The 60,948-nt window shown below is 39.1% G+C and overlaps 1 protein-coding gene, 1 long non-coding RNA gene and 1 pseudogene across 2 annotated transcripts; 2 read left to right on the forward strand and 1 right to left on the reverse strand.

Annotated features, from left to right (window-relative positions):
• The first annotated feature begins 10,435 nt into the window (after nt 1-10,435).
• Nucleotides 10,436-21,659, forward strand: LOC113947904 (annotated as a pseudogene).
• A 17,617-nt stretch (nt 21,660-39,276) lies between these two features.
• Nucleotides 39,277-50,369, forward strand: IRAK1BP1 (interleukin 1 receptor associated kinase 1 binding protein 1). Its single transcript, XM_027645115.1, has 4 exons — nt 39,277-39,627; nt 44,801-44,866; nt 48,932-49,062; nt 50,048-50,369. Exons 1-4 carry the CDS (start codon nt 39,316-39,318, stop codon nt 50,316-50,318), a joined length of 780 nt encoding a protein of 259 aa, XP_027500916.1. The 5' UTR covers nt 39,277-39,315; the 3' UTR covers nt 50,319-50,369.
• Nucleotides 50,370-50,476: 107 nt separating this feature from the next.
• Nucleotides 50,477-60,541, reverse strand: LOC113947950. Its single transcript, XR_003527932.1, has 5 exons — nt 60,427-60,541; nt 58,860-59,027; nt 57,539-57,628; nt 52,753-52,863; nt 50,477-50,874 (listed from the first exon to the last, which is right to left on the reverse strand). It is a non-coding gene; the product is annotated as an uncharacterized LOC113947950 (long non-coding RNA).
• Between the last annotated feature and the right edge of the window lie 407 nt (nt 60,542-60,948).

Consider the following 60,948-nt stretch of genomic DNA (forward strand, 5'->3'; position numbering starts at 1 on the left):
AAACTTAATTCATAATAGAGAGGCCATGAGTCAAAGTATTCTTCAAAAACTTGGTCTTGAAATTTTTATAACATCTTGATAAATTATGTAGTTAATTTGGTTGTATTTTCTTTTAAAGTGACAGCAGTGGCTGTTTGAAGCTCTGAACATGCAGTAGCCATTTTCGTGAAGATGAAAGGAGGAGCATAGAGTACAACTCACCCATTTCAGAGAACGCTCTTCGTAGATGCAATCAAAGCCATCCAAGCCTTCTTTGTAGAGCAAGTGAGAAATTTTTCAGTTAATGATTCCTGTCTACCCAGTGGCTAATATTGACTTGATAAAAATTGCTATATGCTTTTCTTTGAGGAAAAATATGTTAAAATTTGTATATTCAAAGTATTTTGTTTTGAAATTTAAGCAAAATCACCATATATTTTTACCAGAGCTGTGTGCTCTAAAGATTTTTAATCACAAATATTTTTGAGATTTTATTTTTGCATCATAACCAAAAGAAACATTTCTAAAACTTGGATATACTCCCATTTATCTCTTTTTTTTTCTCCTCAGACAACCAAGTTTTGAATAGTTTGGTTCGATGGACATAAAAGTCACAGACAGAGAAAACTGGCAATGTGATGCTTTGACATGGTCCCATCTTTCTTCTCCAGAAGGAGTTTTCTGTAAAATAAATAAAATTCCAAAACACACGAAAACTATTCCATCTATTTTGATCTCTTGAAGTGTGCTTAAAAAGCTTGACTACAAGAACACCACATGAGAGAAGCCAAATATCTGAGGAAGAGATAAACTCTACTCATTAATAAGTTGCTGTGCAGGAGGAGACATTGTGCTCCTCTTGCAGAATCATTTCCATGTGCAGTGAATTGCAAACTTACCATTAATATCTTGAGACAGAAGAAAGTAATTACTGTAGCATTTTAAAGCCTCAAAACTTTATGATAATTGTAGTTATTAGATGTTATTGGTCCTAAGTCTGAGACCATGAAAGCTGAAAGTTTGCCCAGTTAGAACCAAAGAGATATGTCCCCATAACTCTGATATAGTACAGCTTTACTGCTACCTTTTTCCAAAGCACAAGTTAGGGACCTTATTAAAGGAAGCATGTAAATTCACAGCTAGGTTCACTTACTTATAAAGGAATAAAACAAGCCTTACTCTTTAACATATTCTGCTATTTGGAAGGCACTGGCAGCCAGTAGATTTTAATCTGAGTTTTTCAGAAAGATGATATCTACTTGATCTCTTTTGATACAGCTCTCAATGGAAATAGATGTTATGCCAACAAAATCACTTATTTTTATCTTCAAATGATGTCCCGAAAAAGACATGATGTTAAAGGTTTATTTCTTAACTGAGAGAGAGGAAAAAGTAAAAAAATAATAGGACTATTATTCCATAGTCAATCTGAGTCTATCTAACTTTTACCTTCCTCCCTGGTTTAAGACTTTCATTTCTACTGCCAGTAAATTTCAGAAGGTTTATTGTGGTTAGTGTTGGGTACCTCAGCCCTGTTATGGCTGGTTATCTCATTCTCTCAATCTGTTTGATACAACCTAATCAATTAGTAGTTATTTTCCCCACTTAGAACCACAGCCATAATTTCCCCTCTTATACATACATGAACAGACATAAAAATAAACAGCAAAGAAAACTCAGGTGACAAACTCCACATTACAGAGATCATAGTCAGAAGTCTTTTATGCAATAATCAGCAACAACAAAACCTAAAATAATCATAACTGACAGTGCAATAAATAAATAAACAAATAAAAGATTCCAACACAACAACACCACTCAGGGAGTAAAGAACAGTTCAGTGTTTCTCTCGGGAGAGAAAAATTAAATGCCTAGCTCTGTGAGCAGCAGAGATGATAAAACTTCATTTCCTGCAGATCTGTATCTCAAGTCTGTGCTCCCCTCTGGACACTCTGATGTCTAAGCAGCATGACTCCACATCAGCTTCCCCCCTGATGGGGCATGAACCTTCTGCCTCCTCTACCTGACCAACTATTTTCACAAAGCTCATAGGGGTTTATTATTTTTCTTATCTTTACATTTCTGACAAGCTCGGATTAAATCAGCTCACATGTCAAAATATTTGAGGCCAGTGTGTGCAGGACAACTGATCACCAAACAGACCAATGCAGCACGTTTTCATAATTCCTCTTTGCTCAGAAAAAAAACAAGCTAAAATAAAACCTGTTTGAACCAAAAGTTGGACACACCTATTATTTTCAGGGATAAATAGGGTAGAGGGGAAAGAGACAAACAGTGAAGTGGAATGACACATGAAATTATCAAAAAAGGATTCAAAGAGAGAGATAGAGGTTTGATAGAGATTTGGGGAAAAAAAAAAAAAGAGGAAAAAGCCCTACATCTGATGGGGGAAAAAAAAAAAAAAACAACCTGTTGCCATGAGAAAATCAGTTCTTTGGAAATGACAGCAGGACTCTGCTTTCCAGCAGCCTAAAAGAAAAACTCTCCAGCCTCCACCCCACAAACGGTCTGAATCACATTTGCTGAGAGTGAGAAAAGGAATCACAGGCACAATAGGTGCTGCTTATGCCCAAGCTATTCTGTCACTCATTTGTTGGCACAATTTCCTCTAAATGATTCTCAGAAAACTTCTGAAGCTCACTAAGGAGAAAAAAAATGGAGAAGAGGCAATGGCACGTGCCATTTAAATAGCATCTCTCTTTCTTTAAGCTATTCCATGAAAGAAGAGACCAAGAGAGCTGTCTGCTTTTACTTACCAATAAACTGAGTAAAGAAAGTAACAAACAACTTTTATGAACAGACATTCCTTTGGGGTAATGGATTTTCTCTACAGGATATGCCCCATCCCTGGAAGTGTTCAAAGCCAGGTTGAACTGGGCTTTGAGCAACCTGGTCTAATGGAAGATGTCCTTGTCCATGGCAAGGGGATTGGAACTGGGTGATCTTTAAAGTTCCTTCCAACCCAAACTATTCTATGATTCTATGATACAACTGTGGTTGAATGCTACCACTGCTCACAGTGCAGGTAGAAGTGTTTCCTCCCTGGGCTGCTGTGGTTCAGAGTTTCTCTCTGGCTATTCTACTGTTCTTAACTGCATTTGTTTCACTTGAATCAGAACAAAGGGGAAGACTGTGGAGGACTGGGAAGTGACTAACTCAAATCTAGCTTGTGTTAGTGCCCAACTTTTGGCCTGTATTAAATTAATCTACCTACATAACAGTTAATAATTAAGATCAATCTCATCTAGTTGGGTGTTTAAATAACATGTAAATCAGAGCACTAGTTAGAAAAGGGCCAAACTAGTGCCAAAATCTGTATCACGTTAAGCTTTCATCAGACTGAGTTTTAAGGCACAGATCTAGACTGGTGTCACTGATATTTTGGAGCAGATGACTAATTCTCTTGGTATGCCATGCCCAAATGTAGAAGCCCTATTTCCACTTGGACAGAAATGTTGAATTTGGTCTCTCCTCTCATGGAGGGAGAGTGTAAGAAAAGGCCCGCAGTTTCACTGTGATTGCTGTGGTGACAAAAAAGGCGTCCATAAATCCTTCCTTCAGCAGCATGAACAGACATAGGTAAAGATATAACAGGCTAGACATGAGCCCAAGTGGATCTACTGCCTTTACCCACTGAAAGGAAAGAATGTGGTACTTATAAGCTGTGTCCTCAATGATAGGTAGGCACCTGCCTTGTACCAGCCTCAGCAAGCTACACAGATATTTACCTATATGACTGTCTCTAAAGCTGTAGAGACAAGATCCTGTAAATGAGATAAAAACACAAACCCTATTTAAAACAAACAAACAAACCAACTACCTTGACACTAAAGCCAAAATTTTACCAGGGATTTGAAGACTGAACTCAATCAACCTCTCTTCTCAAGATACCTAGTAAAAACAGTGACATCTGGTTCTTTCAGCATTTATCTACTCTGAAAGAGTTTTTTACAGACCAAAGAAATCAGGCTTAACTTGGTCTCTCTCCTAAAATACTTCAAAAGCTTTGCCCTGGATCAAGGCTTGGTGATCTGCTGCAGGACTTACACCACCTCAGTCCTCTGCTTGCCAGGACTGGCAGCACCAGCCTCCTCAGGTCACTCCTGTGACTGCAGCGTGCCTCATGTAATCCTGAAAAACACTGCCAGGACATGCTGAGCAGGGAAATCATACTGCACAGCCCTGACTCATTTATACACAACAGCTTTCCAGAAAACATGAGGCAACTATTGGAAGAGTGAGCCCTCGTGGGATTGAGTATATGGCATATCTCTCAAGCTTTACTTTCATCCTACTCTTGATGCTGTGGAGCTCTGCATTTCATCAGAAAAAAATGCTTATTAATGATTCCACTCTAGGAACTCCAACTGATTTAAAGTAGAAAATGTACCCTTTGAAAAAGATCTGATGGGAATCTTCTCTTTCAAATCTCTCCTCAAGACCTACCTCTGCTGCAACATCTATCAGCCAAATAGTGATCCTTACGTGTTAACAGCAGTCAGGGACAACTCACACCTCTTATTAAAGGTGTTTTGCAATGATTCATAAACACCATGCTAGGCCCACAGATAATTTATATCATCTTGTGGTATCATTCTCACCTTCTTTCTTTCCTTACTACCTCCTTCATCTTTAAACTTATTTGTTGTATTTTTTACAGAAACCTGTCCTCCTCTGGCATTGGAGCACCACAAGATGCCAGTCAGATCCACTCAACCTGAAGTTCTGCATTGATATCTGTGGCGGTGTCTACTTACAGGCATGCATAAATGCTCACAGGCAAGTCTGCATGTATATATTCATGTGCATATATACATATAGGAATACATGAATATATGTATATTCACTTGCCTGTGCTTCCATACATGAAATTATTCACACTTTGTTTACATTTTTAAGTCTTCGAAATCAAAAGTAAACAAGCCAAAATTCTTTTAAATAAATTTTTAGTATCCGATGAGGAGAATATTTTAGTTTTAAGAAGTAATATTAATTAGATCCCTTAAATATAAGTAATTACATTATTTGAGAATCAAGTAAGAGTTTACATCTGTCAGACAAACCCTCTTTAAGCAAAATGTTCAAACACAAAACTTTTAATACTTTTCTTTCCCTTGATAGTCATATAAAATAAAAAACTGTGTCATCATTCTAAGTGAAATTTTAAGAGTTACAGAATCACTGCTTCTTTTACTACCTCTATATACACAGTAGAATTGCTTACTATATGAAAGACTTTTGCAACAAAGTAATAGGTAAAGCATTACAAGATAAGCTAAAAATGGGTTTAGTCTGTTAGTGCTAGGGACACGGGTTGTTTATTGCTAAGGATGACAGCCAGCTTTCTTTGAAATCAGTTAGAGCTTTACTACCATGACTTCATCCAGACCACTGTGCTGGGACACAGACTAGGTCTCTGATTTTCTGGCTTGATTACCTCAACCAGTAACACTGGTGCATGAAAAACATAAACAATAATGAAATGTCAGCTCATTATCACATTTGGGCCAGAAATCTTTCAGTGTTCTGTCAAGTTCACATGAGCAGGTACCGATGGATTCTGGCCTCTTTTATACAGGTGACTCCAGTAAAGCTCCTAGTTCACTCACCAATGCAATGCACTGTTCCACAGGCTGCTCCCTACACAGAGCCTATTGCAGTCTAGACTACAAACTTCTCCATTTGAATGTCCAACTTCCCATGCTTCCTTAAGAGCCTGTCACAGACTTTTACCCAGTGTGTGAACGTAAAGGACAGGGCAGCACTGTACAGTCCCATTAAGATCAGGCAGCTGCTTGATAGATTCCTGGTCACAGTTTTGGACACAGCACTGCTTTCCCTCCCCACCTGAACGTTATTTAAAGGTTTCACATCCAGCTGAATGCTACATCGGTGGCAGATTATTTAACAAAAGCAGCCAAGTAGAGCTGAAGAGTATGGTCTGGGGGTTACAAGAGAGGTTTAGAAAGTCTTTGGAACTGCCCATTCCCAACCCCATACATGATAGAGCAGCCTTACTGCTCACCCCTTCCAAAGCCACCCTGGCACCCAGGGACTTCACCCACCCATAGGACTTCAGGCCACAAACCGCAACCAGGAGGGAGATAAAAGTCTGATGTAGTGCTTTGATCCTATATGAAATTCTCCTCAACAAAACTGAATTCCATAATACCTGAAAAAACCCACAACTGAGCTCACACTGTCCACACAGCATGAAGCTGTCACCTGCAGGAGAGGTCTCTCTTCACTGCTGCCCTTCAGATTCCCAAATAGCATTTCCCTTTTCAGGTAACAAGGAGCACTCTCAAAATTCACCATTATCGCAGTCCAGATAAGAGAATATCAAGGTCAGAGACAGCCAGTTTGTGAAGCTATTATGCTAAACAAAACACTGTACTATAAGTTAGAATATTATAGTAAAAACTTTTCTGCTGGAAAGCCTTTCAACATCTTACTGTGTCTCAGGACCAATTTGAAGGTGAGGATTACTCATCACCTTCGGTAAATCAGGCAAACAAATCAGATGTACACAGTAAAATGGCTTTTTTATTAGAAGATTTCAGTTGTCACTTAGACTGAGCAGCTGCTCAGAGGATGGTAGTAGCTGCTGTGGCTGAGACATTGTCATCCTCAGCTCCTGTTTCAAGCCATTTGTGGGATTCTAGAAACCAGTATCAAAAGTACATGGCAGAAATCATTGCAATATGGTCAAAGATAAATAAAAAATGGAACAGCTGCACCAAGATGATTACTTAAAATATACAAAAGCTATAGAAATCAGGTGTCAGGGAGAAGGTGTTAGGTGTTCTGGGAAGAACATTGCAAAAGCTGCACAAAGAAAGGTCAAGGCTTACTTCTTTTTACTGTCTTTATTCTAGTTGTCTACTTGCTTCATGGACCATAGAGTTTGCAGCCGAATCTTCTGGCTAAGTTGTGGATTTTCTTTAAAAAGTGTCTCATCTCCCTGAGTAAAATCTGAGCTGGCACCTTGGACACCTGAATCATAAGCCACTCACATGCCCCTTTCTGTCTCTAGTGACCCAGGAACGAAATTTAAACCCATAAACAACTTACTACCTTTGTTGAACTGCAGACCAAGTTTTCACACACACACTAAACATTTTGCATAGTAGGAGAGTTCAAATACTCTGTTACAGTATAGTAGAAAAGCTCCTGAACATAATTTAAACAAGCTTATTAAGTCAGACTTGACATGCCTCCAGAACAACATAAATCTAGTGACATTCCAAAATATGTCCTGAAAAATCACCACAATCAACAGAAGTTACTTCAAAATAACATTATCTGTGCATTTAGGTTGTAACTCTATCCAGATTGAGTTAGGTCCTATTGAATATAATGGCATAGACTCACTTTCTTTACTGTCTCCTGGAGTTTGTTTTTTTTAATAATCTACAGAAAGGGACAGATGTTAATGTCTTTCTAACTAGCAGGCTTTCCATATATCCGTATGCCCATAATTCATCAGCAGCACAGCCTAAATATTGCTTTTACTGTCAAAAAAATCCATAAATAAATAAACTGTCCTTATTCTATGAACAAAGTCATCTGACTGTGTCAGCTTCCATTTCTTCACACCATCAGAAGAAAGAAGAACCACGTCCTGGTCACTCAAAAAGAAAACAAACCCCATGGATTCTCCTTCCTTAGAGAGGAATTCAAGAGGGCATAGGCATTCATGAGTCATACAAACTCCTACCTAGGTCTCTCTCTATTATCTTGCAGTTAAGTCCATGTTCACAGACTGCATCTGCCTGTCAAAGGAGTAAGGCATAGGAAAAGGATATATATAAATTATACTCATGTATAATTTAAAAAATATGTGCAATGCTGCGCTGCAACCAAGGACATGGGAAGAGCATTGCAGTGCTCCCAGGCACATCTTGCCACAGAGGTGCTGAATGGCAAGCCGGGGCTGAGTTCCCCAAAGCCCCTGAAACTGGGACAGGGATGAACACAAAGTGTCCTGAACAAGACCTTGGGGTTTACCACTCACTATCCTGGCTATCCTTTGTGTAGGTTATTGCACAAGGTATTCATTTGAGGGGAAAAAAAAAAATCTATCAACTTGCAAAAACTGATTAAAGAAATCTAAAGGAAATTGAAGCTTACATCTGGAGTCTCTGTGAAAAAAAAAGCAATAAATTCCTACCATTTGGTGCAATGCAGTGTATTCCAAGGGCAAGAACTTTTGTTCTTCAGAATTATTTTTATAATGTCACCTCTGCCAGGAATGATTTAAGAGCTTTCAGATAAGGGAATGAATTTCATCAGAGAGATCACCTGAAGTCTCCCTTTAGCTTCTTGATGAATAAAATACCCTCCTCAGCCCTCTTCAGCACCTCTTTGTTACATTCAGAAGTGGGACTTTAAAGCAAAGGAAATTGTGTCTCAGTGTAAAAGACATCTTTAAAAAATCAAGGTAGTAAACATAAGTGTACTGAGTAGGGATGAGCTTATTGGCTACGCTTTAAGCAGCTTTAAAACTATCTTAAACCAAGTATATTCAATCTAATCCTCTGAATAGCTGTTACCACATAGCACCACTGCCTGCTGCAAGGAAAACAAATAGTACCTTATATTTTCAGAAAGTGAAGGCTGTTGTAACATTTCAGGTGTCTTACATGTAGGATTGCTACTTGCCATTGTCAAAGGCTAATTGCCATTCCTACTTGCATGTAGGAATCCTCTCTCTTTAACTTATATTTCTTCCAATGCTAGATACAACAGAGTATCATTTAAAAACATAAATAAAGCTTCAATGCAAATCTCCCTCTCTGTATAGGGGAGTATCCGCTGAGTCTCACCCACCAGGCACTTCCTTCTCCAGCATCTATCAGTTCTTAGTAAATGTAAATGAAAAAGCAAAGGAGTACTGGAGCTGGGAAATCATTTGCAATTCACTCCTTCATCCAACACAAGCAGCTGGTAAAAAAGAATGTCAGTGGGATCTTCCCCCATTGTAATCCTTCTGCATATCTACAATAAGAAAAAGGAATCCTAAATATTGCACACTCCCAGTCATTAGCCACCCAAAACAGCACTGTGCTGGGTGGCCAGGATCTGGGCTTGCATAAGTCCCTTGGATGAAGGGGATGAACCTGAAGCATCTTACATAAGTTCCTTCAGTTCATCTCTAGATATTCTGCATGTAGCTTGTTTTGAATATTCTTTTCTATTCTACCAGGATTTTTTCACTCAGAGATGCTCGATTTGGAAAGATATTTTGTACAAATTTCCATAACCTCCATAGTATTCATAGTCATCCTACTTCTTATAAACAAACAGCAGAGGAGCAACATTGTTGCATTAACCTCTGATAAGGAAGACCCCAGCTCACACAGCATATACATTTCCTAAAAGCTTATGTTGAAGAAAGGAATTCAGATTGTCCCAAGTTAGGGGAATACTGGTTTGAACACTGGAGAAATGGAGATTCATCTTATAAGGGGACAAAATTACTTATTCAGCTTAAAAAAAGCAAAGATGTCACATCCAGACAGAGGGTACAACTGTGCTACAAACACTTCAAGGAGAAAACACATGAGAAGAACTTTCCAAATTCACAGACAGTGTTGGCATATGAAGAAAATGGTTACTAAGAAATGATATTTCCAGCCATCTGGAGTCCAAAGTTCTGGAACAGTTTTCCAGAAAAAAAATGTACTAGGAACAAAACAAAAAACCCCAATCAGTTTTCAAAATAGGGCTGGATGTGTTTGCAAAAGAGGATTATTCGGCATTGTTTCTTACAAGAATATCCACCTCAGTACTCTACCTGCTGTTCCCAAGCTAAGGATAACCTACAGACATTTCTAGGGACTCAGAGCATCCAAAGGCTGTTCAAATAAACCATTGGTCACTTCAGCTTTCTATGAGGTACAATAAAATATTATATGCAAACAGTGCAACATACTCAGGAAAATATGTATCTGGAATACTTAAGCATGAAGAAGCAGACAAAATGAAAGCTTTAAATGCTCATTTAGGGAAAAGAGCTATCTACAGCGCACAGCATATTGAAGGGCAAGGAATGCAATTAGTGCTCGCTGCTGTATTTCAGGAGCGCATGATCATTTCTTCCTAGCATGTAATTTACATATTAATACTGGAAATGCCATTTGTTTGTTCCTTGCATTATAACTCTTTGATAAGCACATGTCATTAATGCATACAAATAAGGAGCTTCCACCTGTCTGACAGGAAGTACAGCTAGAAGTTATTTACAGAGGAGTCCATGTCAGTCTGTTTCATACCATAATGAATCACCTGCCTCATTAGTGGACACCTTTCCTTCCTCCACACCAAGCAGACAGAGAAAGATCCTGGTAGCAGAACTTGTTCCGCTCACTGCATGCCAGATAGTAATTCAAATCCTTTTGCTATGAGACCAACATACAGATGTGCTGGAATCATGCCCGTGTGCCTCCTCAAGGCACCACCTTGTACTTATGTTCCTTACAAAGAGCGTAAGTTAAAACCCATTTTCTAAGAAAATCAAGCCTTGGGAGGGAAAAAGAAAGTCCAAGAGAGGGACAGAGCACAGGTGCTGGGGAAGCCTGAAAGCAGGGCTGTTCAACAGCTCAGTAGAGCCACAGCCTCCTGCTGGCAGATCTGAGTCACAACAACCACCACCTGAGTGCTCTGATACAGACCAACCTTTAGTCACACAGTCAACAATGGAGAACGGCATTAACTTCGTGTATCCAACAGAATGGATATAAGCATAAATATCTTAATATACTTCGGTCAAACTAAAGGTCCACTCATTCCTGTGACCAGTCTCTGGCCATGGCTATCAGCAGATGCTCTTGCCAGGAAACATGGCACACAGAGAGCCCTGCTGACCACTGTCTATCTTCCTAGCAAGCAGGTGCTTGAGCCTGCTTTCTGCCAGAGCTTGTTCTCGATGGCCTTGCTTCTCCAAATTTATCCAATTTGCATTTCTACTTTTACATCTGACACATCATACAGTAATGAGTTTCCAAGCTGTATTATAGGCTGTGTGGAAAAGTACTTCCTCTTGTTTGTTTTAAGCCAGATGTCTCTAATAGCACCATTGTACTGTCCATACCGCACAGGCTGTGAGAGAATGATCATCTCCAACCAAACTGGCCCACATACATCTCAGTAGTCTCTTTCTCAGGCTAAAAACCATAACTCACTTAATCTATCCATGTACAGAAGCCATTTCAAATTCCTGGTTAACTTTATTGTCCTCCTCTGTATCTTTTCTAGTTCTATCATATAATTTTTAAACAAAAGGATCAAAAATGAGTTCCCTATTCAACACCCCATATATGTAACAGTGACAAAGATATTTTTTATCCTCTATTCCTTTCCTTATAACTTCTAATATTCCATTTGCCTTTCAGTTATCAATAATCATTATAACAATTTGTTTTCAGGAAACTATGTATAATAACTTCAAATTGTTATAGCTAACAGAGCAATTATAATTTCATACATACATTTGGGTCTGGTTATTTAAAATATCTGAGCCCCAGATTTCATCTACCATTTCTATTTTACAGTCAATTAATATCAAGAAATCCTTCTCATGCTCTTTGCAGTTGGTCTGAGTTTTGGTTATTCTCAAAAATCTTGTCTGATCAAGTAGCACTTGTCACCACATCACTCACACCTTTCTCAGATCATTTATGAATACACTAAACAGCATAGAGGCTGGAGCTGTGCACACTCCTCTCTATTGTGAAATAGAGATCATTTACTCTTACCTTGCCACTTCTTTTATGTAACCAATTATTAATCCATGACATCTTAATCTCATCAGGAGTCTTTGGTTAAAAGTATTGTTGAAAGTTTTTTTTAATTTGTTATTAACTGCATCACCCCTACTCATAATCTTCAAAGAACTAGAATAAATCTGTGAGGAATTACTTCAGCCTATGAAATCTCCTTTGACTCTTCTCCCTTGTGTTATATTTCAACCTATCTACTCTTTTCTGTCATTTTTTTTACATCTTCTACGGATTTGTCCAATACAAAAGTCAGAGGTACCATTCTGTGGTTCTCTTAATTCTCTCTGCAACCCTTTGATAAAAACCAGTGTTATATTTGTCACTCCCTAACCGTCCAAAAGAAAAAAACATTTTAAATAGTAGGTTGGAAGGTGCAATTAATTGTTCAGCAAATTCAGCCCTGGGTTCAACAGGTACACACTCATCTCATACTTCCTGATGTCATCAGTTTGATTCTTCTCTTTCCACTGACTTTTCTAAAACTCTTCTGGTGTCATTTTGTACTGAGACAGTTCCTCAGACTTGCCTCTTATGGTAGGTCATCTTGGTCAATGATTGTCAAATGAAAAGAATTAATTTTAAGCTTAGTTCCTTGGGCTCTCTGTAATTCTCTCCTGCTGAACTTGAGTTGTCAGTATCTTCATTCAAAATCACTTGCTCTAGTTCACATCTCTCATTTTTAGACTTTTATTACCAGTAAAAAAGTACTCATATATATATGAGGGTTTTTTTCAGTACCTATGAACTTGATTGAGTTTTCTGTGTCTCATGCTTTAATGGATTTTGATTTTTTTTTAATACTGAGCAGTGAAAAAAGAGACCTTATTTGCCTACACATAATTAGCAATACAGCCTCGTGTTTTATAGCATCTTATGCCTAAGTATAAGAAATACTCCATCCCAGAAGATCTAACCATCTCAATGATGAAAGATAACAGCACAAAGAAAAAAAAATTCAAAACAGCTAGTACTTCTGTAAATTGGATGTTCCCTCCCCCAAAAAACACATTGTATTTAAATTAGAAGACTAGACTATATTATTTAGGCACAGTCTTAAATGAAGAAGGAAGATTTATGTTTCTGCTCTGGGTTTATCATAGGTCTCTGTACAAACAGCAAATGTTCAATGTCATATTTATAGTGCCACATGCTGTGATTTTTCCTGCTTGAGAAACTCCAGGGAATATGCCCTCTGCTCATCTGCAGTTGTAAAAGTATTTAAGCTGCCATTTGTACAGTGAGCCAATAGAAGGGAATGAAAGCACTAAACCATCCTTTTAAAACCACCAGCATTTCAGTGATCACTTACAAAAAAGAAACACAGCATTATCTCTCTCCAGTGACACTTTTTGTTTCACAAGATATCAACATTAGCTATTGCTTTGATGATGAAGCTGACAAATGTTTCTGTTCACAGTTCAGCATTCCCAAATATTTGTCACCAACATTTGCTTCTATTTACTTGTAACAGTTTCTAGCAGCATTATGACTAGACCTATTAACTCTAAATGCTGTCTACTCTCTTGTATGATTCCGAATCATGGGTCATCTATCGCCACCACCTGCGTCTCCTAGAACACTTCCATCAACGCTGCCTCCGCACAATCTTAAACATCCACTGGTCAGATTATGTGACCAATACATCTGTTCTTGAGCAAGCAGCAGTCACAAGTATAGAGGCCATCTTGCTGAGAACACAGCTGCGCTGGGCAGGGCACGTCTCAAGGATGAAGGACCACCGCCTCCCTAAGATCTTGCTTTATGGTGAACTTGCCACTGGCTGCCGCAAGAGAGGAGCCCCGAAGAAAAGATTCAAGGACTCCCTGAAACAACATCTCAGCCTTGGCCATATTGATCACCATAACTGGTCTACTCTGGCCTCAAATCGGGAGGCCTGGAGACGCACCATCTATAACACTGCGGATGTCTTTGAGAACACACGCAGGATCACTCTAGAGGAGAAAAGGCAATGCAGGAAGAACCGTGTCTTGCGGAATACACCATCTAAGGAGTCTTTCTGTTGTGCCTTCTGCAATCGGATATGTCTGTCACATATTGGCCTCATAAGTCACCAACGTGCCTGTAACAAATGTGGATAAAGCCTTCCCAAATCTTCGTTCGCGAAGCCCAGACATGATTAACTCTAATGGCAGTTTTATCCAGGCCTTTTAAAAAATAAGATGGTGATCTTTTCAGACATATTTATGATCATCTATTGAGAAACTTCTGACTTTAAACAGGCCTACTTGGATATTTTTATTTGATATAGTGTTGTATAATACAAAGCATTTTTAATTGGGCCCCCTCAGGAAATCCACGTGGGGTTGTGCTGCCTGGCTGCTCCTTGCCTCTGATGCTCCAGGCAGTTAACCACCAAGTTGATTAACCACTTGACTCACCACCCAGGCATCAACAACTCAGAATTACTGTTCTGCTCATCTCTTACCCTGTACACCTCCAAGTATCTGACAATAAAGAGTGGGAGGGAAAGTGGATATAAATGCACAAATACATACACACATATGTATATGTGGGAATACCAAAAAAGAAAGTTCATCAAGGAATGCATTGGTTATAGCTCACCAAGGACAAACTGTCTGCACACCTTAGGAGCAGGAACACTGAGGAAGCTTGGTGTATTGCTCTAAGGGAGACCTGAAACAAAGGATGGAGTGGCACAAAGGTGCTGCAGTCATGCTACGTCTAAATCAATGCACATATGAAACAAAGGATGGAACAACACAGCTTTGTTGTGGTTATGCTCCATTTGAAAACAATGCAGCTAATGGGAACTATGCCAAAGAATGATCCAGATGGGAATCAAAAGCTGAACTTTACTTCATTAACTCAAAAATACGTAATAATCTTTATACTCTACCCTACACATCCTAATGATTAAAGACACTCAAACTCCACCTAAACATGAAATAACATCAACCGTAATTTTACCTTTTCCCCTTCCTCAAAGAAAATAATATATATATAGCTTAAGTGGGGAGGGAGATCAGAGAAGGCTCCGTCACAATTACTGAGATCGGTTGATGGGCTGAACCTGTCTTCTCCCCCATAGGGATACCAGTTGGGTAAGAGCTTTGCTGTATATCACTTCAATACTGAGAGGGTACTGAGAGGGTACTTCTGCTACCCAGCTGCTGATATTTGGGAAGAGGAACCTCATTTTCTTTGTGAAGAACATTGGATGAAATAAACTTACAGGAGAAGGCTGAAGGTGGGGAAAAGGGCCCCCATTCTCAGTATCTCATCCCTCTGCAGTATGGGCAAACAACAACCAAACCTGGAAAATTCTGAAAGTTCATAGAGCTACCACATTGACCAGCACTGGGGAAGCAACACCATGTACCCATGTACTGGGGTGTCTCACCTAGGTAAATGTTCCTCCAGATGTGAGTACTTGTTTGTGACTCATGTCAGCACAAAAGCCCCAGCTGCCAAAATCTATGATCTTATCTCACTGCTAACCTAAATGGGACTACTCAAACAGCTAAGGACTAATTGCACAAGAAAGGATTGCTTGATGAGGTTCTTAGATTTTCATTACATTCTTCTTAAGGCTGTTAAGCAAACTAATTAATGATGGGCTAAATGTCAATCCCATGTGCTGGGATTTGAAACTGATTTAAAAATTCCAAAGGTAGAGATTTTAGGCATGCAAACAGTAAGAATTTACAGGGAGCTGTAGAGGGGCAATACGATTTAGTATATTTAAGTTGTTAGTAAACAATCACAAGATGATTGTCTGGAAGTCTTTGGATGACAGAAAAATGTTGAGATACATCAAGTCTGAAGCAGGTTTGAGGAACTAAAAAGGATGTAAGTACCTAAGTAGGTAGTTATCATCTCTGTCTAAGACAAAGTGAAATTGGAATACCCTCCTCTTAGTAAGAGCAAGTATTGTCTGTCACCAGCAGTCCTGTCCTTAAGAGCAGCTCAAGCAATTTAAAACAAACCTCAGCTGATAAGTGGGAGAAGCACATCTCCTTTCACAGAAAGCATCAGTTTTCATGGTCATTACTGAAACATAAGTCAACAATGGAACACCTCTCCTATGAGGAAAAGCTAACAGAGTTGAGATTGTTCAGCCTGGAGGAGAAAAGGCTCCAGAGAAATCTTATTATGGCTTTTCAGTACTTAAAGGGGACTTGTAAGAAAGACAGAGAAAGACTTCAGTAAGGTTTCAGTAGGGTAGTAATAGGACAAGGGATGATGGTTTTAAACTGAAAGAGAATAGTTAAGATTAGATGTTAGGAAGAAATTCTTTACCGTGAGGGTGGTGAGGCACTGCCAGAGGTTGCACAAAGAATCTGTGGATGCCCCATCCCTGGAAGTGTTCAAGGCCAGGTTGAGTGGGGCTCTGAGCAACCTGGTCTAGTGGAAAGTGTTTCTGCCCATGGCAGGAGGGTTGGAATGAGATGATCTTAAAGGTCCATTCCAACTAAGCCATTCTATGATTCCATTCCCTTCCCCTCTTCTCTCTACTTTCCCCTACTATAAAATATCTCTAGGCTGGACCACAACTGTTGCACATCTGTTCACAGAAACTCCTTGCAACTGTGAGTGTTGATCTAGGAGAAGCAACTGAATGTACGGCTGAGTCACAACAGTTCTTTTATCAAATTTTCTCATGGCTACTTCACACTTCAGGCACAACAGCTTCAGAAGATGAAGGAGTCTTACATACCAGAATTTATACAAAAAACTTTTCTTCCTCACTGCCCTTGAGTCTTGTATATCTGTGGGAGATGTATGGTATATAATAACAGCAGTGCTGGGGGAAGTTCAGTCAGTCACAGCTTACACACACAGGTAAATGCATTTTATTAATTGTAAGCTTTTATTTTCTGTCTTGGGTTCACAGGAACCTCATATGACATTTTTCTAAGGAGAAAATGGAATTGAATGATCTTCCAAGAGAAAAAAACAAACATAAAACTCATCTCTATAAAATGCAGAACACAGGTCCAAAAGCCAATTTAAAATCTTCAACATAAAATCAAAAAATACTACAAAGGGGTGTAAGTATTTTTAAACAGGAAGATTCTCTTCAGGAGTCAAACTACTTCACAAGTTGACAAGTTTCTATGTTCATAACCAGCAGCTTCCCTTTGAAGCAACTTTTCACATTGAAATCTTATGGAATAACTCAACGCTACAAAACAGAAAAGCACTATAAATTATGCTTATTATTTTTAGAGCTACAAAAATACAGTCACAGATAAAGATCTCAAGATGTGCATAGCCTAAAAAAAAATTACTAGTCCCTGCCTTACAGAATTCTAGCTGATATATAAGTGGACAAAAATGTACAGGAAAGCAATGTGATAATAAGGAAAGAGAAAGCCCTTAATTAGTATAGTGTTTTGTGGGGTCATATATAAAGAAATAGCAGGTCAACCAGGTACTTGTAAAAGGTCCCCTTAAACCAAAGTGTGGTTAAATTTGAACAGGGATATTTGAAAAAGAGTACATGCGCTGTCAGCACATGCCAGATGCAGCCTCATTGTCTGAGAACAACAAGGTAGAGATGGAAGGAAAATTCCCAGTTTAATCAATGATAGGTTGGGGTTTTTTTAAAAAAAGTATTGGTAAGTAAATCAGTCAAATAGTTGAACCACATGAGTATAAACATACATTCAGACACTGAGAGATATCAGCAGAAGAAAATTCCTAGCATTTTAACATTCCTGTGATACAGCCCGCAGTAGGTGTACTAACTTAACTAAACTTAAAATTCCAAACACATAGCAAATGCAAAGCTCAGGTTCTCCATAAAATCAGACAAGAAGTGGTGTTTAGACTTCTCATTAGGCTTCTACACAGAAGTGAATTTCACACAAAATTTATATGATATGCATACATCCATTTCTCCTGCATGTTTCTACCCACTACAGAGAACTTTGTGGATGATAGAGCTTCCCAAAGACATAGGTGCTTTGCAGTTAACTTGCAAAACACGTTCCTAAGTTTGTGCAGAACGTGTGGTGAAATCATGGTGTTATTTCTTTGGCATCAGTTAACAACTCTCTGGAGCAAAACACACAGTTATGGTTGCTCATGATACCCATCATACCACTAAGTTATACTGTGGATAAGTCAAAGGCATGAAGTTATCAAAAGACAAACAGCAGCTATTTAGACATTAAATAAGAAAAATTTCATACTAGTTAGTTAAAAATAGAAAGACAAAAGTGTAAAGCAACAAAAAAATTTCAAACAATTGTTGTGAACTCTACTATTGTCTTTAGTACCTTTTCCTTTATTTTCACATTGGACTTTGAAAATTTATTTTTTTTATAAAAGGGTGCTGGTACTTCAGAAAAAATAAATTATCTGGGGCTATTTCCATGACTCCTTGAACTTATCTTATGGGATTAGCTGCCCAGACATGACACTGGAAATATGGGTCCTTCAAAAGAGAGTATACCTTTATTCAGGTCAAACAGCATGATATATGCTGCTTGGAAGGAAGGATTTGTTCAGTGACACTATTGCAACCTGATTATGTGACACTGCGTGGTACCAGGAATAAACAGACATCAAAGACAGCACCATGAATGGAAGAACAGCTAAAAGCTTGAGCAGAGACACTGAAAAAAAGGGGAGAAAATTTATGGAAGAGACCTAACCAGCATGTGTCTCCAAGTAACGTGTGCCACAAAAGTGGAAGGATTGTCAAAGAAAAAGTTTAAGTATGACAATCTTTTAACTGTGAAGAACTGGATGTATTTCACAAGTTTTCCATTAACTTGGGCAGATAAAACTACAGAGTGAAGGAACTTAACCTTTCACGCAAAACTGTCACTTGTGGCTGGCTGGCCCAAAGCTGGACACTCCAGGGCTGGGCAAGCTGTTTTGCTCTTTTCCAGCACCCTTGTCCTACAGAAATGTCTTAACAATTAAGTCAGTCCCATTCAATTTTAGCTAACCTTTAAAAAATATGTAAATAGCAGCCCTTTTTCTTCTGTCCCTCTTCCTTCTCTTGCCATTAACATTTGCCAGAGCATACCTTCTGGCTAGGACATTCACCTAGGTGGTGGGAGGTGTTTGGAATTCCTTCAGGTGGAGAAGGGAATTGAATTGCATCCCATGTGGAGTATTCTGCCCACTCAGAATTACACTACAAAGATTATATGTAAGGAAGTTGCTTCTACTGTCTCTAGTTATGTCTTGTAAGAGATGACTACTGTTCCACCTCTGAAGAAAAACAACTTACTCCAGTGTCTCTGGAAAGAAGCACTTTCCTGGAGGTACAGGTTGGATAACTATGGGTCCAGGCCAGGATGAGGATGTGAGATGGAAGATTATTTCCCATTGCCCCTCACAGGGATTTTGAGAGAACTTTCCCTTCCAAGTGCTGACTGTGAATTCCTTGTGAGGCATCCTTGAGGGGCAGAGGACAGGTAATGTAAGGTTCTCTGCTGTGGATTCCTGTGTGGCAGTAGGAAGTTTAAAGCTGGACTATACACAGAGAAACTCAGTTCTCCAGCACCCAAATCTGTTGGTGGACCTGGACCAGTGCTCAAGTCACTGTATTGCGTCTCCTGGAGAACCCCTGAGGTTGGCATTGACACACTATGAGTAGAGTGTACAGAAACCTACATTACTGCTGCTGGTGCCACATGGGAATTGAAAAGGATTTCTGTCACCGCTGGGACCAGGCAGTCTAACATTCTTTGTGAGCTCTGTGCTTTCTTTCTTAAAAAATATTAGGATAATGATGTTTAATGCTTCCTGATTTGCATATAACTAACCTACATTGTGTGGTAATTTTTGCTTTATTTTCTTACGTATTATTTCTATTGTTGCCATAGTCTTTTGAGACTTGCCATCCATGCCCTGAGCATTAAAGGACTCACTAAGATGCCACTTATCTTAATTTTCTTTTGACATATTTCATATACAAAGTTCCCTGCATAGTGACAGGCTCAGTATTGTTAAAAAACAGCAGGAGGAAAACCCAATTAAACTTCCAGTTTTCCACCAAGCGAGGCACATATGCAATATGCTTGCCAGTTGACCTGCTCTGTCCTTGCCTGTACAGGGCATATCTACAAGAAGATTTTCCCCTGGGGGCACAGACTGTCCCAGCCTAAAACTCTGCTACCTTTCTGCAGAAGATAAATATAAATAAAATATATCCATGAGGGCTTTCTTCACCTCAAATTTATATATTGAATTTACATTAAAGGGTAACATTTCAGAAGGCTCTCTAGATCTCTGAAAGCTACCTTAAACACACCAAAAGAGTTACAGTTTACCACATTGTTCAGACTATTTTGGTATGTAACTCCTTCATACGTAGGTAATAATTTAATATTCACACATGTAGAAGGAAGACTGGACAGATTTATGCTCATAGAACTGGACTGCTCCTTTGACATCCCATCTGCTCTTCAAAATCAATCACATTATGGAACTCTCAGTGTGATTCATAGGGAACCCAAACTCTGATTTATAGCAGACCTGGGGTGCCATTTGTCTCCTACCACTTCAGCTGTCCAGTAGCTCAACACTTTTAGTAAGCAAGTCTTCTCCATTTCCTCCATACTCAAAGGAATATTTTTTGATACAGGTATCTTTCTGCTCAGTCATTCATCAGAACCTCCTGTTTCAGAATGGGCTGAGTCATTTTCTGTCTTTTTCTCGGTCGACCAATTAAGAGCCTAGATCACTTTCTTACTCAAAAGGTAATTTCAAAGCAATAACATTAGGACAGATGAATCTTATCCTCAGTTAAGTTACTGTTCATCAATTCAGGTACTATTTTTGTGTCAGGAATGACACTGTGACATAAATCCCAGAGAACTGGGGTAAAGTAATACTCCTCTGAGATCTGGCTTCAGCTGGGATAGAGTTAATTTTCTTCTTGGTAGCTGGTACAGTGCTGTTGTTTTAGATTTAATATGAGAATAATGTTGATAACACACTGATATTTTAGTTGTTGCTTAGTGTTTGCCCTAAGTCAAGGACTTCTCGCAGAACAGATTCTCGGCATTAACGAACAGTCGAAATATTGCTGATGGCTATAAAGATGAAGAGGAGAGACTTCTTGAATGTGTATGACAGACATGGGAATTTGAGAATCTTCAGGACAATGGACAGTTTCATCTTATTCACCAGTGAAAGAAAAGCTGAATGTCTCAGGCTTTTCAGATTTCTCTCCAGAACAGTTCCATCTGGAGTGTTTTATCTGCAGAGCAAACAATAACATTCAGAACAATATAAATTCTGTCCAACCAAATGGACAATGGACAAATCAGTTGCCTCAGCTGGAAGCTTTAAATGCATCAACAAAAGTGGCTTTGCTATCTGAATTAAGGAACACAGTCACTCAACCCTTGCCTTCCTTTGGACTGGAGGACAGCAAACACCAAACTTTGAGCTGCCAAGCTTTCCTGTGAACAGCCACAGTAACAGTGCCACCAGTTTCTCCTTTACAGTGAGTTCCAGTCTTGCCAGTGCATCACAGTTTGGAATTGCTCCAGTTTTTGAAAGCATTTCTGCTTTCAGTGATGCCCTTGCCTGGCAATTCTTCTGTGGTGAACTCTTCAAGCAACACTGTGCTTACAGCCTTTGGAACTTTTAATGCAGCAATAGCAACTTCTGCCTCATGTTCAAGCAGTACTTTATTTGGACAGACTGACAGTGCCTCAGGACATAACATCACATCAGTGTCTTCTGCAGTCACAAACATTACTACATCAGAAAAGCTATTAACACTGAAGAGTATGTGAAGAGTTGAAACAATTTGAAGCAAAAAAGTTTACAATGAGAAAGATTCCTCTTAAGCCACCACCGCTATAACTTTTAAATGTTTCAGACTTTTTAAGTTTATTTTGAAATAATTTGGGTTTGTAACACCTCTGATAGCTCTACTACACAATTTTGTGGTTAAGTCATGAAATAAAATGTTTCGGTTTCAGTTCATTTTTGTTTCATCTCTAAGTCTTCTGCAGTAGTAAACTCTCAGGAAAAAAAATAAAATTACCAAGCCCTGTTTGGATGATGCTTTGAGCAACCTGGTCTCATGGAATGTGTACCTGCCATGGGGGTGGAACTAGACAATCTTTAAGGTCCCTTCCAACCCAAACCATTCTATGGTTCTAGGACTTTTTTCAGTTCCCCATGCTCTGCCAGTGAACAGGTGCACAAGAAGCCAGAAGGCAACGAGGCCAGGACAGCAGACCCAAACTGGCCACAGGGATATTCCATACTACAGAATGTCATGCCCAATATATAAACTGGGGAGAGTTAGTCAGGAGGGGGAGGTTGCTGTTTGGGGATGGGATGGACAGCAGTCAATGGGTGGTAAGCAATTCTGTTGTGCCTCATTTGTTTCTCTTGGGGTTTATTTATCTCTCTCTCCTTCTCAATAAAATTTTTATTCTTATGATTTTTATTGTTATCATGTTTATTATTATTATTAATGTTTTTGTTGTTGTTATATTTAAATTTATTTGAATTCTTAAACTGTTCTTATCTCAATCCACGGATTTTACCTTTTTTCTGATTCTCCTACCCATCACAGAAAGAGGGCATGAGAGAGTGAGAGAGAAGTTGTGTGATTGATGGCTGGGGTTAAACCACAACAGAGCCAAGAGTCTGAGAGTCCTAGGTATTAATCTCCATTCCAGCAACATTCATGCACATATAACTAGAAAGCAATCAGATAAAATGCATGCACAGTGATAGGAGCGACACCTTTCTTCCAAACTGTGGCTCATACCACTACCCAGTAGTGTCAGGTCCCTTTTCCTTTTGTCCCTGGCAGCTTACACTCCTGGATAGCAGCAATCTGTCTGCAATGGAACAACTGCAGACAGCATTTTCTTAGAGTGGTTACTGGCCCAGCAGAAGGACACTTTCCATTTTGCCTGGCTGAAAGTTGAATTATGACTAAAAGGAAAAGCATGTCTATTACTTCCCAATAAGCACACGTTTCCTATCCAACAGCTCATTACCTGAGCTCATGAAACAGTTTTAGGATGCAAATCCCACTCTCATCTCAGCGTCAAGAGGATGGGTAGGCAGTGAGACAGTTCTGTTTCCAAAGGCTGTTTCAATGTATCTTCATGGGCTGTCTATTGATAACACCAATCCTAGATACCCAAGGGTCCCTATTAAATTCAGAAGGAAATTAAGTACATAGCATGAACTTACAAATTGTATTTCCAGAGCAGGTACTTGACATTGGGTCCAGTATGAAACATGATACAGGATTTAGGTGTCTAGCCTGTTCATACATTGCTGAACATCACTTCCCTAAGAGTTGGGAGGCACCTTGTGTGGAGATCATAGATAGGTAATGTGTTTTACAGACAGTAAGTGCAAACTCCATGAAAGAAGCAATAGCAACCATGATTGCAATGGATTGACTTTCGTAATTAAGATAGAACATTTTTTTAGATGCATTATTGTGCGGGCAACTTACTGCTCTTTGGATTTTTAAATAGGAATTTCCTTCAGCCATTCTAAAAAAAAAAAAAAAAAAGCATAAGCACACAAATTTTGGATGTACACACCACCCTGCAATAGACTCACACCAGGTATGTGAATTTATTTGCTTTTTAACTTAGCATCATTATATGAATAGGAATTTGAAGGGTCTGTGGACTGGAGGTCTATTTGCAGACAGAGGGAAAATAATTCTGATCACTCTGCCAGACAGCCTGCAGGCAAAGATCAATGAGAGAGACCTACAAAGCACTGGTAATAAACCCTCCCAACAACAGAATGTTAGACAGTTCACTGCAGTACAATCTAAGGGAGATTAAGGTAAAAAATAGCCTTTAACACTTTTCAAGATCCTGCTGCACCCACCAGACACAAGCTTTTCCTCCATCCTGCCCAGTGGCTATGTCTACAGCACTGTGAAACCCAAATTCTCAGCGTAGCTGATTTGCTGGGAACAGTGAGATCATATTGGCACTACCACAGCCTAGACACTCTGCTCCTCAGTAAGAATGGCTCCTGCATCATCCCAGCTGTCCTGCTCAGGAAACTTCAGCCCTTGAACTGGGCTATCTGGCAGAAGATTGCTTTGTGCCCTGTGGACAGACTCTGTGTTGCGGGAAGTACAGTCAGTCATATGGTAAAGGAAAATTATGTCATGCCAGACCAAGCTGCCAGCCCACCACAAACTCTCTTAATATCAGAGAACAAGAAGTCCTAAAAAAATGTATACACTGGGGAAATCTTCCTGGAGGTATCTCCTGGATGGGAAAGGATAGAATCAGCCAAGATTGCTTAACGGAAATGACACAGTCCCTTACTAAGTTCTCCTCATTTGAACTTTCTCTTGCTCCTGGAAACTTGATATAAGATGAGTTTTATTAACCCAGGGCATAACAAAGAAATAGCTGAAATTGGAAACCTACATCGGCATCAAGAAATGCCCACAGAGAAGCATTTCTCAACCTATAGTCTAAGTGAAAATATACATTACCAAAGAAAAAGGGACACTTTTCCTATTGTGCATTCAGAATATGAGAATTGCACTTCAAAGGCCTGAACGTGTTCCTAGCAGAAGGGAACACAGTTCTTTCACCTTCAGGAAGTAAAGCAGTCATTTATGCTGAAACCTTTCAGCTGGGAAGCAACTGTTGGCATTATATCAAGCATTTGACTAAGGATACAAAAGCACATGAAGCTCCATTCAATATTTAGGTGGCAATGTCTGCTCATGCAAATTGTATCCATCAAACTCACTCCCAGATTTTGTAAAGACATCAAGAAAAATGTTGTTTTGTGGAGTTTATAACTTAAATATTTAAATACCTTGTTTTGTACTTTTACTCCAAAACCTTATGAACCAGGGTTGTTTGTATCAGTGTGAAATCCAAAACCAAGACAGCAGAGTCAGCCTAATATCCCTCTCACTAGAACATCACATCTGCATTAAAATAATTGCTCAGCACAAAAGAGGGCCCAAAATTCTGAACAGATCAAAATTAAAAGTATAATGGAGTTTTTTTACGTATATATTCCTGTTTAATAACTTATTTTATCTATTGAGACAGATGAACAGCACACTTTATCTAACACATTTGCTGAGTTACCAGAGTTGGAAAAACCATCTGGAATCAGTTTTACCTCGTGTGTTCACATTATTAATAATCTATTCAACTGCAATTTTCTCTGTGGAGGGGATATGTACCAGTTTTATGTTTGAATCACGTTTGTATTTGTGATCCAAATGCATCAAGACACAGACACAAAAACAAGCAAATACAGTCATTCTCTTGCAAATTCTTTAAATCCTTTCATAGGGCACAACATGGACTACGGGCTCTAGCTGTACCAGAGGTAAAGTGTGGCAAATCTACGTGGGAATGGATATAACTGTTTTACATAAAAGTATTTCTAGCTTCCAGTTTAAACCTAAGGAGGAAAATGCACGTGGAATTTTCAGAGTTAAATCTGTGAAATGTGCTCTTCTTTCCTTTGTACATCTCAGTCTCAGAAACTGCATGGATTACAGAGAAGAGCATGCTCACTGGGGAGAATTGTTAGCACTTTTTCAAGCCTCAAAACTGACTACAGAGAGAAGGCAAAATATTATTTCTTCTTGATAAAACATGAAACAGGATTTTAATTTTCCTCTGGCTTTCTTGCTTTTGGCTGATTAATTTGTACACAGATATGTTTATAAGCAATGAAGAACAATGTTAAGTTTATTCAGAACCTAGTTTATTACTCAGGCTAATCCTAAAGCTTTGGAGGAATTAGTGCAGGGACTCAGAAAGGATATTAAAAGACTGTTTTGATGAGTACTAGTCAAAATATTTCTGAAGACCAGAAATCTAGGCATTTTATTAAGACAATGGAAGAGATAAAGAAAAATTTGCCTTCATATATTTTAACACTGAAGCATTCCAACAAGTGCTTAAAATTCTGGCTAACTCAATTGAGAATTACACTGAGAAAAAAAAAAACTTATTTTTATGCTTAGTAAATGCTTTTACGAACAAGTATTTTAATTAATTATAATAAATTTGTAAAATATTTTTACAATACAGAGTGGACTATTTTATTATTTTATATATTTTTCTTTCACATTTTGCTGAGAACTCATATTAGCTTCAGTATTGCACATTTCTGCACAATCATACTAAACATCTTACTCTATTTTTTGGATGCACCCATAAGTTCAGAATCAAACATTAAACACGTAACTAAAATAGAAGTAATATTTCTATTTGTTCCAGAGCCAAACTTTTTTTAAGAGATCCAACTCCATTTGCTACAACAACAGTGACTTTAAGTTACCTGTCTGCTCCTGGAGAAGAATCTGGCTCCATATATGTTTAAACACTTGTCAAATTCAAACTACCTTATGTCCCACCAGAATATTCACAGTACTGTATGAGCTGCTCTGTTTTATTTGCAGTTATTTCTTCTCTGCTCTTGTCTTATTGTAACAAATACTGTTCTGTCTCATTGATTAAAAAAAAAAAAAGAGAAAAAAGTAGAGAAACCAAAGTCTGTATCTCAAGTGATGGTTATTTCCAAAACAGCTCATGTGTGTCTTATCAGAGATGCCTCCATTTGCTCTACTAATATCCTGAAGATTTTTGTTTGCAGTGAATCAAAATATAACACGTGAATTAAGAGCTATGGTCCACTAAAAATAGTAGTATTTCTAATCAAATAACTTTATTTCAAAATTGCATACAAATCATAAATGGATTCAATATGCAAGTCTAAATTTTCAAAAGCATCTAAAGATTAACTACCTTAATGGCCCAAATATATTTTTAATTAAATTTAGAAAATTAAATGTCATTGGCTATCAATGATCAAATATTTTGGTCCTTAAAAAGGCAATATGATGGAAAACTCCACTATGGAACAACATATATTTTTAGAAACCATATATCTTTAAAAATCAAGCTGCTAGCAAAAAAATATTTGAAAATGTGAGAAAAATGAACTCGAACCAACCCAGTAACCAAAGAAATTAGGTGCCAGAAATTAGGTCTAAAGAAATTAGGTTCCAGTTTTTCTCCTCTATGGCATTAAACAGAGGGTATCTTTTGTTTTGAAGTGCTTTTCTTCTCCATGAAGAAAATGGAGAAGAATTATTATATTATTCTATATAATAATACGAGGAAAGAGATTAAATTATTTCTATATGTATTGTCCTGAATAAATGTAGGGCCATATTTCTAAAGATACACACTAAATACAAGTCAACTTTGACAGTCTTTGATTTCAACAAGAATGTTGTTACCTCTGGAACCTGCCTGTAGTCCAGTATTGAGAACAGCACCTGGGATATAGAACAATATTATTTGAATTCCTGCTAACCTATGGTTAGAAGAGGTGGAAGGAATACTGGGGGATATTTATCCTATTCAGGAGGAAAATAGAGGTGCAGTTGAACCTTGAGTTGTATTCTCACTGTAAGTAATCTAAGTTTATTCAACTGAAATTATTACTCTTGAATCAGAAAAATCATGGTTTTTCAGAGAAAAGGGAACTTATTTCAGGTAAAACAATTAGATGTCTGTTTCCTTGCTTAGATTTTCTAAAGGAAAGCATAGTCTCTAGACATGCCAGAGGATCAGAAGGGTGCATTTTCAAGCCAGCAGACGTACCTGCGGTACCGTCTTAATGGCTAGGAGGAGAAAAGGGGAGAGAGCAAAAGAGAGCTACTCCTACAGATTCCTTTGACAGGGATTTTCTAACTTTATAATCTAAAAGCCAGCTCCCTAAATGTCAGCTAGTCCCCGGGGCTCCTTTATAGTCAAAGGAGAGAAAAAGGCCCCTCCAGAAGGCAGTTCATCTCAACCTGTAGTAGATATCTAAGACAGGTTCAATGAATCACTATCTCATCTCTTTCTTATCCTATGGCTATGAAGGAAATATGACAAGTAACTTTTAGATGTCTGACTTTGTCAAGACGAATTCTGCCTTAGTGTTATTTTTCACTCCCCTCTGAAATGTCACTTGTGGATTTTCTTTACCATTGTGGTCTTTGTGACCTGATTCCCTTTCTTGCCAAGCTTTGTGATGCCTGACCTGACCTCACTCACTGACCCAAGCCAAAGCCCACTGTAAGATCCTCTTTTCTGTGAATGATCTTTGGGTCAGACCTTAGAAAAGCAGTATGAGGGCAAAGGCACTCATGAAGGTTTTTACAGAAGAGTAAGTTGGTTTAGTCCACCCTTTGCAGGAAAAGTTCTCCCTTGAATCTTTAAGACAGGACCAGTGTATTGATTATCTCACTCCAGTCCAGAAGGTTAGCAGTTTTTTGACCTCATATCTTGTGCTGTCATATAAAAGTTAATAAACTGGATCAAAATTGTTCCATATGATTGTCATTCACTTCTGGTCAGTAAAAAAGCCAAAGAGATGTGCAAGACTCTCTCTGAAACCTGTATTGCAAGAGTCTTTTTGCAACAGTTGTAATAAAAAATGTACTTTCCACCTGAATTCTAGAATTCCTCTTATTCTGGAATTCATTGGAAGTTTATTAGATTTTGGCAATACATAAAAACGTTGATGTTAAAGTGTGTTCATGTTTGTCATTGAGGTGAAATCACCTGACTAATTTAAATGATTTTTTTTATCCTCTCCTGACAAGAGAACCAGTTCGGCACATAATTAATCGACTATTTCCGGTATCATAAAGCAGTACATAAGAAAGCAATTATAGTGAGGTTGCCTTCAGTGACAATGTATGAAAATTTTCTCAAATTTTCCACTGTAAGATTAACAGACATGTTCTTTACACAATTATATCAAAATCAAGGGATCTTTATCACTTTCTCCTTAGAATTAACAGGTTAAAGACATAGCAAAATGTACCATTATTGTAATTTCATTATTATGCATTTATTATTATAATGTAAAATACCATAAATATTCGATTATCTTAGTCCAAAGAGGAATTTAACACCAAACAAAAACAGTAGCAAAACAAAAGAAAGACCTAAGTTATTTTTAAGGCTACTCTGTCTTTCTCAGAAATGTGGAGTAAATGGATGATTTCAATCTCAAAATGGACTTCATTTTTCCTACTAGTTCTCCTTTAATGAACATTCATGTTTTAAATCTAATCAAATAGCTGTGATACCCACCCTGTGATGTATGGGTTTGGGTTTTTTTCTGCTCTCTTTCTCCTAAGCACTATATTTCATTTTAAAACAAATACTTCATTTTCAAAAAAAAATCCTGTCTTCTTTAGTTTAAAAGCCCTTTTGGCCTTCAGGGAAGCTCACTATACAGAAAATCCTCAGAAGATCCATTCCAGAGCTCTGGTCAGCTTCGGATTCCATTAGAACTAATTTTAAAGGGACTTTTAAATAATGGATCATACAGCCTAATAATGGTAATATTTATGACTGTAATCCTAAACAGGGATTACAGGGAGGCTGAAGCCCTCATTTTTATCAGTGCAATGCTAGTATAAATAATGCTTACATTTTGTCTGTGGATTGTCTCTAGGCTTTCCACAGGGTACCAGGATGACACTTGCTATGGCTATAGCATGAGTGGCCTTACTGATACAGATCCCACAAATGGTGCATCATATTCTACAATGCAGAGAAGTTGTCTACGCCACATGTGATCGGGTGCTCTGCTGAAAAGATATATGATAAAATGTCTACTTGACTTTCCCAGAAACATCATTATTAAAAAAAATGTTGAGGAAAATCAATTTTTTGCTTTTTATTTCTTAAAATGTTAAAATCTTGATTGGAATCAATCAGGTACGTGTAAACCACAATGAAACAAGGTCTAATACTTCAAAGGTGGAAATTTTTGCATTTGTGATCCATCTCCTGGCTTACGGACCAAGGCCTTCAGGGAGCACAACAAATCCACATCATCTTTCTAAATGTCAGTTTTTTGCTTTGACCTCTGGCTTAGATATCAGAAAAAAATCACACATAACCACGTAAGTCCCTAGTGATTACATTAACAAAAATGTTGAAAAGAATAATTTTGCTGAGTGAAAGTCATCGTGAACTTAGAAAAATATAAAACTTTTTTCCACAGGTACTTTTCCCTGCCAAAACAGAGCTTAGGCAATACATTGCCACCCACTTTAGAAAGCGTTTATTTTTCATTGTTGCTTTATGTTAATTTTACTTCCTTTGATCACATAAAGCCCTTTCTGGTAAATGATATGTGCATTTATAAGTAATTTTCAGATCTAAGGATGAAAAACACTAACTAAAAATGTTAGCATCATTTCCACTGCAAAGGTTTCAGAAAATGTGAACCTTTTTGTTTGAGAGGAATTTAAATTATACACTGGAGCTATAGAATACAGCTTTATATACTAATGTAAAGTCATTACTGAAAATTCCAACACAGATCTAATGAAATTACTAGCACCGAGAAGTTACACACCTATATTTTGCAAAAAACCCATTAAATCTCTTTTGTAGCAATTCATAAATTGAAGAAATCTTACAGGAATTAGCCTCCAGAAATACAGTCCTCTCTTTTTCCCTGTCTCTTTTTCATATATTTATCATAAGCAGTAATTACTTATGTATTCAAAACTCATTTCTCTGGCCAAGAGAAGGCAGCTGTGTGTCTGCAGGTCATAGCCCTGGACTGGAAGGTTAGGAGAAGACCCCAGAGCTTTGGTGTCATGAGAGCACCTAACAAAACTTTCCACAGGGCTCACCCTTTCTACCCTTCTAGAGTTTGACTAGAGCTGCCAGCACAGGTCTAGGCCCACAGTAACCTGTTCTCCACACTGGAGTTCAGCAGAGGATAAACTTAATAGCCTCTTGCTCATGTTGCTTCAAAAGAAAGGCTGTAAAGCTGCATGTGCATTACAGATGTGGTTGTTTCAACCTACTTTGTTCTCATCAGCACATGATACCATATTTAATATGACACTAAGTTTGGAGTGTTTTTCATACAGCACTGATAAAGATGTACGAGTGGTGAATTTCAAGTGCTTCCACACAGATGGCAGTGCAGTATGGAAAACTATTTCATTTTCCCACACTCAGACAAGAAAGTATAAATGTCAAATATACTGGAGATTTTCCTCTGAGGAAAAGAAAAATGCAAAAGAAAAAGTTAGAAACCAACATCCTAATGGAGCTCAGCAGCCCCTATTTGTCACTTGTTATTCAATCATCCTTATTGCAAGCCAGTGGGTTAATTCACTGGAATGTGCCATTCCAAACCACTATATTTTGCAATCTCCTACTGCCATCTTATGCCATTTTTCGTCACTGCACAACCCATGACATACCAAAAATTGAGAAAGAAATGCTTTTTTAGCATTGTCTTTCACAAGTGTTTCTCATCCTATCAGCTTATTATCATCTGGCCCTCATTTCTGCACCCCCAATTCTGCAAGAAAATACTGAACACTGAATTCTCTTTGAAGTTGATGAGAACCAAGAACTCCCAGTATCTTTGAGGATGGTGTCAGAGAGGTTAATTACAAACTTTCCCCTTCAAAACTATTTCTTCAGTTGCTCATTGCTTTTCAGACATGTGGCTTGATTCTCATTTGCACTGACTGACTCCACATTTCCCATTCCAGTACTGCGCAGGGACTACAAAGTAAACAAAGAAAGGACTGTAGTTTTCCTTCCACAAAAAAAAAGATGCCTTATAAATGTTGAAAACAGATTCATAATGTAATTATTCAACCAAAAATAAATTATAAAAATTGCTGATTTAAATGGTATTAAATGATAGAATGGTATTAAATTAAATTATTATCAAAATAAGTGAGTTACAAGAAAAAATAGTGGTATTAATGAATCACCAAATCACAGAATATGCTGAGTTGGAAGGAACCCACAAGGATCATTGAGTCTAACCCTTAGCCCTGCACAGGACCATTCCCAAGAGTCAATCACACTATGTGCCCAAGAGTATCATCCAAATGTTTCTTGAACTCTGACAGACTTGGTGTTGTGACCACTTCCCTGGGGAGCCTGTTCCAGTACCCAACCATCCTCTGAGTGAAGAACTTTTGTCTAATATCCAAACTAAACCTCCCCTGACACAGCTTCAGTCCATTCTCTCAGGTCTTGTCACTGGTAACCACAGAGAAGAGATCAGTGTCTGCCCCTCCTCTTCCCCTCACGAGGAAGTTCTAGACTGCAATTAGGTCTCCCCTCAGTCTCCTCTTCTCCAGACTGAGCAGACCAAGTGACCTCAGCCGCTCCTCATACAGCTTCCCCTCAAGGCCCTTCACGATCTCTGTTGCCCTCCTTTGGATGCTCTCTAAGAGTTCAATATCCTTCTTATATTGTGGTGCCCAAAACTGCCACAATATTTAAGGTTAGGTTGTACCAGTGCAGAGGAGAGTGGGACAATCCCCTCCCTCGACCAGCTGGCGATGCTTGCCTGATGCCCCCCAGGACACAGTTGGCCCTCCTGGATGCCAGGGCACTCCTGACTCATATTCAACTTGTCACTGACCAGGACCCCCAGGTCCCTTTCTGTGGCACTGCTTTCCAGCATCTCACTCCGCAGTCTGTATGTACATCTGGGGTTGCCCCATCCCAGGTGCAGAATTTGGCACTTCCCCTTGTTGAACAGGTTGGTGATTGCCCAGTCCTCTAATTTCTCGAGGTCTCTCTGCAGGACCTCCCTGCCTTCAAGGGAGTCAACAGCTCCTCCCAGTTTTGTGTAAACTTGCTTAGTACCCCTTCCAGTCCTGCATCTAGGTCATTTATGAAGATGTTGAAGAGCACAGAGCCTAAGATGGAGCCCTGTGGAACCCCACTAGTGACAAGTCACCACTCTGATTTTACCCCACTCACTATTACCCTCTGTGCTCAACCCATGAGCCAATTGTTCACCCACCACACGATGTGTTTATCCAACTGTGTGCTGGACATTTTGTCTAGAAGGATCCTGTGAGGGACGGTTTGGAAAGCTTTCATGGCTGGGCTTTGCAAACGAAGATTTGGGAAGGCTTTATCCACATTTGTTAGAGATTGGCACGTTGGTGACTTATGAGGCCAATATTTGACAGACATGTCCGATTGCAAAAGGCACAACAGAAAGACTCCTTAGATGGTGTATTCCGCAAGACATGGTTCTTTCTGCGTTGCCTTTTCTCCTCGAGAGTGATCCTGCGTGTGTTCTCAAAGGCATCTGCAGCGTTATAGATGGTGTGTCTCCAGGCCTCCCAATTTGAGGCCAGAGTAGACCAGTTATGTTGATCAATATGGCCAAGGCTGAGATGAGGAAAGCTTTACTGAACTCCAAAAAGATGACATCAACTGGCTTGCCTTGATCAACTAGGTAGGTTACCTTGTCATAGAAGGAAATCAGGTTTGATAAGCTGGACTTTCCTCTCACGAAGCCGCGCTGGCTGTGACCGATGACTACATTGTCTTTCAGGTGTTTCTCAATACCTCCCAAAATAATCTTTTCCATAACTTTACCAGACACTGAAGTGAGACTGACAGGCCTGTAGTTTCCCAGGTCCTACTTCTTGCTTTACTTTTAAAAAGTTTCACTTTTTTTCCTCTCACAAACCACTCTCAATTACAGTTTTGGACTTCTGTGGGTGTTTTCTTTCTTCCATTCCACATCAAATTTCCAGTTTATGGGTAAAGATACACTGATGGTCACCTTATTAGCAAAATATGGAAGTTCAACCTAAACTCTAAAAGTTAAAGCAGGTTTTCTCCTTTTCTGGCTCCATCAACTCTAACAAATTTTCTACTAGCTGAGATATTTCCCCAGCAATCTCTAAAAATGAATCAATTTTATTTGTGGTCTTGACACTGATGATTAGACTTTAGTAAAGAAAGTATTGTGTGGCTGAGGTATTAGAGCAAACAGATTCATTCCTCTCCCATTCCCTTCTCCCACTCAATTGTAATTTTGCTCTTGTTGCTGCACTGATGAAAACTAAAATAGAGCTCATCTTCTCAATACAGTTAATGTAAACAAACCTTCCAATTCATAGCAATTTCTGCAATTACATTTTATGCCACATACTTCATTTTTGTAATATGCATTGACTTCAACCGTTCCCACCTACTGTAATCCCATAGCACAATGTTGCAAGATAACTAACATTTGTACTTATTTTTTATATGTGCTACAACAATTCCTTTTTAACACACTTCAGTGATCACTTTCAAGGACAGTACAATCAAATGAGAGATGTAAGTATTTAATTGTTTGGCTTTCCCTAGCACTGTAGCAATTACTATATTTCACTTCATAATACATCCACAGCAGAGTCATTTAATGCAGTAGAACCCTCCCATTTAAAAGCAAAATTATCTTCTTCAGTGCTCAGTTTCCTGAGAGACAAATATTACCCCAAAAAACTATGAATTGATGTCATGTTCTCCAGTCTGGATTACTGCATCCAACTCTGGGGTCCCCAGCACAAGAAGGACATAGATCTGTTGGAGAGAGTCCAGAGGAGGACCACAAAGATTATCAGAGGGATAGAACACCTCTCCTATAAGGAAAGACTAAGAAAACTGGCATTGTTCAGCCTGGAAAAGACAAGGCTCTGTTGAGACCTTATAGCAGCCTTCCAGTACCTAAAACGGGCATACTGGAAAGCTGGAGAAGAATTTTTTACAAGGACCTGTAATGATAGGACAAGGGGGAAATGGTTTTAAATTGAGAATAGGTTTAGATTAGATATTAGGAAGAAATGTTTTACTGTGAGGGTCTTGAGGTACTGAAACAGATTGCTCAGAGAAGTTGGGGATGTCCCATCCCCGGAAGTGTTCAAGGACAGGTTGGATGGGACCCTGAGCAAATCAATCTAGTGGAAGGTGTCCCTGTTCATGGCAGTGGGGTGGGATTACATGATCTTTAAAGTCCCTTCAAACCCAGGCCATTCTATGGTTCTATGATTTGGCCTCTGTTGCAACCCTCTGCTCTGTTCTGCAGCACACTACAGTGTGGTGAAATCTAAACAGTTACAACTTTAGATACATACTTGCAGGAGAAAGAGTGGAGAATCTAACCTTGAAATCTCCCCAAACGTGCCAGATTGGTATAAATAAAACCATATGGTTGATCTTGCAATTCCCTATTTTCCTTAGTATTTGTATAACTCCCCGTAGCCTATATTTTTAAACATAAAAATTCTAATATCCCTATTTCAGGTGCAAACCAGGGTCCCTAGTGTAAAATAGGAATATTAGTCATACTCAAGGTCATTGCAAATATTGACACTTCATTTCTCCACAGATCTAAACTTAGTTAAATAAAGATATTATTCATACAAAAAGTGGAAGAGTAAATACAGAGAAAAGTGTCATGGATTATCAAGGCCGACCTATTTCTCACTGACAACACTGGTCTTCTGAAAACTAGAGAAGTACAGTTAGCAGATATGAAGTCTGCTCTTACCAAAATATAATAAAAAATACTCAATTTTTTAAACAAAATGTAGTATCATAGAATCATTTAATAGTTTGTGTTGGAAGGGACCTTTAAAGGCCATCTAGTCCAACCCTCCTGCAGGGACACCTTTCACTAGACCAGGTTGCTCAAAACCCTATCCACCTTAAATGTTTCCAGGAATTGGGACATCAACCACCTCTCTGGGAAACCTGTTCTGTTGTTTCACCACCCTCATCACAAAAAATGTTTTCCTTATATCTAGTCTGAGTCTACTCTCCTTTAGTTTAAAGCCATCATCTCTTGTCCTATCACTACAGGCCCTGCTAAAACATCTGTCCCCATCTTTCCAGTAGGCCCCCTTTAAGTACTGTAAGGCTGCTACTGGAGCCTTCTCTTCTCCAGGCTGAACAATCCCAACTGGCTCAGCCTAATATGATATCTATGACACATTTTTATGTATCATAGGGGACAGAGACTATTAAGAGGGGGATTCAACTTCAAACATGGTCCATAGACATCATAGTACAGAGACCTACAATAAAATAACTTGACAGCTTAACTTCAATAGCAAGCAAACACATACCCTAATGGAAATCTGATGGATTTCTAAGGCTCAAGAGTATTCTACATGTCCCTAAGTACACATAAAGTGTCCATGGGAATTTTAGGTTTAAAAAAAAGTTTCATAGCACAGAGAAAATATTTTTTTTTAAATAAAATTTATCATTTGGGGTAAAAAAAGAGGAAATAACACCCAAGTCTTTTTCTATGTATCTTGCAAGGCTTTGGAACTGATCCTGATTATTCATTATTTTACATAATTTCCAAAAAATGTTAGTCCCTCAGGGTTACTAATGACAATGCCCGTCTGCTCCATTTCATAGCTACTTTACAACTGCTCAAAAGTTTCTTTAGAAATCAGTCACCTTTACATCCGAATTATTGTTACACTTAATAGCAGCATTGCAGATCTCCAGATTCATAGTCCAAGCATGCTCACAAATGTTCTCTTGAGGTGCAGTTTTCAGATCACAGACCTCTCTACCTTGTTAGAACTATCAACCTGATATTATCTGTTCTGACAGCTCTTCTTCTGCAATTCTTTTTTCTGGCATTGCCATGCATTGTCCTCCTGTCTCTACAAGTCTCATGTGTTCCATTTTCTCTTTCTGGTACTTTGCCATTTTTTACTAATAAAAAGCCTCCAGAGCCCTTCAAAAGCATTTTTATAGGCAACTTTTCCTGCAAACATTTTCTCTTGGCTGATCTTTGTACTCTTATTTGGCTTTTCTCCTGCTGTATCACTTAGATTTTCACTAACCCAGTTGCTGTTGCAATCATGGTGGCCATTCTAAAACTAGACATTCCTGCAAAATTATTGATATATCCTTTCTTTAAATCTCATTTACTAAGGGATCTACTTTGTGTGTTTAGTTATTTGCTCCCAAGTCACATGGCACTACTTCTACTTCAAACCCTTGGGAAATCTTCTCCACTAACCAAAAATGATATTAGGAGTCACAGTTCCAGCTCTTCCACCCACTGGCAGATGCAGATAGAGGACTGGTCAGTAGGCTGCCTGAGCAAGGTGCCCCAGTGGCAGGTAGCTGCTGTAACAAGCATTTGTACTTGGGAGCAACCACGTTGCTGTGCCAAGAGTCTGCCAGAGAAACTGCGTCTAAAAACATATAGAAAAAGCATACAGGAAAATTATTATTGGGCAGTTAACACTGGTATTATCACTCTACAGGTTTTCACTCCAAACTGCACCACTGAGTATAGTCTGAGCACTATTCCAAGTCTTTAATACTAGGCTTAACTTTTCATAGGGAATGGAGTTAGGGTTTCTACCTAAAACCTTTTCTGAGGAAGGATATGAAGGGGAAAGTGGTAACATATACAGTGAATTTAGTCCTCCAAGGAATTCCAGAAATCTGGACCTAACCTTCTCAATTTTGAGTCTCATATGGTTCTGAAAAGGTAACAAATCTGGCTTACAGGGGATACTTATTCACCCCTACAGAGTGATTGTCAATGTCATGTAAAAAGTGAGTGACCAATTTTTTTTGCGTAAAAACCTTGTAAGGAATAACTAGGTAGTACACAGGTACTAAATGTTTTGCAGTACACTGAGTCACCATCCAAGACACATGACAGCAAAAAGACATCAGTCAACATCGATTCTGCAAATTGTCCTTTCACAAAAAAAGCATTTGGCAGCAGCTTTTAAAAGAGATTTCCTCATCACACACATTCCAAACCTCAAAAATCTTACCTCAATAAACAAATACAGCTCCATTTCTAAAAGTCATAAGCAAGGTACCACTTCACTGCTAACACACAGAAAGTTAAACATCAAACAGCATTGAATTACAAAGTGCAAAACACCTATGAGACTTCATTGCATATTTAATATGAGTGTAAACACTCCAACAGATTTTGTTTGATACAGTCTATCTTTCATAAAAAGGCAAATCACTTTTAATCAACAGCTAAATCAGAATAGTCTTGAACATTAAAAAAAAAAATGGAAAGTGAACAATTTGGCTACATTGTATTATCCAGCAATTCTTTCAAAGCGTTATTGATGATTTCTTGATAAGCACCATTCAATAGTTAGAGGTTGTCTATTGATACTGTTACATATTTAAGTAAATCCTCTACAAACATCTGGGCTAAACAAAGAATCAAAAAAAAATTAAGTGCCCCTGTGACAGACTATTTTCAAAAGCATTTTGAAAACTCCCTGTTTATTATATATTTATTATATATTTACAATTATAATTTCCTCTGTACTCATTTTCCATTTTGTATTTCATTTCTGAAAGTCAGCAGTGCCCAGAATTCATTCATGTAAGCTCTCACTTTATGTTAAATGACTAGGCACCAATATTACTGGATTCTGTTACAAGCTTCTTCCTTGTCTTGTCATATAACTTTGATCAAAGTCAGTTACACTCAAAATTTTCTCTACTTCTTGTTATTCCTGCTGAGAAACATGGAGTGTCCTCTCCAGAGGTAATGAATACCTAACAGGTTCGATCCATTTCATCTGAAGCTTTAAGTGTTCAGCAAATCTGGAGACCAAATTCAAAGGCAGAAGACTCCAAAAGTCATGAAGCGTGAAGAAGTCACTGATACCTCTTAAGGTAGATATGATATTAATGATGGGAAAGGAAGTTTGTACAGAAGCTCCCTAATGATGGTACATGAAGCACACACTGCACCAAGTGGATTAATGAGGGCGAAGAAAGACATGGCTTCAATTCCCTCAGTATTTCCCTTCCCTGATACCTCCAAGGAATCTTTATCTGATTTGTAAAATCAGGTCATGATGTCTTTACATGTCATGTTTTTATCTATGAGAGTATAGCAATATTTATCTGTATCATGTAACACAGACTTTCCAACATTTTGCAATGGGAATTCTGAAGGCTTCAAGACCTTGTATAAACATTCAGTATCATTCCAGACTCTGTGCTAGACTGCAGATTTCAGGTAACCAAAACACGATGTAACACAAATGTAAACAGTAATGTCATATTCACAGTCCTTCCCAAAAATCCTCATACAAATGAGACCAGACATACAGAGCTGGTCACTGAGTTACTCATTTCACAGTCTCTCAGACTGACTGGGGAACTGAGCTGAGAGACATCTCATGAAATTCAGCAAGGAGAAATGCCAAAACTTGCATCTGGGCAGGAATAACACTGACTGTCAGTTGGGGCCTGACTGTCTGGAAAGCAGAAAAGGAATTGGGAGGACAAGCGGATCATGCACCCCCTCGGCGAGCATCAGAGGGACCTCTCAGGCAACTAATGACAAGAAGAGAGGACATGATCTTAAGCTGCACCAGGGGAGGCTTAGGTTGGACATTTGGAAGAATTTCTTCACAGAAAGGTCAATTAGACATTGGAATGGCCTATCCATGGAGGTGGTGGAGACACCGTCCTTGGAGGTGTTTAAGGAAAGACCGGACGTAGCACTCAGTGCCATGGAATAGCTGACACGGCGGTGTTCGGTCACAGGCTAGACTCGACAACCTCAGAGGTGTTTTCCGACCTAATCGGTTCCGTGATTCCGCGCCCTCGGCCTCGGCGCCGATCCCGGCGGGAGCCGCTGGCTCGGGCGGCCGCGCGGGGGCGGTGGTGGGCGGGCGGTGACGTGGCGCCCCAGGGTTGCCATGGTGCCGCGAAGAGCCGCCGCCGCCATGGCCCGGGCGCAGCCGGCACCGCCCCCTGCCCGTGTCTTCGCCGAGCTCGACGCAGTCCCGGCCCCGGCCCCGGTCCCCGCCCCGCTGGGCCGCGCTGGGCCTCCGGTGCCGCCCGGGCGGGAGGTGCATGTGAGCGGCAGCGCGGAGCTGAGCGCCCGCCCGGACCGGGCGCGGGTGTCGCTGCGGCTCGGCAGCCGCAAGGAGGCGGCCGGGGCGGCGCGGAGCAGCGTGTCCCGCCGGCTGGAGTACATCGCCCACAGCGCCCGCCTGCGCGGCGTCCCGGTGAGCAGCGCCGCCGCCACCCGGGGCCGCTGGGGGGGCGGGGGGTGCCCCCGGGGGAAGGCGAAGGGGGCAGCGGGAGGGGCAGTTCCGACCCTCGGGGCCTCCCCTACCTCGCTCGGCAGCCGGCGGGATGCGGTGCCTTCCCACCAGGACGGACCCGAGGGAAAGGCGCCCGCTGAGGGCTCCGGTGCTGGCGGAAAGCAGGGGAGGGACGGTGTTTGGAGCTCTCGGCCCTTCCTCTCGGGAGCCACGGGGGCACTTCTGGGAAAGGCTACCTGTCTTTGGGAGGTTCCAGCTTTGCCAGCCTCGGCGGAAAAAACGGATTGTCGCTACCCGGGCTCTCCGGCGGGCTGCGTGTTTTGCACGTGAAAACCGTCCTTCTTCGGCTGCTTCATGGTGTTGGAGGCATCATCCCTGGAGGTGTTTAAGGAAAGACTGGACGTGGCACTCAGTGCCATGGTCTAGTTGACATGGTGGTGGTCGGTCATAAGTTGGACTTGGCGATCTCAGAGGTGTTTTCCAACCTAATTGATTCTGTGATCTGTTCATGTAATGCTGCATCCTCTCGTGTTTGTGGATGAAACTACTAAAGGGGTCCACAGCAACATAACTTTAACTGTACCTTTGTGTGTCAGGGTAATTATGTGATTCCTATAGCTTAGCGACATATACCCAGAGAGCTCTTTCCTCACTCCTTTTCCACTTAAGTAGAGTGGTTTTGAAAAAAACCATGGGATGTGATCAAGATAGCTGAAGTGACAGAAGCCCCTTGTGAACTCAAAAGTTTCCTTTACCGTAATAATTTTTTGGCCTCAGAAAGTAATTTTACAACAATGGAAAATACATAGTTTTGCCTTTAAAGCTTTGTCCACACGGTAAATGCTCCATGAGGGTAATACTTGTCCTAACAATTGTGCTGATGATGTTTTTGGATTTCATAAAACAGCAATGTTCCACACCTAGGGCTCTTAAAAACAGAACAAATCTGATCTTTGATGGAATAAGTGGTTGCTTCTGAAAGTTATGTACTGTTGAAGTTTCCCAGGAAGTCTGTGCCTTTTTAATGTATTTACAAATGAGCTGTGGAAGAAAGGAGATGACAGAGTTTGCTATCAACACCAGATTAGTCAATGGAGTGAAAAAAATTGCAAAAGGGTTTCCTGATTCTGCATGATGTTACCATGCAATTCAGTGTTAGTAAATGCAAAGTAAGAGAGTGAGTTACTTGGCCTAAACAATATGCCCACCGTGAAGTTGCATGCCCACATTTCAGATGCTGCATGCGCTTGAAGATGAATGTTTACTCCAACTTTTATTTTCCTCAACAAAGTAGGATTTACTGTTTTCTTTTAAAACTGTGATGCTGGCGCGGTACCTAAATAAAGTGTCCGTTCAGGAATAAAGAAGGCAATAAAGAAGACCCTTGACTCCTGATTTAGGAAAAGCTCGTATTACAGCTCTGGGACTAGATGGCAAGAAGACATGGAGGCTGCTCTGGGATAGATTTGTGATCCTCCCTACGTGTTTTTCCCAAATGCGTGGCTGGGTGTGTGTCTCTCCCAGGGAGAATTACAGGTGAAATGCCTTCTGTTTCTATTAAGTGAGTTAAAAGGAGTGTAAAGTCTGGTGGATTTTGAGAGGAACAAGAGAAGACAAAACAAGTCAACATGCATTCTTTTTTATTAGTACAGATTACTATAAGCTTTGGACACACTCCCATGGTGAGCTATTAGATAATGGGATATTTTCATTCTGGTTGTGATTAAATAGCTCTTCCAAGTGTGGCTAGATTAGAAAAGATAGTGGCAAGTATTTACTCTACAGTGAACCTGAACAACTGACTTCCAGTTCTGTCATGAGCCTGACTGAGTTGGCATCATGTGGAGCATTCAAGACGTGGTGACTGGTACATGAGAGGAGTAGACAGGATGTTAAATGGGTGAATGTGCTTTAGAGGGGCTGTGCGTACCACTGCAGGCTAGGAAGAATAATTGCAAACTGAAGTATGACCTGGACAAACAAATGGTTTTATTTGGGTATATAGAGTCAGGTTCAGAAATGTAATGTGAGCAGGCAAGCAGTGGTGGTATAAGCCTGGGTGGAGAGTGGGCTGCTTTTACAATGTGAGAGCATTCTGTGTCTTATTATAGTTATAATAATTTCACACTAATCTTTTTCTGTTTCTGAGATGTCGTGCGTTGCAGAATGGAAATATTCTTTTCACTTACTTGAGAGACTGTGAAATACTGCTGAAGTTGTGGGTTTGTCAGTGTTAGCAACGTGTTAACTCTAGGGAACTCTGAGAAAAACAACATGAAGTTATTTTTTTTTCAGAGTAGTTCCCCACGGTATAATTTTTAGTGCTTTGTTCCATCCAATTTTAAATCACTCCACTGCTGGAGCTTTTATTTGCCTTGCAGCTTTTCTGCTAACAGCTCTCACTGCTGGCAATTTGTTCTTAACTGCATTTACTAACTTCACTTGAAGCTAATACCATTCTAGACAACTGTAAAATTAATCTCTCTTCACAATCTCCATATGGTTCTAGTTGTTGCAAGCTTATCTAAGGCCTCTTTAGAAATCAGCTGGCTATTCTATATATTTGTTTTTAATTAATCCACACAACGATTTCCTTAACCCTTGTTGTTGCTGTCATAGGAGGTCTGTGAGATCAGAAGTGCATAACCTTTGCAGCAGCAGGAGCTTACATTCACAGCTTGTTAGGGTGCCTGGGGGCAGCACCTGATTTCCATATACATTTACACAGGATTTTAATCAGAAATAGATTCACATAGTGGCATTTATTTATAGTGTGCTGTAAGTATTTGCAGCACTTCAGAGTGCAGTCTGATTTAAAGGCTGCAGGGAAAGTAAAATCAATGGGGAGACCAATCTCCCTTACTCAGCCCAGCTGCTCAAACATAACATTTTTTTCTCTTTCTCTAGAAGCAAACTGATTTTATATTTGCCACCTATGATTTATTTGGGGAGTGGTGTGGAGATGAGACTTGTTTTCTTTAATCACTGTATCTAAAAATTGTCATTGGCCATCTTGTTTAAAAATAACAGTGATAATATTTGTTGTACTTGTCATAGTGTTATTTAACAAAACAAACAAACCAGCTCACAAACTATATCCAGTGGGCTCTGGGTTAGAGTTTGTCTGTACTGGGATATATCCTTAGATATATGTGCAATATTCTTCATGTTTCAAAACTGTTATTCGGGAGTCACAGTTATGGATGCATATTCATACTGTCAGTTAAAAAAAGATTTTGAAGTTTTGCTCACTCCATTCCAAAACCTTTAGATGTCAAAATATCCTGAATGAAAAACCTTTAGCTTTTGATGTAGTCTAAATTTTTATTCCAGTTTAAAATTCTGCCGTCCCCTACCTGTCTGTTTCATATCTTTGTCTGAGCACAGTGCCAAATGGGAACAATGTATCACAGAAGGCCAACTTCTTATGACTTCGGCAATTATTTCGTCCATTTATCTTCAGTAACACATACTGCTACAGTCAAAACTGATGAGATAAAAATTAGCTGCGAGGGAAATTTTGTAGTAGATGTTACAAAATGATCTTTGAGTCCATGGCACTGATCTTGCAATAGCGCCTGGAGCCACAGGATGGCACTGTCCTTGAATACACAGGAACCTTGGGGGGGCAAATTCCAAAACTTGAATCTGCTCAGCAGGAAAAAGATCTTTTTTTTAAAAAAAGGATTAAGGAGTGGGGACGGGGGAAGACAAATGCATTGTTTTCTTTGTTTACTATAAGTTGTGTTACAGCGTAGTTACTTCTGTAAAATATAAGTTGTAGAAGTGTGTGTTTTCTGAGTGGTTATTTCTATATGTGAGAGCTCTAAAAAAAAAAATCTTTCATGTCAATTGTAATGGGATTCTATCATAAATAGTAAGATTTGCCCCATTTTGTAAATTAAATGAGCTGTTGGTGCTGGACTGTCTTGATCACTCTTTAGAAAACCGCAGCCAGCCATGTAAAAGGAGAAAAGCAGTTTTTAGTGTCTAACTGTCCATGATCCTTGCCCTTACTAGAAGAGACTATCCAAAAATAGGAGTGTTGTGCTTGAATTTGAGCACTGCCAATCAATCATAAAATTGACATTTCAAAATTTGTTTCTCGTAGGGTGCTGTGCAATGGTAATTATGAGTGTAATTTCCATATAATATTTTTAAAGGAAAATGCTTTTCATGGTTAATGTCATTTACGTAAACATATGCTTGCATACAACATAATAAACTTGAAGATTTGAGCCTCTGTAGGAAATACTCTGACTCAAAGCATCTTTTGAAACATGTCAAAGCTGAAGGCAAATATTTCCTATGTGAATAAATTTAGTAAGTAAAACTTTTCAGTAATTGGAAGGCTTAGTATCTGCTTCCCTGGTTCCTGGATATTAAATGCAAAGTTGCATTTACAATTACACTGTAAGCTGTGCTTTCTGTTGTGTTATAGTAGTTTTAAATAAATTGTTCATCCAAACTGTTTACTGAAGAGTGAATTAAGTGCAAGAAGTGTGATTGTTAGACCACTAGCAAGTTGGTCAAGTATTCAGATGTAATTGAAGTTATTCTGTATCTCAGTGAGTTCAGTATCTTGTTTGTAAGTTTTACAGGATTTGCTAGGGCTCTCGGCAGATATTATGTTGACTAATGGAGCTGCTGTTGATGCAGAATTATCACTGGTGGAACAGCCTTTTTTAAGGGTTACCATCGTGTTCAGTCATTATTCACATTACCTTGCTACAAGCTGCTACTGTTAAAATATCTTAAAATAGGGGCCTGAAAAGCACTTCTCACATACTTCCTAAAAGCAATTGAAGCTTCCAGTTTTTGCACCAGGTGAATTTACAGTTACACACTAATATACACAGCTTCTACCTAGCAACCACTTTTAAGTTCTCTTCAAGTCAATGGCAGCAAAATTACATTGTAGAGCTACTGTATAATTTACTTTAAATAATGTCAAGAAGTCTTTAACATCCATCTAGTTTTTAACTGAACATGTTTGCATGGAAAATTCCAAATTCCTGTTGCAAAGTCATAAGTAATATGCCAAAACATAGCTTTTACAGGACATGATGTACATACAGTTCCAACAGATGCTTAATTTCTGTCTTTAAGATTATATTTCTCTACTTTGTTTTAGGAAGAAAATATGACTGTAACAGAAGATTTTAGTAGAGTAGAAAATACTTACCAAATGGAAGCAGAGGTATGTATTCAACCTAACCAAAAATAAAAATAAAATTAAAGAATAAGAAGAGCAGCAAGGACTGATGAAAATTTGCAGATTGTCTTTCCTCAGACCAAGGAACATAAAGGCAGTATAGTCCAAAAAAAACTATTGAAGGACTGCAGTTCATAGCAGAGTTCATCTGCAGTCTCATGTTGTGTGCAGAACTTGTTTTCTGCTACTGTAATATAGAAAGAATGGTTTTCTTCTCAGATGAATGTGTGCTTTTTAAATGTTACATGATGCTGCAGATGGGCATGGCTGGTTCTGGGGCTCTCTGGTTGTTGTTCTGTGGCAGTGTAAGCAAGCCAACAGTTCTGCACTCTTCTTCACCCATCGCCCTTCCTGCCCTCTGCTTCTTGCAAGGTGTTGGTCAGTTCAGAAACCTGCCCCTGTTAATAACCCTTTTTTTTCCCCTCAGATCAGCTTTTATTTTTTTCATTATTTTAGCTCTTTGAACGGTGGGCAATGCAAAGGAGAAGACAAGACTGGATAGGAGTAGCAGTGGTGTGGCAGCCCTAATCTAGATCTGCTTAAGCCACAGTTGAACAGCACCTGGATTTTGGTCTATTCTATACAGTTCTGCCATCAGCTTGCTCCAAGTAAAGCAAAACTAATTGACTTGGAATTCTGTAGGTAAAAAATGATTTGTGAAAGGCAGATATTATGGAAATAATGCCATTTTCTTCAGTATCTGCTAAAGGGGGTACATTTTTGCACATTCTTGCCATAGAAGAAATAAATGCTGCGCTTGAAACCTTCACTGAGGGAAATTATGTGTGTTCAGGCAATTTATTTTTTTAGAGCATAAAACTTTAATCACTACCTAGCAAATTTACAGATTCTTACTAAGTAAACCTGGAAGCTTGCAATAAAATGATAGCTGTTTTATAGAGCTGTGGTTTACAGTCCTCTTAAACAGGTTCAGCCTCCTTAGTTTGCTTGCTTAAAGGCATATTCTCATCTAAATGACAGCAATAAATACAGAAATAATTGAAAGCTTAGAGAACAAAATTTTGATTTTAAAATGAGTCTTAAAATACTTAAATGGTGTGAATCAGTGTCATGTTTAACTTCATCATGTAGACACCTACTATCTTGAGAGCTTAAATCATCATGTTTTTTAGATGACCTGTACTTAAAAAATAATAGAACTCTATCGAATTACTATTTAAGCTACAGACAAGCTTAGGCTTACAACGTCAGTCTTAAGTGGTAACTTAACCAATTGTCTGTCTTCTGCTATTAGTTTTTATAAAAAACCAGAGATTCTATATGGAAAGCTAACTACTTGGATTTAGTGTTCATTTGTAAGCAGCTTGGACCAGCTGTAATTGCAGTTCAAAAGTTGTGTGGTTGCCTAGGACCCAGGTGTCAGAACTTGAAGAATCCAGCCACAGTGGTGTTGTTTTGGCTGTCCTGTATGCTTAGGTAGCAGTGTAGTCACTCTTTATGTGGAGATTAGTTTCTCCTTGCTTCTCCCTTTATGTATATACTTGTTTCGTTAGTGCAGCTTCATAAACCAGTGCAGTTCCATTGACCAGCATGTTTGCATACTTTAGCAATATAAATGGATTTAAAACTCACTTCCACTCTCTTCTCTGTTAAGAGTTTGCCATTATATCTGTGTTATATGTAAAATCTTGAAAGTCATGTGTTAGTTCATTCTATAAACTCTTTTTACCATTTGTCTGCTGTAAGAGTTTTTAGAAGACTGAAGAAATTCTCAGGCAAATAGCCATTTTAAAGTATAATGAAGAACTCAAGATGGGCTTTCAACTGTAATGAGATAAATTTTAATTCATGCTATAACAAAGGAAAATATGCAGAAGAATGAAATTGTGTATGAGATCACAAAGCTCTATAATATCGTAATCATAATAGTTCGTTTATTGCATGACATTCTCTTGGGATGAAGATTATGTTGGTTTTGTACATTTCTTGATACATTTGCCTCCTTATAAACCATAACTTCTTGTCCTTTTCAGCCTTCTCTAAGCCTTGAAATGTCTGTAATAGTTTTGCATACCCTCATATTACTTTCTCACGTTAATAACTGATGAAGTTGAAACACTTTTTTGCATTTTAATGTTTAAGTATTCTCTGTAAATGGAACTTATCAGATCTACCTCTAAATGAAAAATCATGATTTTTTAGGGGCACAGGAACAGCAAAATTCAACTATTGCTCAGTTGTTTTCTGCCCCTGAGAGTATCTGATAAATACTTCTTCTTAAGTTGCTGGCTACCCAGAACTGCCCCAGACTGAGCAATTTATCCTCTGCTTAAGACCCGTAGTTCTTTTGTTTGATCATTCTTTTTTTTCATTCCCTTGAGTGAACTAATCTTGGAAATGCTCATAGCAATCTGGAAAACACTATGACAGCCCCTCATAGTGAGACTTTCAAATTTCCACAAAACACAGCTATGACATGTTTCTGGCAAAACATCATAAGGGAATATATGCTTTTTATACGTACGGCAAGAACTCCTACTGAAGAAAGAAATCTAGGTGTAGCCTCGTCTGCAGTCTCTGTTCAAATTGATACTGCACCTTTCAAACCCCCAAGTTGCAGATAGAGGATGTGCAGCTGAGGTGAAGATGCAGATTTGGTGCAATTTTGAACAATAGGCTTGACCCTTTGTCAACACAGAAGATGGATGTGCCCTGCCACTTCATCCTGGTCGGTGTCTAAGGCCCTAAGCTCAGCTTTGGCTCAGCTGTGTGAAGAGCCATTGAGCCAGTGCAAGGATCCAAGGCAGGGTGAGGTACAAGTACTACACCGAGAGGCTATCAAGGGTAACAAGATATGAACATTATTTACATTGTGATAATTGTCAATAACTGCTTTTTATCTTACCCTGTATATGAAGTAGCTCCCTTCTCTCTCACTGAGAGACTCATTGTCTTTGAATTGTCTCATTTTCACAAGGTGAATCTATGGTATGCACACAGGAAGCTGCTGCAGTGCAGCTGACATGCCATAACTTGGATTTTTGTGCCATATTCCTTCACAAGACTGCAGCAATCACAAGGGCAATTGTATGTCACAGGGTTTGGCAGTAGAATTTTCTTTACTACAGTTTTTTGCTTCCCCGCCTATTGAAGCTGTATTACTAAGCAAAAGGAAAGGGGTCAGGGATAAGAGAGAAGTGGAGCCTGACTTGGGGTGAGAGCACTATACTGGGAAGTGAAGATGAGGCTTTAGTTCTTCTAAAAAAAGTTTGGGACCCTGAATTTCTGGTTCCTGAGTGCTCTTTCACTCCTGGCAACTGTGCTCTGCCACAGAGAAGGGCTGGCTCCTGCCTGGAAAGCCGCTGCCTGGCCAGCACTTCCCACAAGGAAGGTTGTAGGGCTCTGGATCCAGGGCTGATAGTGATGTCTGCTTTGTAGCTTTTGGGAAATCACCTAAATTCCTGATGCATCTGCATTTAATGCTTCTTATTGCCAAAGCCAGCAACAGCTAGGTGTTTAATTTGTTTTTAATCCAAGTCCCTAAACTGAAGTGCCTAGTTCTCTGTAGGTATTGCAGTGAGTCTGTTCAGACAACACAGGATTTGGAGCCCCCTCTACACTGAACTGGGCTAGGCTTAATCTCATATCTTAGGTTTCTTGAACCTAATACTTGGAATTAAAATGTAATTTTTCTTTCTGTGCATTGTTTTCCATGTCATTTTGCTTGCCATTCTTCATAATTAACATCTAGTAATCTAAAAAGGGAAAAACCAGGATGCATTAGTCATGTGCCCCAAAGAGCACATTCATTCTTCAGATTGTCTACATACCAAGAATGCCATACTTCCTCACAAAAAGGGATTTCTTAATCCTCAGTTTTAAACCATTTAATGAACTTCTTTTGTTGCAAACCTAATAATAGTCTCTGGAGCTATGTAAAAGTCTTTTAAGTAAATAAATGTTGGAGTTATATACAGGACTAGTATGTTTAGTTACCTTGTACATGTCTGGCTTTATACTGATTTAAATACAAGTACTGATAGTGGAAAATGAAAAAGTTACTCATATGATGTCTGTGTTCACTCCCAGGTCAGTATTATATTCAGTGATTTTGGAAAAATGCAGACTGTTTGCAATCAACTCACTGAAAAGTTAGGAACCGCTGTTACCATCAGTCCACCTCATTTCTACCATACACCAGAAGCCATAGACACCCTTCGGTAAGTTCTCTCACACGCCACAAATTTTACAGCCTCAGTTAACATAAGTACATAACTTATGCTGTTTGAAATGGAAATAAATAGTTTCCTTCACACTTATTAAAATTTACCTTCAAAGATTTCAGCATTTGTTTTAAGTATAACTTATAAATTAATGCTGTTCAGCCCAGAAGATAGAGCTAGGTGAAAAAGCACAATGTAATAAAAAATATTCTCCCCCTGATTTCCACTGGAAGTATAATCTTCTGTGAATGCTAGGTCAACAGAATTTGGCTTTGGTTCCATCAGCACGTGTAGATTTGATTTGCATTTATTCATGAAGGTGGAAGAGTTTACCAGAGGTTGATAATTCTAAGTACCCTTGCCAATTCCCATTACTCTTAGCTGCTGACATGTTCTGGAAAGAACCAGGTCTGGCATTTCCTCAGCATCGAAATATGCTGCCCTGAAGCTCATGATCTTGACATGTTTTAGGCATTGACTATTCAAAGTCTGTCTTCTCCCACTGGCTTGGGGGGGTAGAAGGAAGTTTAATCTTGGTTGGAGTTTCTTCTTTAAAAAAAATAATTATGCTTGGTCCAAGAAGCAAGCTCAATTAGCTGCTCTTAATGGTTGTGGAGGTGTCAAAAGTGTATGTCAGAGGTATGTACACAGGAGATCAGGGAATTAGGCCAGTGAGGTTAAAGAGGTGCTAGTATGCCTGGCAGCTGGGCCACTGCAATCCTTGGAGCAAGGGATGAACTTTTCCTTTGCATGACACAGCAGGGATGCCTGCAGCATACAGGTGTTAGAAATGCTTGATTGGAACTCATGAAGATGCTGACTTTTTCTCCACACTCTCCTCTCAAATGCCCAGGCTGTGGCCCAGAAGCTAGGGGAAGGTGCTGTGCCTTAACATCTATGCAGTTGCATAAAAAGGCTTGGCAGGAACACTTGTACATCAGTTGGCCCTGCTTGTTATTGTGCTGCTGCTTCTGTCTCTCAGCTGTCAAGTATGTGTTGCTGCTGTTGGAAACACACAGCGGAAAGCTCAGGAAGTCTGTCGATTGTTTGGCCAGTCACTGGGAAAACCTTTACTGATAAAAGAAGAAGAAACAAAAGAATGGGGAGGCCACATAGACAATTACCTGCCACGCTCTCCTGATTCACTGACTCTGCAGGAAAGAATCCAGAGTGCTACTGCTTATGCATCTTCTAGAGTGTTTGCTGTGTTTGAGATAAAGGGAAAAGAAAACAGAAAAAACAAGTTGCTCTAGAAACTTTCAAATCCTATACATTTTCTTAATAAAATTTTTATGCTTTCTTGAGTTTTTTGTTGTTTTTTACTTTATTCTCATAGTAGTTCTATCCCCTAAAATTAAGATTACAATTAATTCTGTAAGTGCAGTTCACAACTGCTTATCCTATTTCTGGCACCTGTAAAACAGCAAGATATTTGATGCACAAAACCTTTGGTACTCCTGGCTGAAACTGGGCTACATTTACGCCTTTCCTCCCAAATCTCTAAAGAAATTAATCCCCACCCTGAGTCATAGTAAACTGAACATGCAATGTGTTCACTTCTAACAAAACTGAGTGTTCAACATAAAAAGTGCTTAGGAATGTTTTATTTTGTCATAGGAAAAATTATACATTTTATCCTTGTGTCTGTTTGCTCAAGTTTAAAAAGGACATCTGTTGTCTGGATGTACATTACATATACAGATACTGAAGTGCTCAGTCATGAGGATAGAGTTTTTTCAGCCATGGCTGCATAATATATTTTGATCCATCATATCCTCTGAAGTAGGTTTCCATATCAGGGTGATGCACCTGAGAAACAAAGAAGCACCAGAATTGGAAATAAATACAATCTGATACTTAAATAAATCATCAAAGTTGCTACAGTTAACTTTTTGAAAACTCCTAATGAATTTTTCATGTACATAGAGATACTTTCAGTGGGATTTTTTGTGCACCTTAACCTAATTTCTGTCATCAGAGCAGCAGCTTTCTTCAAGTACTCCACCAGTGTTGGACATACCGCATGGGATGTTACACGCTAGATTTACATCAGTGTTTAAAATCAGCACTGTTTCTTATTGAAGTAGTTCCCACTCGTGTTGCTGTTAGAACTATTTGTTATTTCTTTTAGCTGGATCAGTTGCCTAATCCAGTGAGGCAAGAGGAACACAAAAAAGCAGTGGGGGAAATGGTGAAGACACACCAAGGTGATGGCCTTAGGTACTGCAATGTCCAGCATGAAGACGCAAACCCACAAAGGGCAATCCAAGTTACAAGCCTTGTCGTGATGCAGGAAGCCCACAGTGAGCTGCTGAGAACTGTCAACTGGGAAAGAGTTATGACAAGTCTAAGCATTTTCTGCTCGCTCCTCTCTTCAGGAAATTACTGTGCCTATTAAGCTGTGGGAAAGGCTGAATGAGGGCAATCCACAGATCTTTTGAACTTGAACTATAGGCATGATTCACAATCTGTAGTTAATCTCAGCTAGACAACTTTAAAATACCTGGTTTTGTGAGCTTTGTACCATCAGTTCCCCTAATAATCTGTGTGGAGAATTGACCTGCCATGCAGGTGAATAAAGCAATCTGATATCTTAAAGGCTAGTTTCCACAAGATGAATATTTAAGATGAGGTATCTGTTTCTCCCCATGGAATATAAAGGAAACTGAAGGTAGCCAGCTGAATGACACAATGAAGGGTTATTTTTTAGACACAGAGCGGACAGAAGCCAATTTTAAATACTTAGGACACTCATGTAGGATGGTGGCGTTTCTGCTTCTAAGTTCAGGCATGTTAACACATTTTGTGTATCAATGCTGGCTAAAACAGAAGGACTAACTAAGGCTTCTCCCAAATAAAAGAGGTAATTGTGTCACACTGTGATTGAGGGGGAATCCTTTATGGGCAGCAGTTCCAAGAGAGAGCATGGAGAGTCTTTAGGCCAGCCTGACTTACGTGATTCCTTCTACATCTCCCAAAATGCAGAAGATGTCAATTCGAATCTCATCTGACTAGACCGAGCACCTCCTGTTAGACGAATGATTCACCTACTTGCTGTCATTTTAAACACAGAGACTAACTACAGTTTAAAAGAGGGCACCACAGCAGCCAGGGCTTCCTGGCAAAAAGCCACTGGTATGTGGCATGCATACCTGAAGGTTGTTTTCTGGATAAAAATCTCAAAACTAGTTTAAAAATCAGGTATGCCTTGCGTAAGATGGAAATCAAAAGCTACTCCAACCCTGATACACAAAGCAGATATTTTGGCTCCCAAAGAGTTTTGCAGTTAAGAAAGGAGACATTCTTCAGCAGCTGAGCAGGAGCTGTTTGAAATGCAGATTTTTCAGAGTAGCACTGAGAAACCAACATACTTTGCTAGATGCAGCAGAAATCCTAAAACAAAAGTCTGTGTCTGCAACAGCCTGTACATAACAGAAATCAAATTGCTAAAACACTTTAAAAACTCAGCAGTTGGATACTTCATAATGGGTAGTGCTTGAGTTTGGTCATTTTTCAGTTTCCAAAAACGCATGCTTAAAAGTACAGCAGTAATTTATTCATCTGCTTTCTCTATTAGTTTTCACTAACTTTGCAACCTAGGTAGTATCTATTAAGCCAAAGGTCATCCAACTTTTTAAATATACAGGATAACAATCAAGTTGCAACTGAATAAAAAATAAATACTACCTTTAATCCCATAATAATTGTTATCTCTTCCTCAGGAACATGAACTGTAGATTTGCCAAAGCCATTTGCTTTGTTAATTAGAATTCAATAGTGAGGAGTATTTTTTAGATCCTGTAAAAATAGAAAGAAAATAAATAGCCTCAAAGAGAGATGCTGAGTAGAGATTACATATTATAATCAGTTAACACTCAGTAGGCTTACAGAACCTAAATCCACTTGATATATACATACAGCCAGTTCACTATTATTTTACCAGCGTCAGTTTGGAAAATTAAATATAAAGCAATCAGAACTGCAATACACAAAATTCTTGCCACATCAGAAACATTTTTTAAGAGTCAAGATTTTAATTAACCTTTTCTCCTGCAGACCTTGTAATATCCCTGCTTTTTGTATGTAGGTCCCATGACAATCTGTTATGACCCTTCTTCCTTCACAAGTGGCAACAGAACTCCAGAGAGGAAGAGACAAATTCAGAACATAATGCCACCTCCAACAGTCGTAGTCCTGATCCTGGAGAGAGCTAAGGCAACTTCTATGTATGTGTATATATAAATCTTCCATCAAAGAAGTACCTATGAAAACAAATCCTGGGCCAAAGTCTCACCATGTTCATTGCTATCCATAAACATTCCTGCCCAAAGTAACCCAGAATCTAAACACAAAAAAGTGATGGATGAATACAGACGGCTGGAGTTTATGAAGCAGTCAGTATAATCAGTGTGACAGGCACTGGCCTCTGCTCAGCAATTTAGTAAAGATGTGAAAGTCAGAGAAAGGTAAGGAAAAGCTGGGCTGAAAGCCTGGCTGCTGTTTCAAGGGGATTTGCAAGGACCAAGCTTAGTAATTGCCGCCTAGAGGTCAGAAGGCATTTTGCATAGCTGATGCATGTAACATGATAGGTAAAGGCAATTAAAAAATACCAAAGCCAGCAAAAGACACATTTAAACCATGTACCATTGCTATTGAAATTGAAACAATAAAGATGAACACAAGGCCACTGAGAGAGTAGAACAATATAAGGTACATAAAAAGAATAAGAGTGTCTGCTGAGAAATTCTTGGGAGTTCAGCTGGTGACAATGCCACTGAGAGCAGAAAAGAAAGCAAGGACGCAGGTGTTTTAGGAGCCAAAGATGAGCAGCAGTTGGATAAAATAACAGCAGTGATGGAACCAAATGCACAAAACAGGACTGAATATCTGTTCCCGGCTGAACATGAATTCTCTGCTACAGACAAAGTTTTTCATTTTTCCCTCAGTTTCAGGAAATTTCCTCGTGATTAGTGTCTTCCTGCCACTTAAGCAGCGTGTCAGTGGCATACAGAGTAGGCAGCACTGTATTACCAGATCAGCACTGTCAACAAAGATTTAGCATCTGATTGTTCAAGGACAACAACTACTTAGGCTAGAGAAATTCAAAAACTTCAAGAATTCTAACAAAAATGTGGTTTTAAATAGATTTGCACTTCAAGTATCCAGCTAACTGAAACTAGTTAAACACAGACAACTACTTGCTTTTCTTAGGTGCAATGAAGATGTCACCAGTTATGGATGATCATATAAAAGATTTAGCATCCTCTCAGCTTTAGTAGCACAGCACAAGAAATCCATTCAGACATAATAGGTTGACACTGCTACTTTAAATACAGCCTGTGTATTAAAAGTGAGTAATTTTAATTTGAGATATCTCCAGTAAAATCCTGACCAGGGAAGCTTAACCAACCAGTGGTGCAAAAGCCAAGCTCTACTGGGACTACAGCACAGAAGCAGTGGAGGTACCGCTCAGCTGCAGAAGTGATATGGGACTCTGGAGTATTTCCCAGTAGGATAGCAGGAAGGAGGTCTGAAACAGTATTTCCGAGTGTTTTTTTTAACCTGAGTTATTCTATTTATGTATTAATAAAGAAAGAGTTTAGTACATTCAAACATGTTTCCTTGGAGGATATTTGGGTTGAAGCCATTCTTCTGGAGTGTCAGCTGTTACATCCTATCCAACAATGACTCCTGAATAGCCAAATCTTTTGTGACTTATTACCTGTCCCACATGGAACTGAACACATTCAGGCTTTGGACTATGAACTTGAGTTGATTCTAATTTAACAAAGAAAGAGGCTTAACAAGGATAAGAGTTTGATCAATATTTAAACAGAAATTCTTCTGACTTCTACCGGAAGAGAACTGACAAGATGAACTAAAGAAAAACAGATGCTTTTTTTTCTCCCCCAGAATATTACTATGATATTTGAGAAAGTAGCATGCACTAAGGAAGGTGGTTTTCTGTTTGTATGCCTTTGATATTATATAGGGGACTTAACAGGGTTTTGGAAATCATTAAAGGTGTGTGCCTTTGACAATTAGTTAAGCCTTATATACAGTATTTTACAGTGCTTACACACAGTAACTGCTTGTGACATTAGTTTTTTCCAGGTTAGGTCACAGAATTCTTCTATTCAGTCTGATTGCAGGGAACTTTTTTCCAGGAACAGACCAGTCAATTGTTTCTTTTTCCTTTTATGAAATTGATCTACGTCAGTTCATTTAAATCAAGTGAAAGCTGTACCACTGTTCATATGTCACTACAAAATAGGCACACTCAGATGTATTCAATAACATAGATACACATAATATATAATATATCATATTGATCCTGATACACAACATGGGGGAAAGGCCTTGGATTTTACATCTTCTGTTTTGTTTACTCATGTTTAGAGAGAAGAGAAAAGAAAAAAAAGACTACTATTTACAAACTAAATAGAGAAATCTACTATAGAAGACCTTATAGACAATAATAACACAAGCAAGATCCAAAAGGATTGTGAAGATTCCAATACCTGCAAAATAAGAATGGGGCTTTGCTTCATTGTCACCGCTTTTAGTTTTCTCTGTAGTACCAATTCCTAAAATGTAAAATTAATAACCCAACTTTCAAACAAGGTCTTTTGAAAGATCTTTAGAAACTGAGTTTCAGTAATAATCAGAAGGCCACTTATCCTATCTTAGCTGTTTGTCTGAAGAGAGGAATACTGCAAAGCCTTTGGCACAAACTTCTTCACAATTTGAAGCCTGCATAAGTGTTTTACGTTGAAACTAGATTTAAGGAGAACACAAGAAAAACAACTTTGTTCCAGCAGGAAAAAACAGTATGAATCTAATTTCTTTGAATATGTAACTCTACAGTTGCATTAGAATTTCTGTATTAGAGGAAAGAAACCCATTTATTTTATAGAGGTGAGCAAATACTATTCTGAATTCTAACAGAGTGATTCTTCAGTATCTTTTGTAAAATCTTTAAAAATTGATTAACATTGGTATGGACAAGGTGTGTGGCTATAAGTCCCAGCTTAAGGCTGCAGTAAGTAGAGCTTTTCCTTCTGCACTAGACTGAATTTCATCTGAATTTAAAGGGCAGGGGCTAGGGAGGGATGTCCTTAGAAAGGAGAAATGGCATGAATTTTCCATTGCTATTGTGAAAAAGAGAAAGGGTAAAGAAACAATGGGCAAACTGAACATTTACAGGGTGGGAAGCTTTTGAATACTCCTTCTGCAGACAATGTAACAGCAACAGTCTATGAACAGAGGTATTTGGGTTAACATTCTCCACCTATACTACCCAGCAATCTGTTGGTGCCAGAGAACTAGAGGTTGTCCTGGTCTCCTTCCTCTTTGATGGTGTCCACCACTGTCCCTCTTTCAGTCTTACTCCCTTTACCTACCTGGAAGGAAGTGAATGCAGGTTCCATAACTCTGCAAACAATGCTTTTTTAAAAAGTTTTCGTTTAGCTCAAATGTGTTGGAAGTCTTAAGGTTGACAAATACCTTTTAACAGAAAGAGGAATGGGCAAATAGCTTCACTTGCCCAACTGCATTATTAAAAACAGCAGCTCATATGGTTGGTTTGGAAGGTCTCAAATGCCATTATTTTTGGGATAACCAATTATTTATAATATATTCAGAAGAAAAGCAGCTCCAACTACATACAAATAATCAAAGGATCATTTGGTCTTTATCTCTAGATACGCATGGAGCTTTCCACAAAGTTGCAAAGCAATATATGGTGAACCTAAGAAGAGCACAGTTTCTGTTTCCAGGCATAGACCATTCCCCTAAGTTTTGGTGGAAGCAAAACTAAGTCTGGTTCCTCCACAGTTAGAGGACTTGACACCCTTGATTATTGTACATAGATCAGTAATAAAGGATCTTTGAAGGTCCAGACAGGGTAAAATCTGTGGAGTATTTCTATTGTACAAGAATTCAGTTTCACAAATATGCTGTTCAAACTTCCAAAAGAAGCCTATGAACAGACTTCTTAAATTAAAATGGTGTGTATATATAAATGGATGTAATTTTATTTTTTCTAGACCAACTCACTGTCACATGACCAATAATCAAGATTCTCCTTCCTCTTAAACTTACAAATTTTCCACCTGTGTTTCCTAATTCAATTTCAAGTTTTCTTGAACTACCAGATAGTGCATAAGACATCCATCCAGTGTGGTAGGATCTCATCCCACAAACATGTAGCTGCTTACAAACATTAATGCAGTTAGTCATCCTGACTTCACAGTCAGATAAATTTAGAGGAAAAAATGTATAAAATTACTACCATGATTTACGTTTAGCTTCGCATGGAGTTCAAATTTTTATGTTTGTGTAGAAAATAGGCACAAGGTTTTCAAGTTCTAAATCAGGCTACACAAGCAAATGAGAGATGCTTCCTCTTTGTCATTTTTTTCCCCACAGCATACCTTCCTGTTAAGAAGAAACCATGTATGTAACACCCTACCTTGCCTTCGATAGCCACAGCTTTAAATGATTTGACCATGCATCCAGACTCAAGTAAGGTCTTGTAGAGCAGCTCCAAGAGGCAGTTATCCTTTAGTAGTAAAAATTGTCATCATACTGGTTTTAAAACCTTCTCTAGTATTTTTATATAGCTTTTTAATATTTAACTTTAAGGCTTCTGTAGCAAACAGGAAAAAAAGGTCAGTGACTAGGAACAGGTTCTCCTCAAGATTACTATTAAGGTTGCAAATGAATATTCTCTCAATCATCACTGGTACCAGTAAACCACATGTAAATTTTAGAAAATACCGTTTTTCATTATGAGATTTCTTGCTTCCTCTACTCAGACCATAGGAATTGCTAAATTGCATCGGATTCTGCAGTTTCGACTGTTACTTGAGAAGACTGAGCATCAAACATTCAAAAAATGGTGCATGTAATCAAAAGACTATTAAAAAGAGCTTAAATGTTTTTGCATAAATTGAAATAGTAAGTAGTTGACTCATGCCACGAGGCTTGAAAATTATTTAACTCTAGGTCTTTACACACTAAGCCAGGCCTAGTTCTTTTTTTAATCAGGCCAATCTTTTGCTCTTGTTACTTCATGTATTTGAGTTCCACAGATGAACTACACAGCCAGTGCAGTGCACTGGCCGCACTGTTAAAACTAAGTCTCTCTTTGCATGGTTCATTTTCAAGATACTAACGTTTGCCGATGGTTACCACCATCAAAAATTTAGATCTGATGTAATATTCTCCATTTTACATTTGAAGATGGATGTGTGAGGCTCTGTCAATACATAACTTCTCTAATTCATATACAGAATGGCACTCCTTACTTAATTCTATCATTGTGACTGCCTTAACTAATTCACTATGAATAAATTTTGTTGGAAAAGAGTCTGTACTGAGTCATACTGTGCAAGAAAATCTTTAACTGTCAAAACATGATGGAAAATTAGAAATAGTGTTACTCATCAAATGCTTCATTTTCCCCTTTTGAAAGGGACATAACCCACAGTAATGCATATTGGAATATCCAAAGCAGAATGAAATTAAGGCATATTCATGCACTCAGACTGTAACGATTTTTGTGGGAAAAAATAATGGTTGCTATTCAAATTTGAAGGACATCATTAAACAACTAAATACAGTTCCATTAAGCCACAAAAATGTCTGAGCTATGATTTGAATGTTGTTTTGGTATAGGAATAGCCAATGTGTCCCACCCACAGTCCAGCTTTCCAGGACAAAGGGTCATTGGGGATGAGAAAGAGAACTGTCTTATAAATAAATGCAGTAGGGAAAGAGACTCTTACAACCTCTCTGTTATTTGGATGCATTCAACAGAGTCTGTTCCATACCACTGGGATATGAAATATTGTGCAGGAAGAGCAAACAGCAGCATGTAAACCTGCAGAGCTGCAGCTGCATTGATGTGAGGCATTCTAACAGCAAGTTTCTTCTAAGACACTTCCCTGCTCCCTACTCTGAAAAAAGAAAAAAAAAAAAAAGAAAAGAAAATACGTAGCTGTGAGCTTTGCTAGCTGTGTAGTAGTTAGAAGTTTCCTTCAGATTGTTTTGTTGATTCATAACATCTGTACTCAATCATTTCAGTTACAGCCAGAGCACACCTGAATTAGGCCCCTTTAACTGCATTAAATCTGAGCGTACTTATAAAAATTAATAGAAGACCAAAGTAGACAGCTTCACAAGACCAAGAAAGTGAAAATCCGCTCTTAAGAGTTACACAGACATTTTTCATTGTTAAACAAAAACCTAAAACAAAACCAAACAAAACCCCAAACAAACAAAGAAAACAAAACAAAACAAAAAGAAAAGGAACTGGGAAGTTGCATAGTTTCCTAATTTGCAGTAAAAAGCTGTTCTCTGTGAACAAAATTTATTGTGCTGCTTTGTCATCTAATTAGGTGTATTAAACACGTCTGACATACCAGATTGATGGCCTCCAGAATAATCTATTTAGATTCAGTGATTATTGCACATCTGATAGAACTAAGGGATATTTCTTTCAAACTGAAGGCACACATAGCATACCAAGTCGATAACATGTGCCACAGTCCCATCACTAGATTAGAAAAGGATTTGACATTGACATTCATTCCACAGGCACATGCCATGCCATAGCTGTGTATTAAGATGTTCATGACTCTTTCCTTCTTCCTCATCAAATTAAGATATTCACCTTCACCTGAGGAGCACATTTACTGTCTTTTGAAGTCTGTGAGGCTTTTTCAAATCAGAACTAAGACTTTCTGAAATTTGAGACTTGTATCTTCTACGCTGGTGTTCTCAGTGTGCAGGTTTGCTGCAACATTCAGAGTCATCTACATGTACTCTGTTCTCTAGGAGTGGCTGTTACAGCTCCTACTCTCTATTCTAGTGCAGTACTCAGCCTGCAAGCACCATCAATTCATTTCAGTTGTGTCTGAGTTACTTCTAGTTCCTGCTATCCTAATTTATGTAATTTACAAAATAATTTGGGTTACTGTAATATACACAGCACGTGCACATGAAAAGTTAGATATATGAAAACTGCCTGGAAAAAGTAGCCCAGATCACAAAACAATGCCAAAGGAGGCCCAAAGAATATTGTAAAGAATATGAAAATGTCTTTGTGTGTGATGAAGCATTACCACAAACTGTAACTTTCACTTCTGCATCACCTGCTTTAGAACCAGGGGCAAAGAACAAACAACTAATTTTAGACATCGTCAGTAGTTGTACATGTAGAGTCGTCGTTTACCCTTGTACATTGAGGGGGGCGGGGAGGAAGAGGCACAAATTAGTTCAACCAAATACCCCTGCTAGGCCGGAGGGGTGGACAGGACCCGCGTGTATCGCTACCGCATTGCCCAGGGCACTTACACAGCACGACCGTGCAACTTCTGCCGCTGCAGGTCTTCCACCTGTTTCTAAAATCAGCTTTTTGAGCGGCCTGATCCACCAGACAGAAAGAATGCGGTAGCAGATGTAGTGTTATCCCGGCCCGAGAAGCTAAAGAAATAAAATACTTCCGTGCACATTCCGAGTACCCGGAGACCGGTCGGACGCGCGCTGTGCCTGTGCCCCCCCAGCCGGGGCCGGGCCGCAGCCCCCTTGTGCCGGCGCTGCAGGGCAGCAGGGGACACCCCCTTCCCGGACCCGCCCTCCCGGACCCTCACCCGGCGGCGCCGGCAGCGCATTCCGGCCCGGCCCGTGGGGCAGCTCCGGGCGGCAGGGCCGGGCCCCCCCCTCCAGGTGTGACGGGCGGGGCTGCCGGGGGCAGGTGGGGCCTCTGGGGAGCGGCGGGACGGGCTTCGTGCCCTCCTCTGCATAAAGGTGTGAACACCTGAAATGAACCGGGAGAGTGGAGCCTGAGCCGGGTTCTCAGCCAGGGGGTTTGTCCCC

Source organism: Corapipo altera, unplaced genomic scaffold, assembly GCF_003945725.1.
Source record: "Corapipo altera isolate COAL_440 unplaced genomic scaffold, ASM394572v1 2, whole genome shotgun sequence".
Classification (NCBI taxonomy): Eukaryota; Metazoa; Chordata; class Aves; order Passeriformes; family Pipridae; genus Corapipo; species Corapipo altera.

Excerpts from the sequence above, each read along its gene's own strand:
- IRAK1BP1 (XM_027645115.1), top strand. The coding sequence starts at position 39,316 with ATGGTGCCGCGAAGAGCCGCCGCCGCCATGGCCCGGGCGCAGCCGGCA. Across the intron at positions 44,867-48,931 it reads CTTACCAAATGGAAGCAGAG|GTCAGTATTATATTCAGTGA; the intron begins GTATGTATTCAA and ends GTTCACTCCCAG. Across the intron at positions 49,063-50,047 it reads GAAGCCATAGACACCCTTCG|CTGTCAAGTATGTGTTGCTG; the intron begins GTAAGTTCTCTC and ends TCTGTCTCTCAG.